The 51,236-nt window shown below is 55.3% G+C and overlaps 3 protein-coding genes across 13 annotated transcripts; 1 reads left to right on the top strand and 2 right to left on the bottom strand.

The window, feature by feature from the left end:
- Window positions 1–1,571: 1,571 nt before the first annotated feature.
- Window positions 1,572–12,442, bottom strand: KCTD17 (potassium channel tetramerization domain containing 17). 8 transcript variants are annotated; one of them, XM_060023933.1, is made up of 9 exons: window positions 12,074–12,442; window positions 10,778–10,886; window positions 8,370–8,461; window positions 7,302–7,397; window positions 5,435–5,560; window positions 3,984–4,074; window positions 3,723–3,797; window positions 3,290–3,380; window positions 1,572–2,378 (listed from the first exon to the last, which is right to left on the bottom strand). In XM_060023933.1, exons 1-9 carry the CDS (start codon window positions 12,314–12,316, stop codon window positions 2,309–2,311), a joined length of 993 nt encoding a protein of 330 aa, XP_059879916.1. In that variant the 5' UTR covers window positions 12,317–12,442; the 3' UTR covers window positions 1,572–2,308. The 8 variants fall into 8 exon arrangements, 7 of the variants coding, with proteins under 7 accessions (XP_059879916.1, XP_059879917.1, XP_059879913.1 ...); XM_060023934.1 differs by lacking the exon at window positions 3,723–3,797; XM_060023930.1 differs by lacking the exon at window positions 3,723–3,797 and having other exon boundaries at window positions 3,340–3,380.
- Window positions 12,443–26,085: 13,643 nt separating this feature from the next.
- On the bottom strand, window positions 26,086–33,593 carry MPST (mercaptopyruvate sulfurtransferase). Of its 2 annotated transcripts, none has more exons than XM_060025597.2 (3): window positions 33,230–33,344; window positions 28,916–29,537; window positions 26,086–26,724 (listed from the first exon to the last, which is right to left on the bottom strand). In XM_060025597.2, exons 1-3 carry the CDS (start codon window positions 33,263–33,265, stop codon window positions 26,426–26,428), a joined length of 957 nt encoding a protein of 318 aa, XP_059881580.1. In that variant the 5' UTR covers window positions 33,266–33,344; the 3' UTR covers window positions 26,086–26,425. The 2 variants fall into 2 exon arrangements, with proteins under 2 accessions (XP_059881580.1, XP_059881581.1); XM_060025598.1 differs by having other exon boundaries at window positions 26,090–26,724; window positions 33,326–33,593.
- Window positions 33,067–42,194, top strand: TST (thiosulfate sulfurtransferase). Of its 3 annotated transcripts, none has more exons than XM_060025600.1 (3): window positions 33,067–33,204; window positions 34,358–34,973; window positions 40,790–42,194. In XM_060025600.1, the coding sequence occupies exons 2-3, from the start codon at window positions 34,379–34,381 to the stop codon at window positions 41,086–41,088; spliced, it is 894 nt and encodes a 297-aa protein (XP_059881583.1). In that variant the 5' UTR covers window positions 33,067–33,204; window positions 34,358–34,378; the 3' UTR covers window positions 41,089–42,194. The 3 variants fall into 3 exon arrangements, with proteins under 3 accessions (XP_059881583.1, XP_059881585.1, XP_059881582.1); XM_060025602.1 differs by lacking the exon at window positions 33,067–33,204 and adding an exon at window positions 33,669–33,703; XM_060025599.1 differs by lacking the exon at window positions 33,067–33,204 and adding an exon at window positions 33,716–33,920.
- Window positions 42,195–51,236: the final 9,042 nt, after the last annotated feature.

The following is a 51,236-nucleotide window of genomic DNA, read 5'->3' as shown; positions in this document are numbered from 1 at the left end:
CAGTGGATGGGGTGACGTGAGGGAGGAGCCACCCAGGACCACTCCCACCCAGGGCACCCAGGGAGGGAAAAGCTCTGGGAAGGTGTCATGAACTTGGGATGCTTCTGGGAGGGAGATGTCCAGGAGGCAGGCGGAGCTTGAGAGAGGTTTGGAGGAGGGATTTTAGAGCTGCCCTGCAAGGACGGTGGTCCAGGGAAGACGGAGGAGGTGGGGGAGACACAGACTGCAGACGTGCGGGTCCGGAGGAGGCTGAGGGGAACTGAGGTGGGTGGGATCTTAGCAGCCAGGGCTGTGGCCTGAGTGGGAGTGGTCAGGGAGGCCTACAGGGCCGGGCCCTGGTGGAGGGGAGGAAGGGGGGTGTCAAGGGCGGACAAGTCTTTCTTGGAGCCCAGCTGGGAGGAGAAGGAAGCGGGGAGCCTTGGAGGGGGCCTAGTGTCGAGAGGGTTTTCAAAGGTAGACAGGGAACGGCCATCGCATCCATGTGTGGAGAGCCCTCCACCCGCTGGGTCCTGCCTGTGGAGACGCTATGGGGGGACACCTTTGGGGTGGGGGCAGGACTACCCCGGGTGGCCCTCAGGGATCTCAGAGGGGGAGAACACTGCTGGAGGGTGCTTTGCTAAAGTGCAAATTCATGGCCATAGTAGGAATTAGGGGGTAGGGGGTAATCTGTCCTTTTAACAAGGCTCCTGGTAACTCTTTTGCAAGCAAAGCTGGACACAAAAAGCGAGGTCAACTTCAGAGAGCCGCGTGGCCCCAGGGCGAGTGGTGAGGTCCCCCTGGGAGGCTTCGGTCAAGGGGAGCACTGCTTTGCAGAGATGTCCCCTGGCAGCGCTCAACTGCTGGGGGGCGGGGCTGGGGAGCCAGGAAGACACTCAGTAGGACCTGGGAGGTGAAGGAACTGGCCAGGCGGGGTGGGGGTCCCGTCAGACTCTGAGAGAAGATGGAGGGGAGACTGGGGGTTGTATTTCCTAGGACTTGGGGCAGAGGGTGGAGGTGACCAGAAGCTATCACAGCAGGAAGCAGAGGGGACGTCCTGCTAGGTTAGGAGGGAGCTGAGGTGGTAGGGTGAAGCCAGAAAGGAGAGCACCTTACCTGAATGGCGAGGTGAGACTGGGAATTGGGACGTAGGGAGCCAGGCTTGGGAGGACCTGGTATTCTGATTCCCAGAGGCCCAATTCCCTAGCCCTCAGCACCCCAGCTAACCTAGGTCTGCCTGGAGGCTGGAAGAGACCTGCGTGACTCCAGGGGGCGGGGCCTTAGAAGTCACCTGGTCCACCCCGTCACTTTACTGTTGAGGAAACTGAGGCCCAGAGAGGGGAAGGTACTTTCCAAAGTTCACCCAGCCAGGCAGAGCTGGTACCCTCGGTGTCCGGCCACGGGACAGAGGATGCAACCGTGATGTGCACCCCCCCAGCACACACGGGAGAGTGACAACAGGGCGGGGTCCCTGGGCTTTATGAAAAAGCCCCATTACCTTTGGGCTGTCTACACCACCTGTCCCCAAACGTGGCCCAGAGAAAGAGAGGGAGACAGCCGGGCTGGCTGTTTCTTCAGGTTTTATTATACGGTGGTGTTGGACACCGCTGGGAAGCAAGTATCCAGCTGGGGAGGCCGTAAATGCAGGAGGGGCCCCTTGCTCAGCGCCTGCCACCCCAGACTCTCCCTTGTCACCAGCTCCTGAGTGGCCCCGCTGCCCCTGCTGAACCAATGCCTCCCTTCCTCCTGGCCAGGGCACTGTGCGGCCGGCAGTACAGACAGCAGGGGCGCGGGGAGCAGGCAAGGTGAAGGCCGAGTCACCCATCCCCTCCTTCAACAGCGCTAACGCCACGCCCTTCATCGCCCACCAGTCCCTCCATCTCCATCCTGGGCCGGGCAGGTCCGAGTCTGCGCCTTGTGCCCCCCCCCGAGGGCTTTCGGGGACCTTTGCTCCTCTCGTTAAAATCACAGCAAACCTGAGGTAGGTAGGGCAGGACGTGAACCCATGTGACAGACAGGGAGACCAAAGGAGGTGATGGGACTGGGCTGCGGGGGGAGCGCATCTGCCATGCAGCGGGGGGACCTGAGGGAGGGGACGTAGGGGCCTGGGAGACACAGCTGGACAGCGCCACACTTTGACCACCCGCAGGCGGCTCCGCCCAGGGGTCCCAGGGCCCACATCAGGCCTTGCGAGGTCCCAGTGGGCCCCCACCCGGCCCCCGGAGGCAGGGGTGAATCATAGCCCCGCAGGTGTAGACAGAGGTGACAGCGGGGAGAGCTCTTCCTCCGCCTCGGGCTGGGGGCCCACCCCGTGGTACAAAAATAAAGGATTTCAGAACGGAACCCCAAGTCCCTGGAGGCGATCCAGGGCCTCACATCCGGGTGCCTCTGGCTTGTAACAGCTAGAAAATAAGAGGGGGCAGGGAGACGGGGTGGGGAGTGGTCAAAACACCGGGAGGAGGATGAGAGGGTGAGGCCGGTGAGGAAGGGGTAGTGCAGGGCCAGGAGCAGGGTGGAGAGGAGATTGGAATGGAGGGAGGGAGGGGTGGGGAGAGAGGGAGAGAGAAAGAGTCAGGTGAGTCACGAGGTCCTTTCTGGGAGGAAGGAGGGGGGCTGAGGCCCAGAAAAAGTGTATTCAGAGCTGAGCAGGCGGGGAAGCGGGGAGAGGACCCAGCTCGCCCATTCGGGGGCCCCATGCCCCACCTTGGGCCGGGGGTTGGCTGCCTAGGAGGCCACATCCTGCCAAGGCTCTGGCCAGGGGGTCGAGGCCCAGAGGCTGGTCACCACTGTCTCAGGCAGAAGGTCACAGAGAGCAGCTGTCCGTCCCCATGTTTGAGGCAACTGTGGCCCAGAGAGGGACAGTGACTTGCCCAAGGTCAGAGAGCAGGCAGATAAGACTGAGTGGGGGCTTGTGGGCACCTGGCCAGGGCTATTTCTGCCACAGCCCAATCCTCAGCCAGCTCCGGCTGCCTCCTCCTAGGCCGAGGGAATCCAAGTGTGGCCTGTCCTCCCCACCCCCGCAGCAACAGGGAACCCAGTGCCTCAAGGCTGTGATGCAGGGATGAGGTCAGGGCACCTGGCTTCCGTTTCCCTTCCCTCCTTCCCAGTGTGGCTCTGATGCTGCTGGGCAGGTGGGAAAGAATTTCCTCCCCCTTTTGTCTCATCTCAGAGCCTCATCCCCAAGGCCAAGATAGGCTGAGAGACTTGGGGGAGGGGAGAAAATCAGCCGGAAGTTCGGCTCAAGTCCAAAAATACAAGAGATGAGCACCCTCCTGGCTTCCGCCCCTGCCTCCAGCTCTGCCAAGCTACAAACCAGGCGTGGCAGCTCTGGGGGCGGGCGAGGGGCCCAGGAGAAGCCCTCACCGCAAGCGCAGCCTCAGGTCTGAGGGGGCGCAGACGGGAACCTGCAAGGAGGAAACGTGAGGAGGTGAGGCGCTGCAGCAGGGTGGCCCGGCCTCAGATGTGCCCGGCGGGGTCGGCGGGCACCAAGGAGGTGCAGCTGTGCCCCTCTGCCCCGGGCCCGGAGGCGGGAGGTGGCAGAAGGGGTGCGGGAGGCGGCAGGCGGGATGCTCTGGGATGCGGTGCTGGGGCACCTGGGTGGAGGGCACAGGAGGCTGGGACCACAGCAGCCCCGGGATGGAGGTGTGAGCAGGCAGAGAGAAAACCCGGACAGGGGCAGAGAGGGAAGAGGCAGGGTGCAGATGAGATCCAGGAGGAAGAAGAGGTGGATGAAGATGAGGCAGGACCTCCGGCGGGAAGCGGAGGAGGAGGAGGCGGTGGTGAGAGGGAGGAAAGGTTAGCGGGATCCTGAGATGACTGGGCTGCAAAGAGAAAGTGAGAGAAGGGATGGTTATGCAGGTGAGGCGCCAGGCACGCGGCTGAGCTAACCCTGGAGGGCCCGCCCCCCGGCCGTCCCGGGACCCCAGGCTCCGCAGCGGGCTCCGGCGGGGAGCCGGCGGGAGGCACGGCCTTTATTAGCGATCGTTCTCCTCGGGGGTTGGCTGCACCTTTCTGCTGCGTATCTGCCTCCACCTCCACCTGCACCTGTGCCACCTCCACCTCCTGCCGCTGCCGCTCCTCCAGCTGCTCCTCCGCGCGCTGTGGACCAGCCGGCAGACCCAGGGAAGAAAGAGCGCAGAGCTAACGAGGGGGCCGGGCCCGCTGGCGGCTGTCCCCGCAGGCCCCCATCTCAGCGTGAAGGGGACGGGCGGGGGGCACCTCCCGGGGAGGGGAGTGCTACAGCCACAGAAGCCGGGGCATCTTGTCGGATCCCCGGGGAAGCCTGCGAGGGGCCTGGGGGAACCAGCAGAGGGTGGGGTCCTGCTGAGGATGCTCACGGGTGGGCCTGGCTGCTGGGACGTGGAGCAAGGCTGGGGGAGGGGTGTCAGAGGAAGGGGGTGGGTGTGTGTCCAGGGCAGCCTTGAGGGCTGCCTGGGAAGGCCTCGTTTTAGGAGGACCGACCCAGAGCAGAACTGAGGCCGGGGGAGGCCCAGGCAGATCCGAGATGTCGGCACCAGGCTCTCGCACCCCAGGTCCTGAGGTCTCTCCCAGAGACGCAGGAGCCGCCAGCTCACCTTGCACCCTTGCAAGGCCGCGCCGGCCGCTGGCCCCCATGGGGCTGGGGTGGGCAGGGGAAGTCACAGCCCAGGGAGGCAGACGGCCAGACGGGAAGCGGAGTTCCTAAGTCTCCGGCACATAGGGACAGGCTCCTAGAAGGAACGGTCTCCCTTCTTCCCAGCCTGCCTAGCTGCCTGCCCCACTGGTCCTACCAAAGGCCCCTCAGGCTTCCGACCAGCTCTGCGTCCAGGGTGGCAGGACCTCCGATGAGCCCCCTCCCCCCCCAGCCAGCTGATGCTGCCTCACAGGCCAAGGTGGAAACACAGGGCCGGACCCCAAGGGCTCCAGACCCCTCTGACGCTGAGTCCTAGGAGGGAGCCTGCGGGAGGGGCAGGATTAACGGTTCGGCTTCCCTGCCCCAGCCCAGGCCCCTGGGAAATAAATGGGCCCTTTGGATCCCAGAAGTTGCAAGCTGGGGGTCCACCCCTCTCACTCCTCTGAGAACACAACCAAGGTGCCCAGAGGGGGCGGGACTTGTCCAAGGTCACGCAGAGCGCTCACACCACGCCCAGACCCCTAGTCCAGTGCACTCCCCCTTGTGCTACGCTGCCCCGTGGCCACCATGCGACCACCATCCAAGTGGCATCTAAGTCCACCCTCGCCGTGCCCTGGGGATAATCTCATCTCGTTGTCCCCCAAGTCTGGGCCTGGGTAACTGGCGTGAGCAGGCAGGACGGTGGGTGGCATGGGATGGATGGCATCGGCTGTGAGCAGGGGGTCAGGCGTGTGCAGCGGGAGGGAAAAAGAAGCTCGGATGGCTACGTGGAGGGCGGCGAGGGGTGGGAGGAAAGGCAGGGAGGCCGAGGTTGGGGCAGGGCAGGGGCTGGGGCAGAGGGCTCACCTTGGTTTTGCGGCTGGACTCGGAGCTCAGTCCGTGCGGGGAGCTATAGAGCTCCTTGGACACCACGCACAGGAACTCTGCCTGGTCCTCGCTGCCGTAGTTGTAGGAGGAGCCGATGCTCACCAGCTGGAGGGGCGGAGCATGGGGAGAAAACGATAGGATGGGGTTGAGGGGACGGGGTGGGCGGACACCAGCACTTGTCAACTGTGCCCTGACCTTGCTGTCCCATTCAGGCCCATCCCTGGGTTTCCAGAGGAAACAAAGTCAGAGTCCTCTCCCCCTCCGCCCCCGCCTATGGCTCTGGGCTATTCCAGGGCCAGGCCCCCCGACGTGGCTTGGCTGGACCTGGTCCTTAGAGGAGGAGGGTTAGCACCGCTGTTCCTCTCCCATATCTAGCAGGCAACGTCCTAAAAGCAGGCAGAGGCCTGTAATGGGCAGGCTGTCTCCCTCTGTCAGATGTGGCTAAGGCAGCCCCAGAACCAGGCTGCAGGATGGGGTTGGCATGACCTGGTGGAGCTCCATAGAATATTCTGTTCACTGTTGGAAGCAGAGGTAGAACAGGTCGCCCGTTCCTTACGCCAGCGGTCCCTGACTTGCCCGCTCAGCCTTTGAGAGCCCATGCAGTTGCCAAAGACTCCCTTAGGCTTTCAAGAGTGGCCCCACCTTTGTTCTGGGGTCCCTAAAATAACCACACCTGCAGGGCCCCTCCCGACTGATAAAGGTCCTGCACATGGTGGGTCTCGTTCGGCCCCCAGGAACCCTCATTCTGCAGACAGACAGGAAAACTCAGCCCCTTCGGCAGACGAGGTTTGGAGAGGTGGTCAAGTCCCACAGCCAGGAAGAATCTGAACGTGAATGGATTCAAATTCAGGATTTGAATCTGGGACCCCGAGTCCTCTCAGGGGTCCTATAGACTTAAATGCTTCTATTAATTCACAGGATGCTAGCTGGCTCCAAGGTTTAGAGGCCTACTCTGGGCTAGGGACTTTATCCACGGTCCTTCTAATCTACACAACATTCCTGCAAAGGAAGCACTACTGGTCCATGTCACAGATTAGGAAACTGAGGCCCAGAGAGATACGCCTTGCTCAAGTTCACACAGCATGTCAGTGGCGAGGTCTAGATATGAATCCAGGCTTCCGGCTCCTGGACTGGACTAGTTCCTCCATCCTGCCCGGCCATCCTGGGAAGCCTGGCCTTCTTCAACCTCCAGGTGCAAGGGAGCTTGTAAGGATAAAGGGTAACCCAACGCTTCCCCTTCTCTAAGGGCAAATTTGACCTTGGGTTAACTTGTGGCTCTGATCCTCTGGAAACCTCAGAGAGGTGTGACGTCAGCTGCATTACTAGGGCAACACCGTTTATGATAAAAATCTCTCCTGCTGGTAAACTGCATAGGTACTGGGAGGAAGTACAGGTCACCATAAATACCTCACGGGAAGCCGCTGCTCTGGGCTGCCCTGAATGTGGCAATGCTTGGAACTGGGCATGTCCCTCGCGGGGACCTGGAATCTATGCCTGTGGAATTGTTACACAAGGTGTGGCCCCAAGGGGACCTCCGCTCTCCTATGTGGATCTTGTCTCCTCGCACCAGAGCTGTCGCTTGGGGGCCAGAGACTCACACACTACGGTGTAGACCACTACCTGGTTGCTGGGAGGACTCCCATTAAAGATGATTCCCAGGAGCTGCCCTGCGGCCACCGGGGCTTCCCTCCTCTCTCCTTCCTGGTCAGTCTGCTGCCAAGTGTGGCCTTTCTGAATCTTGTTTAGTCTGTCTTAAGACCCCGGGTGGGGGCTGCAGTGGGCACCCCAAGGCTGGGGCTGCGGGAAGGGAGGGGCCTGCTTTGCCTGGGGGTGTGGCCCAGCCCACCTGCTCGAAGCGCCAGCCGTCGGACATGGTGGAGACCATCTGCGTGAGCTCCTCCTCCTGGCACTGCAGCACGCGGTACACGTGCTTGGGTGGGACCTGCAGGCAGAGGGGGGACGTGGAGGGCACCTGTGGGAGTGCCAGGCACCCCGGGGGCGGGAAGAGCACCTGTCCTCCCCCCACCATCTACCCCCAAGAAGGACAGAAGTGGGGGAGGGGAGATGGGAGCCATGTTCTGAGTACCTACTATGTGCCAGGCACTCGACGTGCATGTTCTCACTTAATCCCTCCAAAAACCCTAGGAGTTATGGGATGTTCATGGAAGTTCAGAGAGGGTCAGTTACTTGCCCAAGGTCACCCAGCTAAAGAGTAGCAGAGCCAGAATTGGAACACAGGTGATACAAGTGGGAAAGGAGAAGGGGCTTAGGGGACATCCTGGGGCACTAATTGAGGCAGGTCCTCCAGGGGACGCGGGGCACCCTCTCTTCAATCTCCTGGGGCTGGGAGACGGTGCCTCACTACCCATTTCCCACTCTCCACGTCTCCCCCAAGGTGGGCAGAGAATCTCTCCAGCTCCTCCTACAGCCTGGCCACTTAGGCCTAGGGTCCAAGCTCAGAAACTCCAGCTCCAGAAGCTTGTGCCGTGACCTCCAGGGGACCACCTGAGCCCATGAAGTGGACGATGTAATAATCCCACATTGCCTCCCACAGGGCCCCCTGTACCTCCACAGGGACCCCATTTTGCCTGGGAGGAAGGGAAGGGTGGGCAGTTCTCAGCACCTCTATATTCCACAAGAGGAAATCAAGGTCCAGAGAGGGGTGTGATCGGCTCAAGGTCACACAGCAAACAGAGCCGAGGCAGGGAGAGAACCCCGAGTCCGTCTCCCAGTCTGGGGCTTTGCTGAACAGTTTGGGAGCTGGACAACCACTCCTCCCCTTATAGGAGAGCTTGGCCTCGCCAAGGAAAACTGGCTCTGCCTCTCCCAACCTTCCTCCTGACCCCCCTCCCCCGTCCCCGCCACCCCCTGCCCTGGCCAGGGATGCCGCCCCGCCGCCCTGCAGCCCCCCGACCTGTGTGACGGTATAATCCTTCTCCTCCATCCGGTCTTTGATGATCCGGATCAGCGGGCCGATGTTGTAGAACTCCGCTTCCTCCAGGACCCCTGGCACAGACAGAGCAGCACCCCACCCCCGTCACTCCCACTGCCCCCGTGCCCCGTTCTCACCTTGTCCCCTCCCCCTCCACCCCCTGCTCCAGTCACACAAGGGTGATGAGCCTCTGAGTTGGGGTCAGGCAAGAGGGAACACTTCCTTCCTTGGGTCCCACACTCCCTGTAGTAGGGGTGAGAGGCTGCCATTCAGGGGCACTATATCCCTGCTGTGCTGAGCACAGGACCCAGGGGTGGCTGCCAGCCCTCTAGTCTGGGGCTGTCCAGAGGCAGTGGGCCCGTTGGGACTGGACCCTATGCCACAGTGAGAAGGGGCTTGGGTGGCTCCCGATTACATGTTCCCATTTGTGAAGCACATGCTAAGTGCCAGGCACCGTGCCAGGCATGTCACGCTCTTCACTGCAGTTAATTCTCAGCACAAGAAGTAGGTACTTTCATCACCCCCACTGAACAAACAGGGAAACTGAGGACCAGGCAAAGCAGCAGCTGTGCAGGGCCACACGCCTGGCACTCGGCAGAGCTGGGATTCACACTCCAGTTCCTCTGCCTCCTAAACGCATAATCTTCGTGCACGTGCACCTCTCCAATCCCTACACTTCACAGTTTGCAAAGCCCCTCCCGTGCTCACCACAAGCCCCAGGGTCATGGAGGAAGCAGGCGTTATTGTCCCCATACAGTTAAGGAGACCGAGAGTCTTAGAGACTGAGCGAGTGCCCTCTCCAGTGAAGGGGACAACCCTCGGCCTTAGGACTCGCCTAAGCTCCTGCGGGGCAGAGACACTTCCTGTCCTTTCCATGACTGGACTCTGGGCTCCCCGGGGACAGGGCCCATGTCTGATGTCCCCGGCGCCCACACCCACCTAATACAGAGGACACAGTGAGCGAGTGTTACTGCCAGGATGCCCCCCGTGGAGCCCTGCAGATGACAGACAACTAACTCTGCATCACGGGTCCTCAGTGCCAGGCACTGTGCTCAGTGACGCACTTGCATTAGCTCCTTTTATCCTCACAGCAGCTCAGCAAGGTGGGTGCTGTTGTCACCCCATTCCGCAGATGCAGGCATGGAGGCACAGAGGGATAAGTGACTTTCCAGGTGTCACACAACTAGTCAGTTTCCCCCTGGATCCCCTGGCCCCTTGGATCGGGGCTCTAGCCCTGTCTAAAGGTGCTGGGAGTGCCAGGGCTTGACAAACCCAGAACCTGTAAACAGGTGTTGGCCGTGATGCTGGAGTGTTTACCTGCCCTCCCCATGGGACCTACTCCTGGGCCCAGGCCACGCCCATGGTACCTGCTGCCCCAGGGGCTGCCGGGAAAGCTGTGGGGCTCCGCAGAGCCGATGCCTACAGCGGGCTCTGATTTTGAAGCTGTGGCCTTCTGGGGAGCCACCTGGCTTCTCGATCATTGTGTCCCACAGGGGTCAGGAGGGAAGACCGTGGGCCCGAGTGAGGAGGGAGGGGCTGTGCTAGACACCTCCAGGGTACAAGCCCCGGCACTCATGACATCTGGTTTTCCCAGAACATGTCCCTAATGTAGATCACCGCCCCTCCTTCATATACACAAGTGGAGACTCAGAAAGGAGAAGTGACATGTCCAAGCTGGCCTGGCTGGGTCAGGTGACCCAGAGCCACACCCTGTGCCCTACGGAAAAGTGGACTTGGCACCCCTTGCTCCTGGCAGGGGCTCTGCCAACAAGCCTTTCTCCCAGGCAGGCATCCGGTCTTTCTCCCACTGTCTGTTGGGCCCAGAAGTGGGCATCTACAGGGCCTCAGCCAGCCAGGCCTGGGAGGGACCAAAGCCCTGCTGGAGAGCAGGCTCCGCCCACCCCTGCTTCACCCACAACTGTGCTGCAGGGGCTGCCGGATCTGGGCAAGGAGTCACCCACTCGACACACCTGCGGACCCACGTGAGCCCTCACCACGCATCTGAGATACCCCATCACCCAGACAAAGAGAGCCACACCTCTCCCCATGGCCATCTCCACCCACAACTGGCTCCCCAGAAGGCCAGGGGAAAGGGCATCCCTGCCCAGCCTCACTGGCTCCCTCTATCCTCTGCTTCCGTGTTTCTGTCACCTCCCCAGCAGCACCCAGTGGAAGCATGGGCCAGTCACCTTGGCACAGTCCCTAGGCTCAGCCTGGACACAGGCTTTGGGAGTCAGTCCTCTCAGGAATGAGAAGAAGCAGGAAACATGGAAGAAAGCAGATGTCCCCTGAGGACAGCCGAAATGGCTTTGCGCCTCCACAGGAGGCCCCGGCAGACTGCAGAGGGCAGGGCTAGGGTATGGGCCCCGGCCTCCCCGGGACCAACTCACCCTCCTCAGCCATGTCCTTGTCCAGCACCAGCTTGCCATGCCGGAGGAAGTTGAGGATGGGCCCGAAGTAGGTGGGGTCGCGGTCGATGAGGTAGGCCCCGGTCTCATCCTACAAAGGTGAGGGGCACAGGCAGTGAGAGAAGAGTGAGCCCCGCTCCCCTGCCTGACCTCTCACTTCAGTCCCAGTGAAGGATCAGAGGGAGGGCGGGAGGGGGCGGAGTGTCTGCTCTTCCCCAGAACAGAGTGTCCTGATGGAGTAAAAAGGCTTTGGGGTCAGATGCACCTAGGTTCAAACCCTGCCCCGGCTTTTTCCTGACTGTGTGACCTTGGGCCAGTGATGTGGCCTCTCGGAGCCACCCTCTTCTTTGCCATAACTGGAGAGCATGTGAGCATCCCGTGAGGTCTGAGTGGCACCTGACCCAGCGTAGGGCTCAGGGATTGTCCCTCTTGGACGTTATTCCCTGAAGCCAGCCCTACACTGTCTCCACCAGATCCCCTGGCATTCTGGGGATGTTTACAAGTTTCCAAAAGAGCCACTATCTCATTGGATACCCTCAGCCTGCAGGGAGGCAGAGCAGGCATCAATACAACTCTACAGAGAGGAAACGGAGACATCACCAGGTGAGGGGACTTGCCCAAGGTCACAGCATCAGAGGGTCAGGCAACAGGAGAGAGGGGGCCTTAGAGGTCATCGCCAGGCCAGCCCTCTGGGGTTACAGACAGAAGGCTGAGCAGGATAGGGTTTGACCCAAGGTCATGCAGGAGGTTTGCAGCAGAGCCGAGATGGGAACCCAGAAATGGTGCCCCAGGCCAGCGCTCCTACCTGATGAAGCCCAGCTGAGAAGGTACCCCGGGATTTCTCCACCCAGCTCCCTGTACTCCAAGGCTACCCATACCCCAAAGGGCGGGGAGGCGGGGAAAAGCAGACTCAGTAACTCCTTCCGTGGTGCAGGAGTCCAGTTTGGGCAGAAGAGAATGCCCGAGGTGTCTGTCTCTTCCCACAGCCCCAAAGGAGGGGGAGAGTCCCCGTCCATCAGCCTCCTGGGTTGGGAGCCCAGATCAGCGCTCAAAAACTCCAAATGGGCGCAGCCCGGCGTTGTCCTGTTGCCACGGCAATGGGCACATCCCTCACTCTCCGATCCATTTCCTTCTCCCCTCCTCCGGCCAGTTCTTCCCGCCTCCAGCTCTTCGGAAATAAACCCAGCCGGGTTTGCAGCCCCGCGGGCGGGCCAGGCTGGACAACCAGATTCCGGCGACCTAAGGATCCCCGACCGCCGCCCACCCCGCGGGCCTCACCCGGTCAGACTGCAGCTCTTCCCCCTGGCACAGGCGGCTGAGGAAGGACTTCTGCTCGCGGCACAGCGTTTGCCGGGTGGTCAGGAACACCGTGCCCCCCACGTTGAGCCTCACCCACTTGCTCCAGCCGCCCGCCCCCGCCGGCGGCGCTGCCTCGCGGGCCTCCATCCTCATCGCTCTTCCCAGCGTCTGCATCCTGCCTGCAAGGCGGCTGGAGGCGGGCATGTACCGCGCGCCGGGCATGCCGGGAGTTGTAGTCCGCGCCGCCCCGCGTGAGTGTGGCCAGGGGTGAGGGTCCGCCGACGCCCTCTATCCCGCCTTCTCCAGCCCCGCCCTACTTTGCCCTTCCCGGGAGGCCTACGAACGGGAGTTCAGTAAAGTTCTTTGGCCAAGTTACTCTGTGTTTGGGAAGGTCAAGTTCGAGGTCACTGGGAAAATAGTGATACCCCAAATCGGCGGTCCTCCCATTTGATCGCCACATTGTTTCCCCTTTGTCCAGTTTGGGTTATCAAACAGCTGACAGGAAAAGGAACTTCTCCCTCCCCAAATTCCTATAGCCTTTACCTGTATCTGTTTTCTAATATTCTTCCATTCTGCCTTTGGGGGTGGGGGTGGGGTGAGGAGAGCTGGGCTCTTTCCCCACATAAATTCTTTGCGGACCCCACAGTCGGGCTTAAAAGTTGTCTCAGCACCTTCTATATTCCAGATGCTTTATGCATCTATTATATTGGGTTGGCCAAACAGTTCGTTCGGGTTTTTCTGTAACATCTTACGGAAAACCCAAACGAACTGTTTGGCCAAGCCAATATTATTCATTGGTGCTTTTAGCAGCGCTGTGAGGTCGCTGTTACTGTATCCACTTTACAGACGAGAACACAGAAGTGAAGTGACCTGCTGGACTCACACAGCTGGTGAGTGGCAGGCTGGCATGAACCCAGGTGGGTTCCAACTGCATTTCCACCACCAAGGCCCCTTTCCTGCTCCTTGGGAAAGATTTCTCGGGAGGAAGAGTCAGGAGGGTGCTGGATGAATGTTTGGAGAACTGGGTTTTCATCCTGGCTTTTGTAGGGTGAAGTGCTGGGAGAGGTCTCAGTTTACCCATCTGTAATTCAAGGGGGAAGAGGGATTGGTTCTGTGGGTGCCCTTCTGAGCCAGATAACTCAGAGGTGGGACTGCTATCGCGGGCCCTGCAGGATGTGGGAACGGAGCAGTTCCTCATGTGGTTTGGGACCAGGGAGGGACAAGGGCTGAAGGGAAGCTGTCCTCCTTAACCTCCTTTCCTTCTCACTGTTTCGGTCCTGGTCCTGGATTAAGGGGGGAGGGTCTGAGGCTCCCCTCAGTGGTCTCAGTGTCACACACTGGGCAGCCTGGCCCTGCATGGCAGTGGCGGGGTGGGGAGGGGGCGGGTTCTGTTACCCCTCGGGCTCTGCTTTCTCCGTAAACCTTTACCCTCGGCAGGGAATGGGTCACAGCTGCTAGACTTCTGCTCCTGGGGACTCGTGTTCTCTTAAACACAAATCCAAGTATGATCTTGAGCAATTTCCTCCCTGGACCTCGGCTTTCTCTTTTGCAAAGCGGGAATTAGAATAGCTACTGGAGAACATTGTTGTTAAGATTCAATTATGTCGGTAGAACACCTGGCATAGCCCATGGCTTTTAGTATACTGAGTAAATGAATGCGTGAATGAATGAAATGGGTTATAGGATATGAACTGACCTTGGAAGGTCAGCAGGACTCCTGGCACTTGGTGAGTCCTCAAGCACTGTCGGCTGAAACCAAACCAGAGCAGGGAATATTTCTTTTCCACTTAAGGGGTGTAGGCAGGGAGCGATGTGGTCAGATATGTAACTTGGATCACTGTGGGGGCTGCAGAGGGGATGGTTCGAAGCCCCAAGAGACCAGCCAGGAGGCCACCTGGGTGAGAAGTGGGGAAGCCCCAACCAAGGCGCTGTCAACTGGGCCAGACAGGAGTGGGCGGCTTCCGTGGATACTTGGGAGGCGGAAGTGAAGGTTGAAGGGACTGGGAAGGAGGGAGGAGGAGGAAGGAGGAGGGGCCACACGGACAGCCCTGGCTTCTGGCTTGAACCAACAGTGTTTCCCTGAAGCAGGAGAGGCAGATATGGGGAGTGATCAGCATTGAGGAGGTTGGTTTGGAGCCTGTATTTGCAGTGCCTGTGGGCCAAGCAAAAATTGTCCTTGCAGGTGTGATACGCAGGAAAGCAGCATGGACTGGAGAGGACAGGTGGGGCTGGCCCCAGCCTAGGGTGGGGAGGAACCTAGGAAGGCCCTCTCGGGGGGTGGCTCCAATGGATGAAGAGGATGGGGCAAAGTCTGGAGAGCAAGGAACAAGAGCCATACCCCAGAGACCGAGAAGGGGCAGTTTGAATGAACAAGTTCATATGAGGAGTGGAAGTTGAGAAGGCGGAAGTGTAGCATCATGGAGCCGCGGGAACCCAGGGCTTGCCTGACCCAGCCTGTTGCTGCAGATGTGACAAAGCCGGGGCCGGGAGGCATGGAAAACTTGCACGGCGTTACTCAGCGGATGTGGAGCAGACCCCAGGTTTCTCGGGCCAGCCCTCGCCCCCCTGGGGCTGCCTCTCCTGGCGAGGAGCATGGACCACGCAGTACACTTGGACAGCATGGAGCTTTTAAGCTAAGGAGTCATGTCATCCGTGTGGCACTTGGGGAAGTTTAATCTGGCATTGGTGCACAGTCGGGTTGGGGCGAGAACCTGGGTCCGGGAGGGAGAAATGGGTGTGACCTGCCCAGAGCCCCCTCCTCCTCCCTGCTCATATCCTGTTTTCTTGTGTTTCCCCCACTGCACAGTGATCCTTCTGAGGACAGACACCATCCCTGGGCTGCTGTATCCCAGGTGTCACTGGTCCTGGCTTAGGAGGGGCGAATGGAACAAAAACTCCCCAATGCTGGGAGTGCTTTTAGGACAGGGATTGGTCTTCTTCCTTCACACTGGCTTCCACTGTATTTTATTTCACTGCTTCAGTGCTTCCTATGTGCCAGATGCTATTCTAAGCGCATCACCCCATGTAACAGGTGTGCTCAGGGAGACAGGTGATAGCAGGAGCTACCCTGTACTCATCTAACATGCCAGAGACCGTGTCCCAGACATTCTGTAACAGCAACAGCAGCTGTCACCGATGGAGGGTTTACTCTGGACCAGGCCAAGCCAGTGCATAATTCTCACAACAGCCCCATGCAATTGATCCTGTTCCCACCTCCATCTTATGGAAGATGAGACTGAGGCTCCAACACCATGGGCCTCCCTGAGTGATGCTGGGAACGGCTACCAAGGGCAGAGCCGGCCCGCGAGCCTGTCTCATTGCCTCTGAAGTCCAAGACAACACGGAGTCTCGATGCACCCTTGCACAGGCGTTCTTAACCTCGCCAGGTACAGATGAGGAAACTGCACTCACATGGGTGGTCCAGCGCCGACCCGCTTAGCCGAGTGCCAGGGCTCATCACCGTCGTGGGCTGAGGTCCTGAAAGTGTCGGGGAGGCTAGGCCAGCACTTTTGGTCCCAGAGTGGAGGGGAAGGCTTTTGATGATCCAGTCTTACCCACTTCCTTCCTCAGAAACCCCCAGCTATCCCTAGACACCAGCATCCCCTCAGTAAGCATCTGAACTGTTCCCACCTGAAGAAACACCCTCCCTCCCACCAATCATCTTTCAGTGCCATGACTGTCTGTTGAGCACCGACTAGATGACAGACATCGAAACACAGAAATGAAGGCGCCAGAGGCGGTCCCTGCCCTAGACGGGGCTTCGGTTTGGGGGAGGTGAGTCTGAGAGGTTTTGACAAAACATGGAATCCCAGACGGTTCTGCTTGTAATCACAGACTGGTACTCTTCATAGTTTTATGCATGTATTCTCCATTTAGAGGATAAAACCAAACATCCACTTTCTCTGGAGATTGGTTACCCTGGAGGACAGCCGAACTTCAAATGCCGGCTGGTTGCACTGCCCCCTGCTGTCCCATTCTGGGAAGAGCAGCTCTCGGGTGTTTTTTTAACATGGCTCTGAAGAGGGCTTCAAAGTGAGACGGGACAGAGAGGTGATTAAGGGGCACAAAGCTCCCAGGTAAGGATGCCAGCCCAGGCTTTGCAGCTTGCTAGCTGGGTGATCTTGGGAAAGTTACTTAACCTCTCTGAACCTCAGTTCCCCATATCTCAATTGGGAATAATAGTACCTGGCTCATGCAGTTGTTGTGAGGATTCAATCAGCTAACACGGGAAGCCACGTGAAGACCACTCAGCACACTGTCCGGGCAAAGCCTCAGTGCATCCTGGCTTTCGTGAAGCCAATCCTGCCACTCCGTCTATGGTCGTTTGGGCCAAAGATCAGAGACTGAGCCAAAGGATGTCCCTTAAGATCCATTTCCCATCGGCCAGGGATGAACCAGCCCAACAAACACTTCCCTGCTGGGGTCGGAGGGAGAGGCAGACAGAAAGGCCACCCCGAATGACCCAGCTTCCAGAGCAGAGCGGCTGCCATTTCCTCACGCTAAACCCCCAAGACCTAAACGGACCTGGGAAACTCTCTACTGCCAGATAGAGCTGAAGGAACAGAAAATGCATGCTGAAGTTCTCACCTGAGCACATCACTGTGTCCTATTTTGAACCTTCTCATCTTCTAATCAGCGTCCCCCACATCTGAGGGTTTTGTTCACATCTGCTGTCAGTTCCACGACTAAGATGTCATTCGTCCCTGCTGGGTTTTTTGGATTCGGTACTCCTCTTCCCCACGTTCAGAATGTCAGAACATTCTGATAGTCTCAACTCTTCCTTTTTTGTGTGTGGCTTTCAAATCCACTCCTATCACTGCCTTGGCTGACAGTTCTGCCTCTTATCTGGGAGTGGAGGTTGTTGGTTCTGAGTCGGCACCTTTTCAGGTCACCTGAGCAGAAGAACAAGCATATCCAGTGAAAGAGAGTGTGTCCTGACCAGCCAGAAGTACTCAAACATGCTTTCAGAGGCCCGTGGTCCGGAGTTTGCATCTCTGCTCCATGGTTCCCTGGCTGTGAGACCTCGCTAATTAGTTATGTAACCTCTTCAACTCTCACTTTACACCATTTGCAATATTTACATCATAACATTATTCATACTTCTTAGTGTTATTACATGCAGTAAATGTTAGCTATTATGACTGAGCACCTACCATGTGCCACACCTGGGCTAGAAGTATTCCAGCCCAGATGGGTATTATTATACCCATTTTACAGAAGGGGCTCAGAGATAACTGGTCCACAAACTTGAATATCTATAAGATAACAAGTATGCTACAATGCATTTACCTGGAACTTCCTCTAATCTGTCAACAAATATTCACAGAGCCTGCCCCAAGCGCTCGATTTTAGCGTTTCCAAAATGAAGATGCGGACCCTACTCCCCTTGAAGAGCCCCTACTGTGGGCGTGTAATGTCTGCAGACGCCAGGGGCCGCCATTCGCATCGCGGAAGGGCAGCCAAGGGTCTGGAAGGAGGTGTGCCTTTCTCCAGTTTGCACAAAAGTGCAGCTGGGTTTGAACGTGCCGCTTTCCCCAGCCCGGGGCCCGGCTGGATGCCCTCAGCCTGCGCGCTGCTCTCTTCCACCAGCAGGCGGGGCCTCAGTGGGCTCCCGGCCGGTCTTGACCCTGCGGGACTGTGGCCGGCGATTCGGCTTCACCGGCAGGGGGCGCACCAGTCTGCCCGGGTCCTTGGGGGCCCTAGCACTGTTAGTATTATTCTGTATTTTGATGCTGAAAGTCTAAGAGTTGGTCAATAGGAACTCGTCTAAGCTGGCTCCTGTATCCTTTTTTAAAAACACTTTCTTAAAGTGCTTCACCTTTTTAAAAAATTGTGGTAAATACACTTAACATAAAACTGACCATTGAAGTGGTCCAGATTATGCCACTGTGGCAGAAAAATTATTTTGAGCTGAAGGCATTTGAGAGTAGGCTTTTTTCCTGAACTACTTTATCAGCCTAAAAGCAGAGACTCCCCAAAATCTCAAAAGAACTTGTTGTAAATCCCCTCTCCAGGAGCAACCAGGGAAAATTGACTCTTATCCTTGGAGACTGCAAGTCCAAACCACCCCTAAACAGACATTGTCTCAAAACTAAGGACCCATTTATCTTTCCTAAAAGTAATTTGTTTTCCCTTCCCTTTCCCTTACTAAAATAGTATTTAAGCCCCAAATTCCCTCCTTGAGTCATACTTCTTTGTGAACTCCCAGATGTACGTCTGTGATTAAAATCTGTCTTCTTTCAGGAATTCCCTGGTCCAGAGGTTAGGATTTGGCACTATCACTGCCAGGGCCTGGGTTCAATCCCTGGTCTGGGAAGTAAGATCCTGCAAACCACAAAGCAAAAAAAAAAAAACCAAACAAACAAAAAGCAAAAAAACAACTAAAACTCTCTTCTCTTCTCTCTGTCTTCGCCCCTAAAACACAAACCTGAGAGGGTAGAGGACGAGTTTTTCCTTGGTACCATCTTCACCATTTTGAAGGGTATAGTTCAGTGGCATTAAGTATATCCACATCATAGCCATATCATCACCACCATCCCTTTTCATCTTGAAAAACTTAAATCTGTATCCATTAAACTAGTGGTTCCCAACGTTTTTGGCACCAGGGACTGGTTTCCGGAAGACAATTTTGCCACTGACGGGGTGGGGTGGGGTTGGTGGGTTGGTTCAGGCGGTGACTTGAGCGATGGGGAGCGACGGGGAGCGGCAGATGAAGCTTCACTGGCCCGTCCACCGCTCACCTCCTGCTGTGCCGCCCAGTTCCTAACTGCGGCCCAGGGGTTGGCGACCCCTGCACTAAACAATAACTTCCCCTCCCCCCTTTTCTGTATCCTTTTGACACCTGCCCTTCACTTTTGCTGTGCCAGAACTTCCTTAGCTTCTGGGCAGCAAAACGATCCAGGCTCACACTGAACTTTCCCCACCCTAGCACCTCCCGTTCCTTTCGATGCTAACAGTTTTTAGAGCCAAGGTAAGTTCTAGCTGGGCTCTTTGCTTCCAGGCCCTCTCATGGAATAGTTCCGGTTAGGAAACATGTGCGCATGCGTGCACGCGTGCACACATGTCTATTCGTATCTCTATCTCAGAAATCCTGAGTTCACACTGATACCTCCAATTCCAATCAGGCACCACGGATTTCATTCTAGCCTTCAGCCTTTCCATACTTGTTTTCCTCTCTCCAATACGGAAAATGTCAGTTCCCCGTATCTGCAATATATTTACTTATTTGCTCAGTTGTAATAGTTTCATAACTGGTAACCCATAACGCTGTGAAAAACAAACTTACTCACAAGAGTTCAATATTTATTTTCAGGTTTTTTTTTCTCCTGTCTTTTGACTGAGAGGATATATATTCGAAATAGCCAAAATACCACATTCAGGGAATTCCCTGACGGTCCAGTGGTTAGGTTTCAGTGCTTTCACTGCAGCGGCTCGTGTTCAATCCTTGGTTGGGGAACTAAGGTCCCACAAGCCGCATGGCACGGCCAAAAAAAAAAAAGCCATGTTCAAGAGTTACTTGGATGGGTGGGGGGAGTTACTGGGTTAGTTCTCTTCCCCTATTCAGTGTGGTTATATTATCCATGTGAAGTAGAGGTAGGTTTACTTGTTCTATTGGTATTAACATTTTATTCCACCCATCCTTGTTAATCTAATAAATTTTTGAGTGCGCAAAACATAACATAGTTCTCAAGGTCAAAACAATGCAAGAGGGCTTCCCTGGTGGCGCAGTGGTTGAGAGTCCGCCTGCCGATGCAGGGGACACGGGTTCGTGCCCCGGTCTGGGAAGATCCCACATGCCGTGGAGCGGCTGGGCCCGTGAGCCATGGCCGCTGCGCCTGCGCGTCCGGAGCCTGTGCTCCGCAATGGGAGAGGCCACAGCAGTGAGAGGCCCACGTACCGCAAAAAAAAAAAAAAAAAAAAAAAAAATGCAAGAAATCATATACAGAAAAGTAGAAGGTGTCCCCCCCATCTGTGCCACACTGTTCCCACTCATCCTCATAGGTAGTCAGTCTCATTAAATAAAGTTTCCGGTTTATTCTTCCTGTATTCTTCTTGCAGGAATTACAGATACACGCATATTTTCTTATTGCCCCTTCTTTCTTACACAAAAAGTAGCATCTTTTCCACTGCCGTTTTGCACTTAACAATACAGCCTAGAAATCAGGCTGCATCATTTTGTAGAGATCTTCCTCACTCTTCTCACATCTGTAAAGCTCTCCATTGTGTGTGTGGATGTACCAGAGTTTATTCAACCATTCTCCTATACACGTATATTTAGGTTGTTTCCAATATTTTACAATGACAAATACTGTACTGCTGTAACAAGTAACCCAATTCTGCATAAGTGTTTTCCTATTGTTGGAGGTGTATCTTCAGGGAAAATTCCTGCAAGTGGGATGGCTGGTTCACAAGGTAAAGGCACATGCAGTTTCATTTAGTACCTATGTGATTTTTCAAGCCTTTCATGGTTCAGAAATGGGGAAAAGCCGCAAGAGGCAGGAGTGAAAGGGAGTGGAGGCTGACAGGGGAAGAAGGTGAGAACAAAGAGTGGACAGGAACCAGCCTCCCTAGGGGGCTGCACCATTGCACTGGCTCCCAGAAGCCTCCCTGGTACCCAGCTCACCTAGGAACTTCTGGAAGCCCCTCCCACCTCATTCTGGGCCAAAAAATTCTGCAGTTTATCACATGCTTGCACCTAATTATTGTGCATGGTTTTTAGCACTCAGTGATTGCCTCCATCCTTGCATTCTTCTCTACCAACTGCTACTATGTTCTTTAAAGAGAGGAAGTACATCTTTAAAAATATATATTTATTTGGCTGTGCCGGGTCTTAGTTACAGCATGCAAGATCCTCTTTGTGGTCTGCGGGATATTTAGTTGCGGCATGAGGGCTCTTAGTTGTGGCATGCAGGATCTAGTCCCCCGACCAGGGATCAAACCTGGCCCCCCTGCATTGGGAGCGCGGAGTTTTAACCACTGGATTTATTTGGCTGTGCCGGGTCTTAGTTACAGCACACAAGATCTTCATTGTGGTCTGTGGGATCTTTAGTTGCGGCATGAGGGCTCTTAGTTGTGGCATGCAGGATCTAGTCCCCCGACCAGGGATCAAACCTGGCCCCCCTGCATTGGGAGCGCGAGTTTTAACCACTGGATTTATTTGGCTGTGCCGGGTCTTAGTTACAGCACACAAGATCTTCATTGTGGTCTGTGGGATCTTTAGTTGCGGCATGAGGGCTCTTAGTTGTGGCATGCAGGATCTAGTCCCCTGACCAGGGATCGAACCTGGTCCCCATGCATTGGGAGCACGGAGTCTTAACCACTGGACCGCCAGGGAAGTACATCTTTTATAGAGTCCTGGAGAAACGTATCAGAGTGACATGTAGCCTGGCAAGCCAGTTAAGCTCTGGTTCCATTATTCCTCGCCTGTGAGCAGAGGTGTGAGCATGTGTGCATGTGTGAGTGTGCTTGTACGGGGCTTCTGAAACTCCCCACCCAGACAGAACCCCCACTCCCTCATCTAGGACCCCCTCCCCAGTTCTGTCTCACAATGATGAAATCATTCCATCCAGAATTCCAATCCCAGCCCTACCCTTCCTGGGACCTCAGGCAAGTCACCTGACCTCTCTAAGCCACCATCTTCCTTACCTGTAAAATAGGGGATATAATAACACCCATTTCTCAGGGTTGTTGGATTAAGTGGGTACAGAACACTTAGCATCCTCCCTGGACGTGGAAAGTGCTAGGTAAAGAGGGATTATTAGGGTCTTTCTTAGCCTGGACGGGACATTTATGTATATGTCAAACAGGGACTTCCCTGGAGGCCCAGTGGTTAAGAATCTGTGCTTCCACTGCAGGGGGCACAGGGAACTAAGATCCCACATGCCATGCAGCGAGGCCAAAATATAAATAAATGAATATGTATACGTCAAACATCTGTGAAGCCCTGACCTGTCACTGTGCTGGGCCAGGAAGAGAACCATGAATAAAATATGTTACTCTCAAGGCGTCCAGGCCAGCACAGGGAGGCAGGAGCGACCTGAGTAGGACAGAATCTTAGCAATGAATAATGCATGTATGTAGGGCTTACTGTTCAGGCTCTGTTCTCAGTGCTTGTATGAATCTGATCCTGTAAGGTGGGTACTGGATTATTCCATTACAGATGAGGAAATCAAAGCACACTCACAGCCAGGGAGCTGGAGGTCCAGATCCCTCCAGAGGCTGTGCTTTGAACCCTATCCCCTGCTGCTTCTCTACATGGAGTGAGGCGGAATGGTCCAGGGGATTCAGAAAGGGGCTACTGGCCCGTGCAGAGCTGCTTCTCAGACCCAGAACAACCGGCTCCACCCTCTCCTGTTCCATTTCATCTCTGATACCCCTCGCCACACCTGCCATGGTCTGTCTGTCCGCCCCTCTCCACTAGGACAATTCCCCCCTCAGAGTCTGTCTTTATCCTCCATGCCCCAGATCCTGGTACAGGGCCTGCCCCTGTGGGTGTGTGCTGGAATTAACAATTGGACAGGTTGCATCTATGTGTCTTGGGCACGGGGCCGGGGGGGGGGGGTGGCGGTGACTCGGACCAAGGCAGTGGGAATAGAGGTGGAAATCACGGGCCTGGGTGTTGATTGGCTGTGGGGAAGGGAGACCAAATCTGGAGAACTGGCTGCCGGGTCTGGGCACAGGTGACCCCTGTGTGGTGGCCATGCACACTGAGACAGGGGACATGGATACAGGACCAGGGTGAGGGGCCCAGCAGGCTGCTGGAAGCCCTGGTTCAACACAGCGGTTTAAGGCCTAGAATAGGGGGCATTATACCGGGGGAGTGGGCCCACCTAGAAGCAGGTGGAGATTCTGCAGAACACAGATAGTAACTGGGAAGGACAGTTGGCAAGGATGACGTGGAGCTGCAAGGATTCGAGGACTGGAAAGTCACAGCAATGGGGGCCATTTAGCTTAGGGGCAAACTGCGGCCACAATAAAGTGATGAACAGAGCTACAGAGAGTTCGGGTAACCTCAGTACACTGTGTCCCACCCTCTGTTAAATTTGGGGGTGCTTAAAATTATAAAGCTTCAGTTAAAATTTCATCTTCTCCCGAATGACTCATTCTCCATGTGTTAAGGATAATAAGCTCCGTGCTGCTTATATAATGACTAGCTGGGGTTATTTCCAGTAGGAATGACCTACAATAGAAAACGCCTTAGAGCTTTCCCTTATCTGACATCACACCCACCCTGGGTGTGACAGGGCAGTTTGCTCCCATTTTCCAGATGAAATGACTGAGGCCCCGACCGGAAGGGGGCCTCGAGCAGTGCCAGGACCAAATAAGCGCATCGCTCTGTTGTTCAGCCCACTGTGTGGGGTGGGGGCTTCTTCGGGCCATGATCCCTGGAGGCAGCGAGCCAGGGAGTGGACACAATCCAGTGCAGCTGGTGAGACAAGGTTGGCAATCTTCTAACTGTTCCTGACACTGAGGGGGTGCTCAGCAAATATTTGCCAAGTAGACAAAAATTTCATCATCCCCGTTGTCCGATGTTGCAAGTTCCTGCCTGGAACACATGGGGCGGGTGGGACAGGTGCTGGCAGAGGCCTGGACTCTGCAGGGAGTGGTTAAATAATTATTCTGGGAGTTCAGACATGCAGGAGGCAGGGCAGGGCTCAGGGTGGCCCTGGGTCTCTCCTAGCCAACTCCTGCAAAGTTAAACCAAGCACAGCTCCGAGAAACCTAGAAAGGCACGTCTCCATCTCCCTTCTCCCGCTTCTGAACCTGTGCAGATCCATGGAGAACCTTCCCAGGAGGGAAAAGCCCCAGCTCAAATCAGCTGGGGTTCCTTGCTAGAGGGGTAGGGATGGTGGGTCTGGGGAGCGGGGTGGGAGCCTAACCAAATCTCCTTGCTTCAATCTCATGACTCAGCTCAAGGTGTCTCCTCGTGGAGGCTGGGAGACACTTGGCCACCTTCCATGAGCTTGCCATATGTGTTTCCAAACCCTGAGTTCCACTCCCTTCTCCCTTTGATACTGAAATTGGGAAAACCAACTCGGGTTTTCCTAACCCACTGGAGAGGCTCCTACCCTGAGAATTTGAACTCCAGTTAGGCTCCTCTCTCAAAATAGCTGTGTGCCCTTAGGCAATCACTCAACATCTCTGAGTCTGTTGTAAAATAGATCGTTTCACGATTTCTCTCTAAAAATATACCACGGGCCAGTTTCTCCTTCCTGGCTGGGAGGCTTTTCCAGGGCAGGGACACAATTCTCATACTCACGTTCCCTGCCCCGCCCTCCGCCCCCAGCGCCCCCCCCCCCCCCCCAATGCTGGAGGTACAGGAAGCACTGAACATGCTGAATACGTAAAAGCCCTTTAAAAAAGAACAAGAACACTTGATACTGACTCTGTGCCTACCACCAAGCTAAGCAGTTTCTACGGATTCTCTCACTGAACCCCCATATTGCTCAAGGAAGGTACGATTACTCCCATTTTAAAGATGAAGAAACTGAGGCTCAGAGGCTCAGCCATGTGTCCAAAGTCAGGCAGCCGTGCGTGGGGCAACAGAGCCAGAAGCCAGATCAGAGCCTCACGTGTGTTTGCTGACAGACCAAGCTCCTTGAAGAGGCAGAGACGTTTCCAGCAGAGAAGATGAGGTCTGTCTGAAACCAGCGCGAAAGGAAGGAAGTTTCTAAACTGTTAAATTCAGCCCCCAGGGGAAGGGGTTTATGATGGGCAGACAAGGGTCCCCTCCACGTGGGGATCCCTGTCTACAATGGTCCCGACTGCTGTGGTCAAGTATGGCCACTGCTCCTACAGCACTGGTGCTTAACTGGGGGGTGAGTTTTGCTTCTCGGGGGATATCTGGTCATATCTGGAGACATCTTTAGTTCTCACGACTGGTTGGTGCTGCTGGCATCTAGTGGGTAGAGGCCAGAAACGCTGCTAAACATCCTCCAATGCACAGAACAGTATCTACAACAACGAAGAATGATCCAGTCCAAATGTCCGTCATCCTGAGTTTGAGAAACCCTGAGCTGGAAAGATGGGGCTCAGCACGGGGCTCTTGGCCAAGTCCTTGTCTGAAATCCCTTCTTCTGAAGTACGTATTGTTCCCATTTTATAGGTAAGAAAGCTGAGGCTCAGAGAGGTGGGGGACAGGATTCTGTCCTGTTGGTCCCCCACAGATCCTGTGGTCTTGGGAGACACAACTGAGCCTCAGAGGAAATGTGTTGGGGACTGTAGGTGAGAAAGAGCAAATTCTGAGAAATCTGGGTCTCGTTCCCGCTCTGTTGTGAACCCATCAAGTGACCTTGGGTAAGTCACTGCCCCCTCTGGTTTTTTTTCCTTCTAGGGTTCCCCCCAGTACTGGCTGACACCTGGCCCTTTGCTACCAAGAGGTGCCCCGGGAGCTGGAACATGGGGAGGGGTAACCCAGAACCCAGGTTCTGACAGGGGGAGCCTGGGGCCTTCTCAGACACCCATGTCTACCTCTGCACAAAGACAAATGCAGAGGGAGAACAGAGCCCCTACTGGGGAAGCCTTGGGGGAAGGGTTCTCCTTGAGCAGAAAGGATCAAACCCCCAGACTGCCCACCCCCGTGGAGCTCCCAGAGCTTAGCCTCCAAAGTGTGACTCTCAGAGTCGAGAGCTAGATTCTCCTCCGATTTGGCTAAACTCTGCCCTTCTCCGGAACATCCCGGCTGGGCTGACAAGTACTCCACAGCGTGGGACAGCTTCCCATTAAGTTCTGGAACCATCTCTGTCTTGAAATGAGATGTATGGCTTACCTGCAGGGGGTGTTTGGGTGTGATTCCAGACAGAGCACAGCAGATGCACCTTAAATAGCCCAGAAGCCGGAAGGGAGACCCCAGCCATAGAAGTAGAAGTAGAAGACAGTTCGCTGGGAGACATTCAGTCACAGGACTGGAAGGGCTCTGGGACCCCAGCACCGCTCAGAAGGCAGGGACAGCGTCCTCAAGACCCTCCGGCTCCACGAAGCTCCCTTGCTGGGCATGTTGGAACCACTGGCCAAAGAGCCGAGGAAAGCTGAGGCAGCCTCAGTTAGAAGGATGTAGCACTTGACTGTTTTATTTCCTCAGCAGAGGGGAGGTGGGGCTCCAGCTCAGCACCACGTGGGCAGCTCCCCTCCCCCTGTTCCCGCCACCACCTTCTCTGCTGCCTCCACTGAGAGCCCACGAGGCAGCGGAATTGCTGGCCTCTGGGATGTCACCCTATGCACCACCTGGGTTGGAGGAAGAAACCCTATACTGGTCAAAGCAGAGTCAGAACCACCAGGCTGGGCACTGCGGGTGGCTGGGTGTCACCCGAGCTTCCTGTGTCCCGCCGAGCCTCAGTGGGTCTTCCCCCGGCCCTCGGAGATGACATCCTCGGGCTGGGCACGCATGTACCACTCCACCCAGGAGCCGTCATAGAGGGGCACATCGGGCTTGCCGCAGAGGTAGGCCCCCAGTGCCACATGACAGGCTGTGACGCCGGAGCCGCACGTGGCCACCAGGGGCTGGGACAGGTCCACCTTCTTGTCCTGGAAGAGGCGGCGGATCTCCTCGGGGCTCTTCTCCAAGCCCTCCTTGGTCATGAACTCCGTGAAGGGGATGTTGATAGTGCCAGGGATGTGGCCGGGTTCGATGCCTGCAGCGGGAGAGCGAGATGCAGGGAACAAATACAAGGGCAGTATGAATGGCCCCTGCAGTACTGAGAGCCTTCCATGCGGCCACGGCGCTAAACCCTCTGTAAGCATCGTCTCATGCAGTCCTCACAGCCAGGAAGCCCGGGCACTGTTTACAGGAATCCCCGTTCTACAGGCGGAGATGCTGACGTTCGCAACTGTCCAAAGTCACGCATCTAGCAGACTGCTGCCTGGAATTTGAACCCAGGCCTCAGCTCCGAACCCAGGGTGGCTACTGTCAGAGGAGGGCTGTCCCCATACCTCGAACCCCACCAAGCAAGGGAACCTCCCTGCCGGACGGATGTGGCAAATTAGAGGCGCGCTTGGCCAGGTCTAAGGCTGTGGAGTGGGGACGATGGGGACGGTGATATTCTCCACTGATTCAGATGGAGCCTGTACACAAGTCAGCTCAGCCACCCTGACAACAGGCCTGCTGGCTGTTTACTGTTAGCTCCCGTTTTACGAATGAGCAAGCCTGCTTGAGGTAAGCGTTAAGCACCCCTGTAAAGAGCCAGAGCCAGGGAAGCACATGTTAATTTTATCACTTCCCGTTTCTTGAGTGCATCCTGTGTGTGCAAACACGGAACTAAGTGCCTTACACACTTGCTCTCATTTGACCCTCACTTCATCCTTTAAGCTCTGTGCTCTGCCCTGACTTTGACATGCAGAAGCTGCAGTTCTGAGATTAGGTGACCTGCCAGACGTCACACAGCCGCTGCGACCTGGGGCAGGGTTCTGAAGCCAGGTCTGGCTCTGGTTCGCTGCCCTATGTTGCTCCACGCCCCCCCCAGCCCCACCCCCACGCAGGGGGCTGAGCTGAAGTGCCCCACAGGTTCAAGGCGGCATCCCTTAGGCTGAACCGTCGTGAACTGCCACCGATGTAGGTGGTGCTTTGTGACCACCTGGAGGGGTGGGATAGGGAGGGTGGGAGGGAGGGAGATGCAAGAGGGAAGAGATATGGGGATATAGGTATACGTATAGCTGATTCACTTTGTTATAAAGCAGAAACTAACACACCATTGTAAAGCAATTATGCTCCAATAAAGATGTTAAAAAATAAAAAATGGTTGGCTATCAGCCGTTTCCTGCAGTTTGACCTTATGTCAACAGCTCTGCAGGGTTGCGTGTAGCAGGGACCTTGTGAATTCACCAGATCTCTCTGGGGTATCGACTCCGTCCAGCTACCGGGTTAGTCTTCAGGATGTGCTGGGAGCATGGTGGCCCTCAGGTCACCCCAAACGGTGCTAGGACAGGGTGAACCCAAGCTACTCTAGAAACAAAACAGAAGCTCCATCCGACCCCAACGCAGGGGAATGGGGGATGCCCTTCAGGGAGAGCTTCCCAGAGGAAACGGCAACATCCTCGCACCCGCCTCGAAGCAGACACGAGACAAACGGCTGGGGGATTACTGGCTGTTCACTGCAGGTAAAGGTACTGGAGTTCAATGCCTGGCTGCTTCCTGAGATCTGGGGCAAGGCAGCCATTCTAAGGTTCCATTTCCCCTTCGGTATGATAAGAGTACCCATCTAAAAAGCTCACACCAAAGGGGCCACTGACCCACCTGCGTTGTGGGGACCCCTCCCCACCTCTGCTCCTTGCCCGGGGAACCCAGCCCATGGGCAGAAGGCCCTGCCCCAACCCAGGTGGGCAGCCACACTCTATTCAGTTTCCGCTCCAACCTGGGGCAGCTACCTCTCTCTCTACTTAGCGCCCCTCTATCCTGCCCTCTGCAAGGCTCTGGTCCCTCTGAGGGCCTTTCACTCTCCACCCCAGACTCCACTTCCCCGGCTTCATCTTCCTCAGAGATGGTCCTACACCCGATCAAGCCCCCTCTCTTTGGGGCTCTTCCTCAACTGGGCCTGCCCACCCCTCCTATTTGGCAGTGACCCCTATATCCATAGTACTGGGGTGGGGCTGTTTGGGTTCTCACACTTATACTGGGCCCCCTGGGTTCCCAACTAGTTTGGGGTGGAGGTGGGACAAGTATTATTGCCCCTACTTTAGAATAACGCCAGTGAGGCGACTAGAAAGCAATTCTCGGCCCCCACCCCACACGGTGGCCTTTAAAGGCAAGGGCGAGGCGAGGGCAGTGCTCAGGGTGCGCCTGACCCCGAACCCCAGGGACCTCCCGGGCCCCTCGCACATCGGGGTTACCTTCTCGGGGCTCGGGCTCGGTGCCCCGGAAGCGGCCAGCGGCGCGGGCGTCCACCACCTGGAAGCGCCGGGATTCGAGGTTCTCCTTGATGTCCTCGTACGTCTTGACGTAGGCGGGGTCCAGCACGGCGTGGAACTCTGAGGGCTCTGGGCGGCTCTTGCCTGCACTCAGCGGGAGGCCCTGGCGCAACCAGTTGCGGAGGCCGCCGTCGAGAAGCGACACGGTGCGGTGGCCGAAGGCGCGGAACATCCACCAGACACGCGGCGCCGAGTAGAGGCCCTGATCGCTGGCGTCGTAGACCACGACGTGGGTAGAAGCGCTCACGCCCAGGCGGCCCGCGTACTCGGCAAAGTGCGCAGCCCTGGGCAGCATGTGGTCGTAGGGCGACGTGCGGTCGCTGCACTGGTCGATGTCAAAGAAGGCGGAGCCCGGGATGTGGCGCTCCTCGAACTCGCGGTGCGCGTCGCGGCCCAGCTTGGGCAGGTACCAGGAGGCGTCGAGCAGCTGCAGGGGCTGCCCGGCCCGCGGGGCCCGGAGCGCTTCGGCCACCCACTGCGCCGACACGAGCGCGCGGAAGAGCTGCTGCGAGGCCATGGCGGCGGCGACACCGGGGCTGCAGGTCTGGCCGACAAGGAGGATGTCAGGAGGGAATCGAGGAAGAGGCCGGCCGGGCCGGGGGTGGGAAACGCCTGTGTCGTTGGGACTGGGGCGGGGCTGTGGCCAGGGCCGGAAGGGGCGGTGGAGCCCAGGGAGGTCAGAGTCCAGGGAATGCGGAAAACCATTGGTGGTGAACCCGGAAGCAGACGTCGGTCACCGGGACCTCCTCTCTGTTTTCCTGCCAAGCCTTGTATATATACACAGAGCAGTGACCTAATGAACGTGACCCCTTGGCGGGGGCCCTCACCGGTGCTTGCTGCAGGGTGGGTAGGGAGAGGGCCCAAGCAGGGGAAGGCCCCACTGGCACTTTAAGGCAAGTAGGGGCAAAGTCCCTCCCTAAGACGTAGCTCAGCTTTGCTTGCAATCAGCCAAGGTCCCTGGTGGAATTCACTCATTCATCAATCATTTATATAAGCAGCCTCAGAGGAATAGCAGCTGGAATTGCCTGAGTCCTCCCTATGTGCCCTTTAATTCTCACACCTTACGCCACTGCAGGACACAGGGTAGGCTCTCAATTATCTGCTGCATGAGTAGCCTCAAGAAGGTTGCTTTTCTCCTCACTGTTTCACAGAGGGGACACTGGAGTTCACAGAAGTGCACTAACTTGACCAAGGTCAACAGCTAAGAAGTAGTGGTGGTGCCAGGCTTCACACCAGGCAGTCCAGCAAGGTCAGATTTTGCCCCTGGAGTTTCCTCTCTGGAAATAGTGACTTAGGGCCTCACTCCCTCCCCGCCCCTCCTCTCCCTTGCGGGCCAGTAGCGCAGAGTACAGCAGTTCACCAGCGCACCATGACAAGTCAACTCACGGCCTTCCAGGGCAGAGGTGCTCCAGAGATGCCCCAAACGTACAAAGCGCCTAGGCAAGCACCTCCCCCCACCCCCCACCCCGCCCACCGTCCGCCCTGTCCAGTAGGTGCCTTTGGGCAGGTAGAGAAAGGTGCCCCTTCAGCCAGGCAGAGGCACAGCCTCACCAGGGCATGGGGCTGGATGAGTGGAGTGCGAGCTGCAGGTCAGCTCCACTCAACCCCCAGCCATGCACCCCCTGTGCAGGGCGCAACCTTGCATTCGTACCGGGCAGCCCTGGCGCCAAGGGGAAGGGGGTGGGTAGAGAACGGAGCGTGTTGCGGAGTGCCCCTGCGGGCCGTATGCTAATGAGCACCACAGCCTTCAGTAGTGACTGTGGGGTTGCCTGTTTCTGAATAAGACCACTGGTGGCTAGAGATATGCCTTGCCCTCGGTCACAGATCTGGTCAGGGACAGCCTCAGGATTTGCAACCAGGTTGCAACTTCTCAGGCTAGACTTCTTCCCCAGCCCCAGGTCAATGACGACCAGGGCCTAAGGAGTCCACGGCGGATTACCTGGTGCCCAGCGCCCTCCTGCAGTCTCGCTGCAGCCTGGCTTTTGGGAACCATGTTTTCCACGTGGCCAGGCCCTATGCTGGACACTAAGAAACTCTTGACTTTGTCCGGCCCTGGGAGTTAAGGCAGCCACAGGCCTGCTCAAGAGACAACATAATTGCAGAATTTCTGGAATTCAGTGGGAGCACAGGGGGGCCGCTAGCTCAGCCTGGGGTGGGAAGGCGGGGGAAGGTGGGAGGAGGGGAAGTCCAAACTGATTTGCTGCAGTCAAACTGGAAACCACAGTTTGACCTTCAGGGTGAGGCTGCCGAAGAGGCTTTGGCTAAGGGGCGATCTCAGTGCAGTGCCTGTGGATTCCGCCGCAGCTAGATAATTTTGGGGGATACAGCGGGCCCCTACTTGAAGACCCCATTGTGAACCACAGCGGCCCCTGCCCCCTCCCCATTCTTGGGGCTCCTTGCTGTTTTCCCCGAGGATCCATTTAGAGTGGAAAGAACCCTGATTTTGGAGCCAGAGCCCCTCCAAATCAGTGCAAATCCACTCCCCTGCTTAACTAGGAGTGTGAAAGCGGGCATGTGAGGGTCCTTGCGCCATTTCCATTTCTTATAGTGGAGCTTCCAACCTTCACCTCTTACAGTGAGGGTTAAATAATGAACGTTGAGGCGCCACCATAATGCCCTGCATATGGCTGGTTTTAATCATCATTAAAAACAGCTTCGGGCTTCCCTGGTGGCGCAGTGGTTGAGGGTCCGCCTGCCGATGCAGGGGACACGGGTTCGTGCCCCGGTCCGGGAAGATCCCACATGCTGCGGAGCGGCTGGGCCCGTGAGCCATGGCCGCTGAGCCTGCGCGTCCCGAGCCTGTGCTCCGCAATGGGAGAGGCCACGACAGTGAGAGGCCCGTGTACCGCAAAAAAAAAATCCCATTATTTCTTCAAAGTTACTTCATAGGTGGCTCATCCTGCCACACAGACACACAGACACACACACACACACACACACACACACACACACACACACACACACACACACACACACACACACACACACACACACACACACACACTGCCCCCTATGCTGGATTGGCAGTTCTCAGAAAGGACCGTGGGAGGTAGAGGAGGTTCCGGAAGAGCAGGCTGTGTGTGTCACTGAAGGGTGTGGACCAGGTCCCCAGGCCCTGCTCCGGGAGTCGAGGACCCCAAGACAAGCAGGACAGCCCCAGGCCCGTCTCCAGAGTGTACACAACTGTGCTAGGGGAAGGGTGAGTCCCAGGCTGCCATCTGGGGTGGGCCCTGGAATAAGAGGGCTCCAGTCAGACTGGGCATTCTGCAAGGCCTTCCCCAGTCTCGCCCTTCCTGGCACCCTCTCTCCCTTCACTGCAAAGCACAGAGCTCAGAGGACTCCCTGGGTAAATGCTTATCAAAGTATGAATGTTTGCAACTTTCGGTGAGAATATAATTGTTTCAGAATAAAAAGCATTTTTTAAAGGGGGATGAGAAGAGCATTCCAGGCATGTATAACAGCATATGTAAGAGCTGAGTAGGGGCAGTGGTGTCCCCGCCAGCTCGCAAGAACCAGTTGTTAGATTTGCAGGAATTAGGCCAACTGGCTGTTAAACACAGCCACCGTTAAAAATTAAATTATGTACATTCACAATGAAATAGGTTAAATTAAGGACAAAGGCAGTGTTTTAAAAGTACGTGGCTTCAGGGATGAGCAAGGTAAACAAAAGTAGCCCCTGCCGGGTGGGTTTCCCATCGGGTTTAACAAGCAGCCTGACCTCACCGCCACCGCGGGCCGCTAGGCAACTCGCTGGGCCTCTCTCTCTGGTCTTTAAATAAGTTTCTGGCCTACTCCGCAGGCTTGTTGTGGGAAGTAAGCGACACCCGTGGGAGTACCCAGTAAAGTGCCTCGCCAAGCAGGCCTTGACAAATGTTAGCTCCGTTTCACTCTAGCAAGTTCTTTGCCAGTTTGTCCTCCTGGAGCCTCTGGGTCAGCTGGCCTCCCTGGCTTCTCCGTCAGGCTTTATTAGTCCTCCTCCCTCCTACCCTCTCCGCTAGCACCAGGTGATCCCGGCCCCCCCCCGTCCCCCTCCCCCTGCCACTCACCCCGACCCCACCCTGCGGGCCGCCCCCAGCTGCCGCGGACAGCCGTCGTTAGAGTGAAGCCAGGGGCGTGCCTTCCCTCCGAGACTGCGGCCCCCTGCTCCGCTCAGGCCCCGCGGGGGAGCCCTGAGCCGCGCACCCGGACGATCGACCTCCCCCTAAAGAAAGGCAAGCGCAGCGCCGCAGCAGTTACCCCAGTCTCGGGCTCCCGGCTTCCGGGTTCGGCCATGGCCCAGCGCAGAGGGCCCCCTCCCCGCGCTCTCAGCTGTCCCCCGCTCCCGCCACCAACCTGCGGCCGGCCAAAGGGAGGAGACTCCGGCACAGCCCACCCCGAGGCCACTCGGAACCCTCAGCTGCCGGCGCCTTCCACTGGCCAGGCCGTGGGGGGGGGGGTGCCCGCGCCGCCCAGCCCCGCTCCGCACCGCCCCCGCGCCGCCCGGCGCCCCCGGCGCATCCTCGGGGGTCCGAGAGGCGGCACGAGCCCGGGGGGTGGCCGGGGGCGGGCGCGGCGCGGCGTCGGGGGCGCGGGGCAGGGAGGGCGGCGCGCGATCCACCCCCAGGCGGCGGCGCGATGGTGTGGGCCGGCCGGGGAGTTGCGGGCTCAGGGTTTGAACCTGCCAACTTCTCCAGCCCGCAGGGGTGAGCGCCGGGGCGGCGGCAAGGGCGAGTGAGTGCGGCGGCGTGGGGCGGAGGCAGGCGCCCGGGCCGCTCGGGATTGGGCCGCCGACCGGACCACCTGCCACCCAGGGGAGGGTCCCGGTGGCGAGAGCGGGGTGGGGTGCCCCGGGAACCCTGGACCCAACTGGGGCAGAGGGCACTGGACCGGGCCGGACTCAGGCATTCAGGAGGCGGGCGAGCCCAGGTTGCTGAGAGGCCGCAGGAAGGTTTGCTAGACGAGAGGCGGGGGCGAGGGCGAGGGCGTGTGCGAACCCTTCCCCATGCGCCCACTCCCCTACCCTACCAGGAAAGGAGGCTCTAAGCCCAAGATGCCTTCTTCCCCCATCTTGGACATCTTTTCGCCGCACTCTCTGGCAGGATCCTGAGGGCGAGTATTGTAGCTTCTGGGGCCAGACACCCTCCCCGCCAACTCGTCCATCTGGAGCCCGCTTGCCCCAGCCCCTTCTGCGCGGGAGGGGTAGCAGAGAGCGGCGGAAGCAGGCTTTCCTTAGGGAATCTGCAAACCTAACCCCACTGCCTGATTGCTGTAAACACGACACCCGTGGGGGAGTGCAGTGGGCAAAAAGCTCCTCCTCCCAGGCCCCACCCCACTGAACCCACAGTCCTCATTGCCGGTCTCTTTCCTGGTTCCCACCCGCGCCAGGTGATACGGAGAGCTGAAACCATGGTTCAGCAGGTGCTGTACCGGGCGCTGGTCTCCACCAAGTGGCTGGCGGAGTCCGTCCGGGCTGGCAGGCTGGGCCCTGGCCTTCGAGTGCTGGACGCCTCCTGGTACTCGCCGGGCACCCGCGAGGCCCGCAAGGAATACCTAGAGCGCCATGTGCCCGGCGCCTCCTTCTTTGACATAGAGGAGTGCCGGGACAGAGCGTCGCCCTACGAGATGATGCTGCCCAGCAAGGCGGGCTTCGCCGACTACGTGGGCAGCCTGGGCATCAGCAACGACACGCACGTGGTGGTGTACGATGGTGACGACTTGGGCAGCTTCTATGCGCCGCGGGTCTGGTGGATGTTCCGCGTGTTTGGCCACCGCACCGTATCCGTGCTCAATGGTGGCTTCCGGAACTGGCTGAAGGAGGGCCACCCGGTGACATCTGAGCCCTCACGCCCAGAGCCAGCTGTCTTCAAAGCCACACTGGACCGCTCCCTGCTCAAGACCTACGAGCAGGTGCTGGAGAACCTCGAATCGAAGAGGTTCCAGCTGGTGGATTCACGGGCCCAAGGGCGGTACCTGGGCACGCAGCCGGAGCCAGATGCAGTAGGTAGGTGTCCCCGTGGTGGGGATGGTCCCTGGGGAGCAATGCCCAATGGAGAGATGGGAAGTAGGATGTCTGAGACCCTCTCCAGGTTTTGCCCTCAGTACCCCCATGCGGGCCTCAGTCTTTCCATATGTAAAATGAGAGGGTAGAGCCCAACCTAAAGGCTTTTCAAGCTCTGATGCATGAGGACGTACACATGTGTTGCCATAGCCACATGCTAAGGCGCGACCTAGCATCTGTGTGGAGTGGCATCAGCAGAGGTGACTGATGACACATCCACCCACATCCATGCCCAGGCGCTAGCTCCACCACATGCCCAAAAGTGTCCGTGAGCCACACATGCGTCGCTGAACAGAAGCTTCCTCAGGACCTCTCTAGTTCTTCAGAAATTCTTAGAGACATGAACAATGCTTTTCCCCAGCACCCCATCCCTCCCTCCAGCTCTCCTGGACCCCCTGACCTTCCTTAAGTTACTTGCTCAGTTAAGTGGCAGTGTTAGGATTTGAACCCAGTGCTGCCTAGTTTCAAACCAGTGCTCTAAACCAGGATGCACCATCATTCTGTCCACTCCCCACCTCCCAGGGCCAGCGGGGAGCCCTTCCGCTAGGCATCTTTAGGGAGATGGCTCATGAGTTCTCTCCTTTGGACAAAGGGTGTGTGTGTGGTGGGGGGAGGGTTCTACACTGCTGGAGGTGGGGGGAGTCTCAGGAGAGGAAATGCTGAGTTCTAGCTAGAAACTCCTAACAGAGAGGACCACAGAAGTCTTGCCATCACCCCTTCTGGGCGCCCTCCAGCCCCTGCCTGGACACCGCTGGTGGCCAGGACCTCACGGCTCTCAGGGCCTCTCGGGGCCCAGGCTGGCTGAGCCCTCAGGATGGCAGGAGGGGGCTGCGGCTCTGTCCTCAGTCAGGGCGCCTCTGTGGAATCCAACTGCTGTGCAACGTTTGGACTAACTTGTTGAAAAATCCCTTCCTTTCTGCGCCTCTGAGGAGAGAGCGCTGTGAAAGCTGCGTCCAACACTCTTAGAGCTGGAGGGCCTGAAAGGTCACCTCATCAGTCAGAAGAGAGGCTGTGGTGCACAGAGGAAGGAGGAGGTCAAGCTCACTTGGGTAGTTAGTGGAAAGCGCGGGGCTCTGCCCTTCCCATCGTGGCTTTCTCCGAGCCCCGTGTTCTTCCTGCCCAGCTTGCTCTCTGAAGTTCTGGAGTTGAAGATTCAAGTTTGTTTAGCACCTTCCAGAGACTCCTGGCACAGAGCCCCTGCAGCCTCCTCCTGGCCTTGGTTCAAGGCACCTTCACTCCTTGGGACTTAAGCTGCCGCTGGAGGGAGGAGAGGTGGAATTGTTTCTCTAGCTGCTCGCCATCTTGCTCTGAAGCAGACAGAATAAGTAAAGGGAGAGTTTAGATATGCCAGATCCCATCTCCTTACTCCCATTTTAGAGATGAGGAAGCTGAGGCTCAGAGAGGGGAAAAGCCTGCGGCTGCAGGTAAGACCTCCTGAAAGCCCCGAATTCTAAAGTCCCTCCCCCTCTCCGTGGCCCGCTTCCTCCCTCCTCCAGTTCCCATCTGGAGACCAGGGAGCATGGACCCCAGTTTAAGCCCTGCTCCTCCTCTGCGCTGGGACCTCAATCAGCTAATTGCTTGGCCTCCTTGGGTTCCCTTATAAAATGAAAAGAGTAATGCCAGCCCTACCTACCTGGCTGTGTATTTATTAAATGCAGCAGTGGCTGGAAAGGTATTTTGAGAAGGATGAGGACCTGCGCAAAGGCCGGGCTGCTTGGAAAACCTCCCGTACAAGACATTTGGGGAATATTAGGGCCCGTGAGGCTCTGCTGAGTTCACAGTCCCCTGCTTGTGGCGGGATCACAGAGGCACCCCGTGGGCTCAACTGTCCAGATGTAACATCCAGGGAAGTGTGGGTGTCCCTGGAAGGAAAGACCCCCAAGAGGAGCTGGAAACAGGGCCTTAGAAACCCGACAGCCACTTCCTGCCGGTTTCAGGCGAGTAACTTCCCCTCTGGCCTCAGTTTTGTGCCCCCAGTGCCTTCAGTCCTGTTCGTAAGGGGCAAAAGGTGAGAGTCAGACAGACCTGAGTTTACATCCTGGTGTGGCCTCGGGCAGTTCCCTCCACCTCTGAACCCTCCTCCTAATGAAAGGGACACCACTTACCTTGTAGGAGCCTTGGGGAAAGGGAGGGAACAGAGGTGGGAGTTGATCCAGCTCAGTGTCTTTATAAACTTATTCTCTTTTCCTCCCCACCGCCCACCCCAGGTGGGGGGTCCATGAGGGTGAAGAGGGAGGGTATTGACCCCCTAATGCGTACTATTATTTGCAGGACACTTTATATACGTTCTCCCCCGGGTACCTACAGCAGCCCGACAGGGGAGGCAGGCGGGGGTTCAAAGTGGTCCCACTTTGCAGGTGGGGAAAGGGAGCAGAAACTTCTCTGTCCAGACACAGAGGCCAAGACTTGACCCCAGTCGCAAGATCAAAGTGGTGTTATTTCCCAAGGCCACTGCTGTGTAAGCAAACACGGGGATGGGGTTGGAGGGTGGCGGGGAAAGGTCATAGCTTCCAGGTGTTGCTTCATGTTGCATCATGGGGTTGTATGGCTCCTGCCTGTGTCTCCTCCCAGGGATGGGGACTGGGGTGGGGGTCAGGGAGAGTGCTGAGCAGCTTCCCAGCCGCCAGGGTTGGGGGCTGCCCACTGGGGCTGCCTGCACTGGGTTCCTTAGTGTCTTTAGGACGAAAGCAAGAAAGAGCTACACAGGTTTTCCTGACCTTGAAAACCCATACCTGTCAGTGACCCGAGGGATGCTAGTTCACCAACTAGACCAGCATCTCCTTGCCCAAAGCTTGAACATCAAGTCCCAGACCTCTGAGCAGGCATCAGGAGAGGTCATCTCAGCCATTCCCCTGCTTCAGCCACTCTTTCCAGGAAGGCTCAGACTTTGGGGTTGGGCACACCTGACTGCACATCACACCTGTGCTGTGTGTCATGGGGCAAGTTACCTCACCTCTCTGGGCCTGGACCCCCCATTCGTGCCAGGAGGCTCGTCTCTCTCCCCAGCTCAGTGAGGATTGAGGAAGACAAAGTTCTTGAGCTAGCCCACTGTCTGGTGCCCGAGGTTTTGAGCGTGGTGGCACGCCTGCTGGGGCCAGGGAGAGCCACAAGCCTGCAGCTGAAGGTGGACTTGGAACAGCAGCAGGAGCCCTTGTCCCTGGGCGCCAAGCGCCTTTCCCCTCGTTGGCTGTTGGCTGTTCTCCGAGGTTCTCTGGCCAAGTTCATCTCAGCCCTTCCCCCATGAAGGCGGCCAGTTCCTGCTCATTTAAATTCCTCAGACAGGTCCTGAGCCTTCCCTGGCAGAAAGGGAAGGCTCCCACCTCCCGATGCTGGCCCAGTGTGGGGGCTGGAGTCTGTAGAACGCCCTGCCCCCAACTTCTTTACTCAGAGTGGTGCCTTTTATTAATTAGAAGAAAACAATAAAACTGTTTCATCAGGGATGGGTGGAAAGAAACAAAACAGCGTTCAGGACTCAGCGAACACTTGTGCTCTTCAATGCACTTAAATCCAGCCCATGGCCTGGGTACTGAAACTTTTTCTTTTTGTGGTGGGATTTCAGTTCCCCGACCAAGGGTTGACCTGGGCCCCAGCAGTGAAAGCATGGAATCCTAATCACTAGGCCACCAGGGAACTCCTTGAAATATTTTAAAGTTGGGTTTCTTGGAAAAGAACACCTTTGAAGCCAACAGACCAGTTGCCCTTCATTGGTAGGGTCAGTACACACACATCTGATCTTAGATCAAAGTTTCCTGACAAAAAGTGAAATCACAACAGGAAGAAATCACTATAATTTTATAAGTCAGGGGACTTCCCTGGTGGCGCAGTGGTTAAAAATCTGCCTGCCAATGCAGGGGACATGGGTTCGAGCCCTGGTCCAGGAAGATCCCACATGCTGCGGAGCAACTAAGCCCGTGCGCCACAACTACTGAGCCTGTGCTCTAGAGCCTGCGAGCCACAACTACTGACCCTGCGTGCCACAACTGCTGAAGCCCGCACGCCTAGAGCCCATACTCTGCAACAAAGGGAAGCCACTGCAATGAGAAGCCCGCTCATCGCAACGAAGAGTAGCCCCGCTTGCCACAACTAGAGAAAGCCCGCGCGCAGCAACAAAGACCCAACGCAGGCAAAAAAAAGGAAAAAGTTAAAAAAAAAAAAAAGGGAAATCCTTTTAAAAAAAAATTTATAAGTCAGGACATCTAGTCAATCAAAGGAGCGCTTGATTCGCGCCAGCACATTTTGAATCGTCTTTGGCCTCGGGGTGAGGAGAATGGGACTTTGCTGGCATGATTGCTCACCTCCTGGGTGCCCACGGTCATTAGGGGTTTTCATCTGCAGAAGCTGACTTCCCAACAAGCCTGTGAGGAAGGTGGAGTTATCTCCCCATTTCAAAGGTGGGGAACCGAGGCTCAGACGTGCAGGACATGCCTGGCTGCACGCTGGTGCCCTGATTACCCCCGGTCAGGTCCTTTCCCTCCCACTGCTGCCCAGTCTGGTCCTGCCCTGCCCCACAGTCTGGGTTAAGTGGGGAATTTTGGAGGAAGGGGAGCCCAAAGAGACACCCCAACCTTCCTCGGGCCCCCCTCCCAGTGCCCAGTCTGCCAGGGTGTAGGGCGCTTGGGGACAAGGAGTGACCTAGGCCTTGGGTCTGCACGTAGCACCAGCTCTGGCCATGGCCCAGCCCCATTTGCCCCACATGCTGGCTATTCTGAAGGCAGATTTGGCAGGGGGCCTTCCTGGGTGCAGAGTAGGTTCTGGAATGGACCCTGGAGCTAGCCTAGCCCCCATTCTGCTTCCGTCAAAGCCTCTCAGGGCTGCTAGGAAGGTCCTGAAGGGACCACACTGCCCCCATTCTCACCTGTCCCCCGTCGTAGGTGGGGAAGTGGTAGAGAAGCAGCAGCATCTGAGGGTGGCTCGGCCAGCTGTAGTAAGTCTGTGCTTTACCCTATACAACAGCCCTTACACACGCAAACACTCATTCCCACTTTACCCACGGGGACACTGAGGCTCAGAGAGGTTATGTGACTTGCTTGAGGTCACCTTGCCAGTAAGTGGCAGAGCTGGGATTTGAACTTACGTCTAAAACCAAGTCACAGGCTCTTTCCACACTGTGTGCTTGACAGGAAAACCACGGGCCTCGGTGTAATCCTGGATCTGCCTTTGCCTCTCTGTGGCCTCAGGCTAGCCTTTCCATTTTGCCAAGCCTCGGTGTACTCATCTGTAAAATGGCGTGACATTATATTTAGTGAATTATGTGGTTATGTGTTTAACCTCTATCTTCCTTGCTAGACTAACCTCCCTGAGAGCCTGGGCTGTGTCTCCCCTTCACCACCGTGTTCTCAGCAATAGCCCATAGCATTTGCAGTCATCATCCCATTTGCTGTTCTCCACAACCCTATGAGATAGGTACGTACCACTGAGCCCATTTTACAGAAGAGAAAACTGAGGGTCAGAGAAGTGAAGCAATTTGCCCAAGGTAAAGGTTAGTAGATGGTAGAGCCAGGACTCCTCCCTGTCCTCTCAAGCAGGTAGAACATTCCTGCTTCAAGGCAGATTTTGGTGTGGGGGGGTGGTGTCATGAGCACTGGATGTAGGTAGCGCTGGAATAAATTGAGCTCTGAGAAGGGCAAAGATGTTATTTTTATTTGCAAAGCTCCCTCTCCTTATAGCCACGGTTGATTGTGACCTCCAGGCCCCACTTACCCCCATCCACTGTGTCGCTCCTAACCCTGTCCTTCCCTTTGTCCTCTACCCCTGCCCAGGACTGGACTCGGGCCACATCCGAGGCTCAGTCAACATGCCCTTCATGGACTTCCTGATGGAGGATGGCTTCGAGAAGAGCCCGGAGGAGCTCCGTGCCATGTTCGAGGCCAAGAAGGTGGACCTCGCAAAGCCCATCATCGCCACATGCCGAAAGGGTGTCACTGCCTGCCACATCGCCCTGGCCGCCTACCTCTGCGGCAAGCCCGATGTGGCCATCTATGACGGCTCCTGGTTCGAGTGGTTCCACCGGGCCCCCCCGGAGACCCGGGTGTCCCAGGGGAAAGGCGGGAAGGCGTGAGCAGTGGCCTCTCCTACCCTCGCCCACAACTCCTGCCAGTGGAGTGACCCCAGCGTGGCCTGCAGCTGGTCCATGCCTCATCGGCTAAGGAGATGAACAAGTTTTTAGAGTTAATGGGTAGAGCGCTCCTTTTCCCAACAACACTGGAATAAAACTGGCCTTTTCCGAGTAGCTGTGTGAGCCCGTTTCTCCTTTGGTTCCGTCCTTACCCCATGTTTCCTTCTCCTTCAGATTCCTTAGAATCCACCGAGGAAGGGAACCTCCACACCCACCCACACGCTGGGGACACTGCTTTATTACTTAGTTTTGGCAAAGGAAGCCGCCTGTTGCTGCCTGTCAGATGGAGCACGCTGGGACCTTTCCTGGAAGGGGTACCAGGAAGCCAGACAGAGTGAAACCTAGGTTAGCCGGTGCACCATCCCTTCCTGCTGTGGGTCCAGCCCTCTAGGAGGAGGGGGTGGGAGGGGAGACAGCTGGTCTTCACCTGAAATGAGTGTTCAAAGAGGTGTCCCACAGGCCCTGGGGCCTTTCAGAAGAGGCGATGCTCAGAGGCAACTCAGTGTTCACTGCAGCACTATTTACAATAGCCAAGACACGGAAGCAGCCTAAATGTCCATCAGCAGAGGAAAGGATAAAGAAGCTGTGGTGCATGTATACAATGGAATATTACTCAGCCATAGAAAAGCATGAAATAATGCCATTTGCCGCAACATGGATGACCTGGAATTTATCATACTAAGTGAAGTAAGTCAGACAAAGACAAATATCATATATCACTTATATATGGAATCTAAAATACGATACAAATGAACTTATTTACAAAATAGATACAGACTCACAGTTTTCGAAAACAAATTTACGGTTACCAGAGGGGGAAGGTGGCGGGGGGGATAATTTAGGAGTTTGAGATTAACATATACACACTACTATGTATAAAATAGATAATCAACAAGGACCTACTGTATAGCCCAGGGAACTCTACTCAACATTCTGTAATAACCTATATGGGAAAAGAATCTGAAAAAGAATGGATATATGTATATGCGTAACTGAATCACTTTGCTGTACACCTGAAACTAACACAACATTGTAAATCAACTATACCCCAAAATAAAATAAAAATTCAATTTTAAAAAAAGACACGACATTGTAAATCAACTTATGCCAATAAAATTTTTAAAAAAAGAAAAAGAAATAGGCCAAAGGAAGGTGGTCTCCACCTTGGATGCCCTTCCTGGATCAGAATAAGACCCTTTGGGGAGCGATGGGGGGAGGGGCTGGAGAAGCAGCATCAGCCCCTGGGAGGAGGTCTTTGAGCTCTGGCAGCGGGAATCAGGAAGCTACAGGGAAGCAAGTAACCTGGTAGACTGGGACCTATGTGACTGCATTTGGAGTTTCCCGGAAACAGGCTGTCTAAACCCTCCTTTGGGGCTTCAAGATGATTCCAGGCCCCACCTAATGGGGATTCTCTGATCCCAGCTGTCCAGTCTTCCTGGGTTAAGTTTGGACAAGAGGAGTAGGGCCAGGGACCGAGGTTGTCAGTGATGGACCCCAGCCCCTAACCCAGCGTTGGGGCAATCAGATGCTCTGTTACTGCTGCGGGTGTTGGGTTAGGGGCAGGGGGCTGAGGGCCCATGGGGTCTGCAGTGGAAGAGGGCTAGGGCAGTCTGGAACCCTCTTGCCTCCATGCCATCCTTCTCCTACCAGCTTTAGGTCCGTTATTGGAGCCTTTAGGGGCCAAAGAGCCAATCTCAGGGGATGAAGACTCTCCCCCCACCCCTTCCTCCTTCTCCAGTCCCAGAGCTCATTCCATCAACATGTTTACTGAGCACCTACTGTGAGGTGGGCACTGGTCCAGGTGCTGGTGACATGGCAGTGAACACAATCTCCCTCCTCATGTGTGCTTCACATCCCACCTGGGGGAAAGAACAAATGTACATATATATATATATGGTATAAGATGGTGACACAAGTGCTGTGGGAAAAAAGAGTAATAAAGGGAATGGGGAGTGTGGGGTGGGCTACGATTTATTTTTTTAAAGGGTGGTCTGGGAAGGTGAGCAGAGTCCCAAAGGAGGTTGGAAAAGTAAGCCACATAGATATCTAGGGAAAGAAAGTTGAAGCAAAGCGAATGGCCAGTGCAAAGACCCTGAGGCAGGACTGGGCTTGGTGTGTTCAAGAAACAGAGGAGACCAGCATGGCTGGGGCCAAGGGAGTGATCAGGAAAGGGGGAGGAGATGAGCTCAGAGAAGGGGGTGGACATCTATGGTAGGGCTTTGCAAATCAATGGAAGGACGACAGGTTTTACTCTGGTTGAGATGGGAAGCTACTGGAAGGTTTTGATTAGAGGGGTGACATGATCCAAATAAGCTCTAACAAGATCACTTGGCTGCTGTGGTGGGAAAGAGACTTGGTGGATAGACTCTAGGGTTGTCCACATAATCTCTGCCTCCTGACGTCCACCCCCTGTGCAATCCCCTCCCTTGAGTGTGGGTGGAAACCGCAACTCGCTTTTAACCAACAAAATATAGCAATGGTGTGGGATGCTGTCTTATCTTGAGCTGCTATAACAGGACTGGCTGGCTTAAAGCACAGAGGTTTATTTCTCACAGTTCTGGAGGCTAGAAGTCCAAAATCAAGGTGCCAGTGGATTTGGTTCCTGGTGAAAACTCTCTTCCTGGCTTCTCATTGATTGTGTCCTCACATGTTGGAGAGAGAGATGGGAAGAGGGGGAGAGCAGTGCTCTGGTCCCTCTTTCACTTCTTCTAAGGACAGCAATTCCATCGTGGGGACCCCTCATGACCTCATCCAAACCTAATTACTTCCCAAAGACCCTACCTCCAAATACCATCACATTGGGAGTTAGGGCTGCAGCATATGAATTTGGGGGGGACACAAACGTTTAGTCTATAATAGTTGACACTTCTGTGATTACAGTACATGAGATTATAATGCCCATCTTGTGCTGGGCATTTTCCTTTGCTGGCTTGGATGAAGTGAGTGACGTGTTGGAGACCCACATAGCAAGGAACCGAGGATGGCCTCTGGCTGAGGCCCTCAGTCCAACAAACCATGAGTAACTGTGTCCTGCCAACAACCTCATGGTCTTGGAAGCAAATCCTTCCCCAGTCGAGCCTCAGAGGAGAGCACAGCCCCAGCCAACACCTTGACTGCAGCCTTCTGAGGCTCCAAAGCAGAGAAGCCAGTTAAGCCATGCCCAGACCCTGACTCACAGAAACTGTGATAAAGTATGTTAGGCTGCTGAGCCTGTGGTAATGCTGTTACGGAGCAGTAGATAATCAATGCAGGGCACAGGAGCAAAAGAAGGAGACCAGGGAGGAGGCAAATCTGTTAACCCAGGCAAGGGGTGGTGCTGGCTTCTACCAGGGGCCGGGGGGGATGTGGAGGTGGGTAAAGGGGTCTGAGATTGGTGTATTTTGCAGGACTTGCTGATGAATCACTTGTGGGGTTGGCTAAGAAGTACAGGTGACACCTCACTCTGTGCCAGGGAATGTGCTGGGCATTTCACAGAAATGACTAATCACTCCCTCTACTTAATGCTTTGTAATCCCAAGAACATCTTTCACACCTGACGGCGTCTGAGCCCTCTCTGCCTGGCACGGAACCCGGCCTGTGGTGAATACTCAGGGGACATTTTTAGGGGATGAGAGAGTAAACAACACCTGAAGCCCCCTGTTGCCCTCTTAGTCCTGGCTCTCCCTGCCTCTGTTCCCCAGGGTGGGCCTATCATTCCGCTGAGGTAACAGAGCCCTGTGTACAGTGATTGCCATGGCAACTCCAGTGCACTGTGGGGGGCTGCCCTCCAGCAACCATCCACTGGTCTCCAGCAGCAGTTGTGCTGCACAGATCTGCACTCCTGGGTTTCCGCACACACCAGGGTGGTTCACGGTTTTCTGACATTATGAGAGAGAGTGGAGAGGTGAGGCAGGGACCTTGAGGTGGGCCAGGGGTCTGCCAGGACATGGGGCTTCATCTTCCTTCTCTCTATTCAGAGTTGCTTGTGAGTGGAATGCTCAGACCGTAACAGGATCTTCTTTCCCTCCCTCCTTGACCCGACGTCTCTTGGGATTTTCTCTCCAAATCAGAAACTGACGTGAGTTTACACTTCCGTTCAAGCCAGTCCAGGCCACTCTGGACTGAGGGTGCTATTGGGGCAGATGGGCAGCTCCTGTGGACACATCAGGTGGGTGGCTGGGGATGGGGAATGGGGACAGGAGCAGAAAGAGAACTTGAAGGAGATAGAAGTGGGGCTTGGTTTCAGCACCACCTGGGTGAGGTCCTATTTCTCTTCTGAGCCTCATTTTCTCCAACTGTGAAAGAGGGTGAGTTAATACTTTCTCCAAACACCTCACTGAGTCCTTGTGAAGAGAGACTAATATACTAGATGTGAGAATACTTAATACATGAGCTGTATTTGTCATCTCCTGCTGTATAACAAGTCACCCCAAACTTAGTGACTTAAGAAAACATTCATTATCTCATAGTTTCTGTGGGTCAGGAATACAGATCTAGCTTCAACGGGCCATCTGTCTCAGGGTCTCTCACAGCCTGTGATCAAAATATTGGCCAGGGCTTTGGTCTCATCTCAAAACTCAACTAGAGAAGGGTCCTTTCCATGGCCAGGATTAATTCCTCAGATTGTTGAACTGAGGGTCTCAGTTCCTCTCGAGTTGGTGGCAAGAGGCCCTCAATTCCTTGCCACGTGGGCCTATCCAGAAGGCGGCTCACAACAAAGAAACTGCTTCCATCAGTGCAAGAAGAGCCGAGAAGAGCCAGAGAGAGTGTGAACAAGACAGAAGTCACAATCTTATAACCTCATCTTGGAAGTGGCATCCCATCATTTTCACCATATTCTACTGGTTAGAAGCAAGTCAGTAGGTTCAGCCCATACTCGAAGTGATGGAATTACACAAGTGTGTAAATACTGAGGAATTAAGGGTCACTGGGAGCCATGTTACTGCCCACCTCAGTCCACCCTCTAGCCTCCGATGATAAATATCCCTTCCACATGCAAAATACATCCATCCCCTCCCAAGAGCTCCAGAAATCTCATCTGATTACAGCATCAGCTTCAATTTTAGAATCTGGCCCTAGAAATCGGGTCCGGGTGTGGATGAGGCTCCTTGCGTGTCATTCTTCTCTATCAGTAGACCTGTGAAACTAAGCTATCTGCCTGAACGCACCCAACGTACAATGGTGTGGCAGATATAGGATAAGAGCTATAGATATTCCTGTTCAAAAACGAGGAAAATTCAGACATGAGGTATTCACTGGTCCATAGCAATTCTGAAATCCAGTCAGGCAAATGTTGGACTTCCCTTGATTTTTCAAGGTTTGGAGATAATTGTCCATGCTCTCTGCTCTGCCATATGTATGGACTCTTGCTTTTACTTGATACAATATCTTTTTTTTTTCTTTTTTTTTTTTTTAAGGGAGCACATGTTTGCAGCTGAGTAGTTTTCTCAGACTGTTTTCTGCCAGTAGAATTTGGGAGTTCACTGATCTCTTTTCCTTTTGTACTCTCTCTGTCCCTTTCACTCCATGTTGTCAGTATTTTCACCAATATACTTTTCTCAAAAGCTGTGAAACTTACAGGGATTCTCTCCATTAGCCAAAAGTCACATTCTTTTCCACTGGGGCTTCTGTTGACGGAGAGCATCCTTAAACTTGTGAGAGGCCCTATTCCATTAAGAGGATTTGTGAGGCACGTCCTTATCTCTTTAAAGGGCCTTTTGTGGGACTGAATAATACTCTGATCTTTCATCTTTCTAAGGATATAACAAACAGTCACAGCCTTGGCTACATTTTACCAACAGTCCTCTGAAGCTATTTCTTAATTTTAGTATCTTTTGACATCTGGAGAGGATGAGAATTTCCAGAATGACTAAGTCCTGCCTCATTTTTATTTAACAGTCCTTCCTTCAAATTTCTCTCTCTCTTCTTACATTTCACTACAAGCATCAAGAAGAAGCCAGGAGGCACCTTCAATACTTTGCTTGGAAATCTTCACTGGATCACCCAGTTCATTAGTCACTTATTCTGCTTTCCACATAACTGCTGATGACAGAGTCACCATGTTTCTGCCACTACGTAACAGGGACCAGTCCTCCTCCAGGATCTAAGAACATCTTCCTCACTTCCTTTTGTGCCTGCACTGGCAGCATCCTCTAAGACCAGACTTCTACTAATAGTCTGTTTAAGGCAATTTGGGCTTTTTCTATCATGTTGCTCAAATTCCTTCCAGGCTCCACTGACTGCTTTTTTCCAAAGCCACTCCCACATTTTTAGGTGTTTGTTACAGCAGCATCCCACTCTTGGCACCAAAATACATATTATCTATTGCTGCATTTAAAAAATCACCACAAAGCTTAGCGGCTTAAAATGGTGGCTTAAATGCTTAAAAAAATACAAATTTATTATCTCACAGTTTCTATGGATCAGGATCCTGGATGTGGCTTGACTAGGTCTTCTGGCTCAGGGTCTACCATAGGCTACAATTAATGTGTCAGGTGGGCTGTATTCTCATATCAAGGTTCAACTGGGGAGGAACCATTCAGGTGGTAGTATTCATTCATTCTTTTTTTTAAAAATTTTATTTATTTATTTATTGGCTGCATTGGATCTTCGTTGCTGTGTGCACGCTTTCTCTAGTTGCAGTGAGCAGGGGCTACTCTTTGTTACAGTGTGTGGGCTTCTCATTGTGGTGGCTTCTCTTGTTGCAGAGCACAGGCTCTAGGTGCGTGGGCTTCAGTAGCTGTGGCTCACGGGCTGTAGAGTTCAGACTCAGTCATTGTGACACAGGGCCTTAGTTGCTCCATGGGATGTGGGATCTTCCCGGACCAGGGCTAGAACCCGTGTCCCCTGCATTGGCAGGCAGATTCTTAACAACTGCGCCACCAGGGAAGTCCCTCATTCAGTTCTTTGAGGATATCGGAATAAGGGTCTCTGTTCCTTACTAGCTTTGGCCAAAGGCCACCCTCAGTTCTTTCCACATGAGTCTTTTTGTAAGGCACCTCAGAACATGGTACTGCTTCCATCAGAGCGAACAGGGCAAGGAGACCAGAGGAAGAGTGTGAACAAGACAGAAGTCACTAACCTAATCCTGGATGTGACATCCTCTCACTTCTGTCATATTCTTTTGATCAGAAGCAAGTCACTAGGTCCAGCCCACACTCAAGTGTTAGGAGGGGAACATAGTGTATGAATACCAGGAGGATAAGGCTCATGAAAAGTCATATCAGAAGCTGCACAATCACCAAACAAGTCAGAATTAATAGGGTGTTTTCCCTGGTGATTTTTCAAAATTCATCTGATTCTTAACCTGCTCTGAGTTTACCAGCAGACCAACTTGCTGGGTGACCTCAGACAAGTCACTCCTTCTCCCTGGGACCTCAGTTTCTTTACCTGTAAAATGAAGGGACTGGGGCTTCCCTGGTGGCGCAGTGGTTAAGAATCCTCCTCCCAATGCAGGGGACACGGGTTCGAGCCCTGGTCCAGGAAGATCACACATGCTGTGGAGCAACTACGCCCATGCGCCACAACTACTGAGACCCCGCGCCACAACTACTGAGACCCCACACCACAACCACTGAAGCCCATGTGCCTAGAGCCCTTGCTCTGCAACAAGAGAAGCCACTGCAATGAGAAGCCCACACACTGCAACGAAGAGTAGCCCCCGCTTGCCGCAACTAGAGAAAGCCCTTGTGCAGCAACAAAGACCCAACGCAGCCAAAAATAAAATAGATAAATAAATTTATAAAAATAAAGAAAGAAAGAAAGAAAACGAAGGGACTGGATTAGCTAATCTCAAAGATCCCTTCCAGCTCTGACTTGCTGCTTCTATGCTTTCCTTAGCCAATTATACAATAAACTGTCTTATCCTAGTTGAATTACAAAATTCACAGAAGCCTTTAAAAAAACACATGCAATAAAGTAAGAGAATATGAATAAGAAAAAGATGACCTAGGAGAAAGGAACCCAAACTTGAAAGCTGCAGGGGCTTCTGAAGATGCCAGAGCTGGCACTCTAATTTGACCCAAAGGCCTGTTCTTTGGAGGAAAGGCTGAGATCATCCCAGAGTCCATTCCTGCTCTTGGCTCTCCTCCACCTTGGCCAAGCTGGTTCCTTTCCTTGAATGACCAGCTGGTAAAAGAACTGGCAAACAAAAAGTTGTAGGGCAGGGCGGGTGGGGGGTGGGGGGGGAAAAAAAAAAAAAAAGAACGGGCAAAATCTTATTTGCAGAGAGGCAAACAGTCACCAGGATGGTGGGCTTGGGGCAATGCCCCTCCCAGCAAGGGGTCTGCTGGGGGCTCCTAGGGGAGTGTTGGGTGGTACAGATGGGGAAGAAAATATTATAGAAGAAAAGGATTGCAAAGGAAGAAGGGGAGTCCCAGGCCCCCAGTCTGTTTGAGAAGGGCCTTTGAGGCACAGATGATGGGGGTGACCAGGGCTTTCCACAGAAAGCACAGCCTGCAAGGGTCGAGGAAGCAGGCCCAGTGCCGGGGGTGGTGGGTGGATGGGGCGGGGACTCCTGGGTACCTGAGAGCACTGGAGGCAGCACGGAGGGACCTCTGGTCAGGGGCTGGGCAGACGGTCACAGGCCGTCCTGTTCAGCCCTCTCTGTCATCTGAGATGACCGTGTGTATTTCTTTGTCTGCAGAGCTAAGCTTGGAATTACCTGTCGCAGAGCAAGAGCTGATGGAGCTGGACCACAAAGCAGGTAGGACGGGGGACCAGGGACATGCTGAATGCACATTCAGGACTTCCGGAGGGACCCCCTGGGGGCAGCAGAGACCAGCCCCCTCCCCCTCTCCCTCAGTCTTGGCTTTGGCCTCCAGACCCACCATGTGGACCTAACTTCCTCAGGGCTTCTGTTCGAAGACAGAAGGAAAAGAGAGGGCACGAGTATTGCTGAGCCTCTCCCATCTGCCAGGCCTGGGGACTATGACCCCACTGCAGTGTCCCCTCTTGTAACCGAACACAAGTTCACGTGGCCGAGGCACAGTGAGGCCATACAAACCGCAACATCGGAGTTTGGAGCAGAGAAAGTTTTATTGCAGGGCCAAGTGAGGAGAATGGGTGGCTCATGTTTAAAACCCCCAAATTCATTGATGGTTTTCAGGGAGAAGTTTTTATAGGCAAAATTTAGGGTGAGGGATGCAGGGTGTGTGGCTTCCTTCTGATTGGCTGGTGGTGAGGTAGCAGGGCGGTGCTCCAGGAGTCTGTACTTGGCCTGAACTTACCATCCTCCACCTGCGTTGGCACCTTAGTTCCTGAAGAAGAACTGGAAGATATTGTTATGTACATCGCTCGAGGAGGAACTAGGACCCTGCTTTAATCACTGCACTATTGCTCTTTTCTTTTTTTTCGCTGCACCACGTGGCTTGTGAGATCTTATTTCCCGGACCAGGGATTGAACCCGTGCAAGGGTGCAGAGTCCTAACCACTGGACCTCCAGGGAATTCCCTGCACTATTGTTTCTTGATGGTTCCTCCTTTGTTTCCGTGTTCCTTCCTCTCCCTGAGTAGCAGCTGTTTGAATCTGCCCTTAGGAACTCAGGGAAGGTCTAGGGAAGCTGAAGCCTTTAACTTGCAAATAAGAAAGGGGGAACCCAGAAAGGCTTTTGTGCCCAGGAGGGCCCTACAGGGTCCTGCTGGCTTCACTCTCAAGGCTCAGGGGCAAAGCAGCAACCCTTTGTGCACCAGAAAGGCAGGATATGGGAGAACACAGCAGGGGCCTGGTCTCTGTGAGTGGAAGGTCCATGTAGGTCCTGAGTGAGCCAAAAGCAGGGAGTGGTGTGGCCCAAGGAGGGGAGAAAAGCGTGTCCCAGGCCTGGGGAATAGTGCGGGCAAAGGTCTGGAAGTTAGAGTGGGCTGGTGATTTGGTGAAGCTGAATGAAATTCAATATGGCTTGAAGGCTGGAGAAGGGAGGTGGGCAAGGAGGCTGGGCTGGGGTCCTGGGACCGATCCCAAGGGCAGGGCCTCTGCCCTGAGGATGAGGGGAAGGGTTTTCATGTAGGAATGACTGGGTCAGGTCAGCTCTGAGAAAGGTCCCCACGGGTGAGGGGCTGGCGGGTGGGATGTGGAGAGAGGCGCATTCAGGGACGCTGGGGCAAGGCTCCTGCTGG

Source organism: Delphinus delphis, chromosome 11, assembly GCF_949987515.2.
Source record: "Delphinus delphis chromosome 11, mDelDel1.2, whole genome shotgun sequence".
Taxonomy (NCBI): domain Eukaryota; kingdom Metazoa; phylum Chordata; class Mammalia; order Artiodactyla; family Delphinidae; genus Delphinus; species Delphinus delphis.
The sequence above is the reverse complement of the archived record's forward strand: the minus strand, read 5'-3'. Positions and strand labels throughout refer to the sequence as shown.

What these genes read in the sequence shown, in the direction of transcription:
- KCTD17 (XM_060023927.1), bottom strand. Translation starts at nt 12,316, where the DNA reads ATGCCCGGCGCGCGGTACATGCCCGCCTCCAGCCGCCTTGCAGGCAGG. An exon ending in AGGATTATACCGTCACACAG is followed by an intron (nt 7,398 to 8,369) that starts GTCGGGGGGCTG and finishes CTCTGCCTGCAG; the next exon opens with GTCCCACCCAAGCACGTGTA. An exon ending in AGTCCAGCCGCAAAACCAAG is followed by an intron (nt 4,075 to 5,434) that starts GTGAGCCCTCTG and finishes GCTGGTCCACAG; the next exon opens with CGCGCGGAGGAGCAGCTGGA.
- MPST (XM_060025597.2), bottom strand. Translation starts at nt 33,265, where the DNA reads ATGGCCGAACCCGGAAGCCGGGAGCCCGAGACTGGG. An exon ending in GCCGGGAGCCCGAGACTGGG is followed by an intron (nt 29,538 to 33,229) that starts GTAACTGCTGCG and finishes CTTGTCGGCCAG; the next exon opens with ACCTGCAGCCCCGGTGTCGC. An exon ending in CGAGCCCGAGCCCCGAGAAG is followed by an intron (nt 26,725 to 28,915) that starts GTAACCCCGATG and finishes CTCCCGCTGCAG; the next exon opens with GCATCGAACCCGGCCACATC.
- TST (XM_060025600.1), top strand. Translation starts at nt 34,379, where the DNA reads ATGGTTCAGCAGGTGCTGTACCGGGCGCTGGTCTCCACCAAGTGGCTG. An exon ending in GCCGGAGCCAGATGCAGTAG is followed by an intron (nt 34,974 to 40,789) that starts GTAGGTGTCCCC and finishes ACCCCTGCCCAG; the next exon opens with GACTGGACTCGGGCCACATC.